This window comes from Coptis chinensis, chromosome 6, assembly GCF_015680905.1.
Source record: "Coptis chinensis isolate HL-2020 chromosome 6, ASM1568090v1, whole genome shotgun sequence".
Taxonomy (NCBI): Eukaryota; Viridiplantae; Streptophyta; class Magnoliopsida; order Ranunculales; family Ranunculaceae; genus Coptis; species Coptis chinensis.
Genome location: NC_141461.1, coordinates 43113445 through 43185533, shown reverse-complemented (window position 1 = coordinate 43185533; position 72089 = coordinate 43113445). Strand labels below are relative to the sequence as shown.

Below are 72089 nucleotides of genomic sequence, written 5' to 3'. Positions count from 1 at the left end.
CTTTTTGAAAGGACTTCTACACCACCATAAAGAAGTCCTAGACATAATGAAATGGGGGTAGTTTCCTAAGTAAAGGAGCCTCATAGGCATATAAATTTTTGGAAGATTAGACTAAGCGTAATAATAATTGGGGGGGTAGTAACGATTACTCCCCGCCGCTAGTTCTTCTTCTTCAGCGTTTAAGGCTACCAAGATGTTTGAGGTTAAATCAGATCCCGAGCTTAAAACTCTAATTGAATCCCTCACAAAAAGGTAGAGGCCATTTCGTACAACAAAAGTCTATCCCCGTCATGAATGTAAATTCAAATCCATGTAGTTTCGTTGAGTCCCGAAAGATCCCGACTCTCACCGGCCCTATAGCCTATGAACATTCTTGTTCCATTAATAGTGAACCTAATGCCCTTGGAGACAAAATCCCAACTTCGGTTGGAGAAATAACCAACAAGTCACACCTCAGTGGTACAATAATCAATATGTTAGGCCAACGCACAGTTATAACCAAGCTCCACCACAACAAAGACAGGATCAGGGTAATTATAATAATTATAACAACCAAGCGCAACCTCGACAAGGTCAAGCACAAGGTCAATGTAGTTATAACAATTATAATGCTAATAGAGGTATCGTTCCGTAAAATAATAACTATCATAATCTGCCCATAAATAATCAACGCGAGATAGTTCGAAATACACACCACCCGTGACTACTACACCCACACAACCGGATCGTCTTGACACCTTCATACAAGTGAGCCAACAACTTTTCCAAACCATGGCTCAATCTAACCAACACATTCTACAATCCGTTAATAATTTAAACCAACAGTTAGCCCAAGAGAAAGCCCAACCAAAAGGTTTCCGGGCCAAGCGATACCCAACCCTAGAACGGCAACAACACACCTTTGAGGTAAACGGTAATACTAGTACGGAAACTACAACCGTAGGTGAGCTAAATGCCATCACCACTCTCCGCTCGGAAGAGTGGTTGATAACAAAGTAACTATGCCTATAGTTACCCCATCAAGATTCTCTACATCGGATATCAAACTAGATACCGAAATAGAAACTCAAGAACCTACCAATTTGTAGAGGTACCCGTTAAAACCACAACCTAAGAAACGAAAGCCAAGGTTACACATCAAGTCAAGCCATACGCTAAATATAGAGCGAAACCACCGTTCCCTCAGAAATTAGCCATGCTAACCAGGGATACTAACTTTGAGGAGATTAGGAACGTTTTCAAAAATCTAACGATAAACCTTCCTTTTCTCGAAGCTTTAAAAAAACTACCTAACCACGCTAAGTTTCTTAAAGAGTTGTGCACTACTAGGCGTAAGACCAACATACCTAAAGACGCCTTTCTAACTGAACAGTTCCCAAATTTATCCGAAAATAATGGAATTGTTAAGTACAAGGACCCTGGTCGTCCTATTGTACAATGCACCTTAGGAGATTCTCACACGACGACCGCGCTACTAGACCTGGGGGCTAGTGTTAACTTACTCCCGTTTTATTTGTATAAACAAATAGGTCTAGAGGAGATGCAACCTACTAAAATGACATTGGAATTAGCTGATCGGTCTATTAAGTATCCTAAGGGTGTGGTTGAAAACGTGTTGGTTAAAGTCCAAAATTTTTACTACCCAGCCGACTTCGTTATCCTCAACACAGAAGTCACTAACGACTCTGTACCTATCATTTTAGGACGTCCCTTCTTGGCTACTGCCAACGCGCTCATAAACTGCCGCGATGGTTCGATGTCCTTGTCTTTTGGCTATCTTTCTATTGAGGTAAATGTTTTCAAAACGAGGACACAATATCCCGATTCATCTACAAATGGAGAGGTTAGCATGATCGAGAGCTTAGCTCAAGATTACTTCAAAAACATGTTTCCGGAGAAACAGATTAACAAATTCCTTTCCTTCGGAAATTCCGACTTTAACAATGACTCCCTGGTAGTAGACGAAATCGAAGAAGAATTCCTGCAACTCTTTTGCACCGCTTCTTTACCACTTCGCCGAGCCCCCCTTGCCAACAACCATTCATCCCTTGATGCTATGACGGAAGATGAATTTTTCAATCTCTATCCCAAAGGATCCTTTTGACCCACCTATTGAGGAATGTCTTGCATATATCAAGATTTCTGATGATATGGACTTGAGAGCTCTAGCTGAGAATCATTCACCTTCCATCACCAATATTCTCCACCCTCCACCTTTTCAAAGGAACCTCGAGTTTGCACTCGATCCTTTAGATTCTCCCCGCTTCATGATTTTTAAATCCACCTAGTAAACAAATACTTCCCAAGGATAAACCACTTGACACCTTCATTTTCAGACTTGAGACAGTCCCTAACTACACCATGAATGAGTTTTGTGCTAAACCCACATCCTCATTTTTTCCATGTTTTCCCTCTAAAACTTATCCCAATCCACCATATCTTCCACAACCATTCACTTTTCCACACTTATTCACTAGGACACCCTCTCGTTCAAAGATAAAACATAAGGTGCATGCTCGATTATGTTATAGGTCTATCCGACTTCGCTTTCATTCCACTAGGCTGCGTCATAGGAAATCTTGGTGCTTGATTGTGTTTGGATATGTTTTCTGTGATATTTATTTATGGAACGATCCACAACTATTTCGGTTGTTGATATATGATAAACTGCATATTCATACATATGTTTAGATAAAGTCTCGAGTATCTGACTATAAACGACTCAATTTTTGTGTTTGGTGCATTTCCTTTCATTTCCATATATTGGTGAATGCACCATTCAGGTAACCGGGCCCTCCCTATGGAGTGTGTGGTTATAAGTACCGGATCCTAAGTCCACGTTTAACATAATTCACGTTTTCCACTCTTGCATGTTTTCTTGGTTTTTGAGTCATGTTTCTCTATGGTGTGAATTATGTCTTTATCGCTTATTGTTTTCCTTTATATTAAACCTAATTCATAAAAAGTAAAAAGTTTAAAGCTATAAAAATAGTAATCTAGCAAGTCTCGAATCGACTTTAAAAGACCCACGTTTTAAAACAAATTTTTACAAACCTGTTTTCAAAAATTTGTTTGGGGGTGGAGTGTTGGTTTTTCCATTCTTGATCACTCAAATTCCAATTCTTACCCCCACCTCGCTCCCTTGAAGAGTAGCTAGATTTCTTCTTGTTTGTTGTTTTGATGTTGTGTTTTATTATATTTAGTAGATAGGATGTTACGTTGTTAAATTCCGTAGTTAATTTTGACTTTTGTAGTGAAATGTTGTTTGAATGACAATATTAATATAATGTGATTATTTTCATTGTGCGTGGTTGTTTAATGTTGATCCCACTTTCCCAAATTGTTTGGGAGTGGTATTACGTAGTCCAGCATGATTTTTATATGACTTCCTTTTTTTTTAAGAAGTTATTTCGGAGTCAGGGTGAGAATATTGCCGAATAGGCATATCTATGAATAAATATCATGGTAGGATGAAATCTCGATAAAATAGGTAGGTTCTATCCTAAATTCAACCTAAAAGATATTAGGGTTGTTTTATAATCAAGAATATGAGTTGCTTCCGTTTTCGGGTTCGGAAATTTTAGTATTTCTGGAAATTGCCGAAAAAGCTTTTTGGCAACTTCCTGATTCGTTTTAGCAACTTAAAACCTATATAAACTTCATTCATTCTACACTCACAACCCACACTACACCTAACTTCCATCACTCACCTTTCACTCCCACGTTTCCGTTGTTCGCCTCAATTTTCAACCATCAAGACCTCGAGCACTGCGCCTCTACACATTTTTCTGAAATTTAGCACCGAAAGCATTCTGCGCTTGAAGTTGAGAGCGCCTCAAGCCAAAACACTATAAGTCAAAAAAAAAAAAAAAAAAAAACGACTCAAGCGCCAAGTGGAGCTACCGCTGACTTCGACTTCCGTAGACCAAAAATTTCCTCGTTTCTGGGGTTGTTCCCGGTCATTTGCGCGCTATTCCAGAGCGTAGTTTCGAGATGACATCTCCTACAATAATACCGGAACAATCTTTCAAAGATTTGTTCCAAAGCACTACTTATGGTGCTTGGTCTCGCGAGGTGATCACACACGTAGGCTGGGAACCGCTTATAGTTCTTGCTAGTATTTGTTCTTGGACTTGCCATGCCCGCTGAAATACAAGACCCATGGTGCTATTGGGTAGATAATATGCATGTCCGGGAGATAAGGTAAGTTTTTAATTCCATTTAGTGTCTGCTTATGTCCCAAGATATTTAATTCTGTTAACCCCATAATGGGTGGAACTCTTATAGAGTTGCGTCAGTTTTTATATTATTATGTTTTAACCTTGTTTTGCGATGTTCCGAATTTTACTGCGTTTCCATGGTATTTTTCTACCCTCTTTATTTAAATGCTTTGAGGACAAAGCATGCTTCTTGTTTGGGGTGGGCATAGAAACACGTGTAATTAAGGCATCTGTTAGGATATAGATATATATAATATGCACTTGTTTTCTAGTTAAAATTTCAAAAATTCAAAAAATATAAATAAATAAGTTATGCTATACACTTAGGAATATTGGTATTGTTTTCTTTCTCTATGCTCTTAACAATCTAGAAGTTTCAATGAGCTTTTGCATTAGAATAATTTTTGGAAACTTAGGTTAATATGTAGGTAATAATCTTTGCATCTATCTATAAATATATTACATGAGTATCTATGATTGTTAGCGATGAAGTTTTAAAATCTAGGCTAGAGTACTTATTCTACAAATCCCGTGAGAATATAGCCTAAAGCCTTATAAGAGTGAAACATTTGAGAAATGACACAAGGGAGAAGTAAAATCCGGATAGAGAAATCACACGCCCCACTTGCTTGATCACTAAACCATATCCTAAGTGAGAATTTAGGCCCTCTTTGGATCGATATAGCCGAAATTCAAACCTATGAATTATTTTCCGCTAGTCGCCCCCTCGAGCCTTTCTTCACCTTTCATAAACCACAAATCCTTTACACTGTTACAAAAACAAAACAAAAAAAAAAAAAAAAATCAACCTACCCAATTTAGAATAAGTCCGAGAATAGAATGAGGAAGAAAGAAGAAGAGAAAACCTCGTGGTAAACAAAAAATTAGTTAGTTGCTTCAGAAAATAAAGAAAAGAAGTTTCCATCCAAAGAAAAGAAAAATAGAAATAGAAATAAAATAAAAACTCCAAAAAATAGAATAAAAGGAGTCAAAAGCCAAAGAAAAAGAAAAAAAAATATGGCTAAGGATGGAAACTTCGTGTAGAAGCAAAAGTAAATAACAAGGTTTTCTCTAGTTACATAATATGAAAACTCTATTATCTCATACTTGTCCATTTTGAATATCAATTTCCTTCCTTCTTAAACCATCTCCTAATCCCCAAAACACCTAATAAAGACCTCTAGCTCAATTAGGAATAGGTTAGTGTGATAGTAAGTGGTAAATGTGTTTGATCGACTCTGGCTTCCTTGTGTGTCATTGAGATTGTAAGGTAAAGTGTGCCCATTCACAAGACTAGAGTAAATAAAACTTGAGTGGAAAAATCAGAGTGTTGTATCTTGACTATTATTGTGAGAACCTACTTAAGGACGTTATTCCGAGTTTTAGAAACGGGCCTGCTATTGCATTTCATAGTATTACTCATTGTATATATGTTTATTGTAGATGATTGATGCATATATTAGCTTAGGTTTTTTACTTGGTTATTCTTGTTCATAGCTAGTGAGATGTATAGATAATTTGGAGCATGAATAAGGAAACAATAGTTTTCTTTCTTAGTCGTTGTATTATAGATGAAGTTTGTGAGTACCTTCACTGGAAAACTCTCACAAGGCTATAACTCGTCCACTAGGGAATTCCTAATGGTTTAAGGCCTTGTTGCATATGGTCAATGCAATCGCACTCAGCGAAATGAGAGTAGATAGAACTCCATTTTTGGTCACTTATGCTATTTTCTCATATTTGCTTGAGGACAAGTAAAATACTGTTTGGGGGTGGTTGATAAGAGCCCAAAACTGTAGTTTTAACCCCATAATAATCATACTTTTAGACCAATTATGTGAATAATAAGTAAGAGTTAATACTGATTACGTGTTTTTATGCATTCCAGGCTTCAAAGTCCATTATGTGCAAAAATGTGCCACTTTAGCGAGATAAAGGAGCAATGGTTGGTTGCTAAGGAGTTCTGTGATTAAAGGCCAAGATTCAAGAAGACAAAGCCTTTCTAAAGCCCAGTCAAAGCTGAAAAGTCAAAGTCAACGCGGGCAGAAACAGCACACAAACTTAGTAGAACTTCCGAAGGCCATATCTTTGGACTCAGACCTCGGAATTGAGCCTACCTTATGTCAAAACGACCGGCTCGGAAAGAGCTTTCCAATGGTCTAAGCCTTGACCCAATCAGAGGAGCAAAAGTGGATAAAACATCTATTGAATCCAACTGCAGCTGAAGAGCCCATTTTGGACTAAAGAAATTGGGTTTTGGGCCTGATTCTCTAGCCCAAAACATGGCTCCAAGCCCATGCACGATTTTTGGATCTGAAAGTATAAAAACAAAAGCTTAGCTCTTTGTTAATGGTAGATAGTTAGACCTAGATTTGAATTAGATTAGTTAGCCTCCATTAATGAGTTTTAGAACTTAGTTTTAGAATTTCATTTCTTGTTTTAGATTAATTTCTTGAATCATTGAATATCATTCATTAGATAAATAAAAAAGTTATTATTCTTGTCATTTTGATTTTTGTTATTTCAATCTATTAGATCTAGTTTTAATTATTGTTGGTTACCATTTCTTAGTTGTTAATTAGATTTTAATTATTGTTTAATTTAGATTAGTAAATTTCGAATCTTGATATTATGTTTAGTTTAGATTCATATGGAAATGATTGCGGAATGATTCTCGGCTAAACCTCCATTAGAGGGGGTTGAGAAGCCTTGATGAAAGCTTGATTCTGATTATCATAGAGTCGTCATAATTTCTATTCCACTCTAGAAACGATTAATTCGCAATGAGAATGGGTTTAATCGTTCACATGCTAGTTATGAATTGGTAGAAATGCCATGTGTAATTAGGGATTAGGAAGAACCAATTGTTCTCAAGTGGCGATTCAATTCGGATTGACGATTAATTCGTCGTTAGTGAGTTAAGTTGAGTTAAGGTGGAATCAATCCCCCCTAATTCCTTATTATATAATCAACGTAGTGTTTCCGTAGTTGAATCAATTATAGTTTGTATCTTGTGGGTAGTTGCATCGTAGTATAATTCCCCCTCGTAAAACTCTCATTAGACTTAAGGCCGATTAGTTAACTAGAAAACATCACATGCTAAAGAACTAGGAGTGGAACGAACTTGTTAGTCCACTATATCTGTTCAATAGAATGAGAGTAGAAACTTGATAAATATAGACACGTATAAGTTTTAGTTTACTTACGTTTTGAGTTTCATCGTTCATTTCGTAGGTAAACCATCTTTTATCTTTTATCAATAGGATTCTTGAAGTAATTTCAAAACTGATAAAAGATTTCTCCTAATTGAAGGTACAAAGAGTACTTCTTCAATAAGGATGGATCTCCCACTCGCAAAATCCAACCTACAAGTGCCTGTACCCTAAACATCAGCTACACTTTGGTTTCCCATGTGGACTCTCCGAGTTCCTTGTGGAAGTTTCCGGAAATCTTCAAACAGGGACCTATCCCGACTTATGTGGTCTGTCGCTGCTGAATCTACAATCCAATATTGTGATGAATCAAACAGCATGACAATACTTATCACATTGACAGTACTTAAAGTAAAACTTACCTCAGGAGAAGGACATGCCCTAGCATAGTGTCCCATCTGATGACAACGGAAGCATTCAACACTAGTCATATCTATCGACTTCCTAGGTTTCTTTTGTTGTGGGTCAGGCTTGGCCTTTTCCTTGCCTTTCCCTTTTCCACTTTTCTTGTTCCAAGGAGCCTTCCTCTTTTTGGAGTTGACAACATTTGCTTCAGTTTGAACAACAGGCTTTTCATTGAGAAGCCTTTGTTCCTCAAGCTCACATTTCCTCTGCACCTGTGCAGAGTTTGTGATACTGTCGTCATGAGTTAAGATAAGATGAAATTGTTCCCAAGTTTTAGGTAAAGACCTAATGACAGCTTGAATTTGCTGTTCATTTGACAGGACCTGTCCTGCTTGGGCTAACTCAGCAACCATGTTCCTCATCACCGTGCAATGTTGTGTCATAGAGGTATGGGGCAGCTTGATAAATTTGTCAAAGCTCATTTGTAGCCTCCTCAGCTGTGCAGTAGTCGTACCCCCAAGGTCCGCCTTTACTGCTTCCCATAGCTCTTTAGCCGATCCAAGGCCATCATACCGCATCATGAAGTCATTCCTCATGGTGCCAAGTATGGCAATTCGGGCAACATTGTCTCTGCTTGTATACTCATTGTACTTCCTAAGTGCAGCAGTATAAGCAGCTTGTGTTATTCCTTCGGCGGTAGGTTCTGCTACTGTCTCAGTTATTACGTCAATGACCTTCCTATCTGCCAGAATTAGCCTAACTTTCCTAGACCAAAGTTCGTAATTCTTATCGTTTAACAAGTCCTTTTCAGGTAGCATCGTAAATGGGGATTTTCCATCGGGTGCCATTCTATCAAGTTTGAATTCCAAAAATAAGATACTACGAATAAGAATCATCTCTTAAAATAAATCTAAGTAATCCACATTTTCACATATGAGATGATCATGATAATCTACTAGCATGATTCTAGCCATTAAATAAAATCAATGCATTTGACTATCAATAGCATAGAATATGCAAAAAATCTACTACTTAAATTTCCATTTAATAAAATTGTTTCTACACAAAGGAGTTTTCTATCTTTCAAAAACAATGTGGAACTAAAAAGAGCCAGTCAACCATGAACATAGAAACGTCCTGGGTGCCCAGGGGAGTCATCCTCATCCTCACAGTCACTATCAGCTATTTGAAAATTACTAGCCACTTCCTCTGTTTCCCTGTGAGGTGGGAAAATAAACCCTGATGACACATCATATGGATTTGGTTCCTCAGCATCGTCCCATAATCGATGTAGGAGAGATTTAAGTGGTCGAGCCTCATTCCTATCCTGAATAGGACTGGGGCTCTTTGGTGTATATTCTGGTGATGGTGGCTCTGTCTTTATCTTATCAGATTTCAAGACAGTACGCTACAAAACTCTCCTATATTGCTTTGCAGTCATGCGTTTCTTGGAAGCCCGTCTCCCAAGATCTGGTTCAATTTTCCTACAAGCCTCGGGTATATGCAACTTAGGCATTGTGCCTTAGTTTTCATATGACCGTTGATAGAAAACATACAATTTTATTTACATGCAATAGTAAAAATCCAAATTTAAATAATTACTGCATGGTAAAAATAAACATCCTAATGTCAATTTTTAATCGTGGAAAAATAAAAAATTTAAAGGAAAAAAAATTTCCTAAAAAAAATTTCCACTAAAATAGCCAAATTATTTCCCATAAATAATTTATTTTGCAAAAAAAAGTAAGCAATTTCTAATTAATTTTAAACAACCTAATTATTTAAAAATTAATTAAAAGATTTTGAAAAAAACAGTTTTCCAAAAAAAATGTAGATCACAAGATCAAAACTACAAACAAAAGCATGCAAACCATGGAAAGCCTGGCTCGATGCCAATGTAGGGTTTTTACCGATATCTCATGCATGATTCCTACGATATGTATAATTACACTATATCACATGTATAAAATAGCGCAGCGGAAACAGAAGATCGTACATTGGTCACAGCTTTCAATTTGAAGTTCAAGCTTTGATCTACAGGAGAAGATGATGTTCTTGGCACACTCAAGATCTTCTTCTTCTCAACTTAGCTGGAGTCAAGTTCCAACCACGAACGGGAAGCAACCTTTGTTCACAAACCAAGAACCGACAATGGCTAGGGAGGTTACCACCTATGGAATCTCCACAAATTACTAACTTCTTCTTTAGAAAATGTTGGAGGCCACCATTAAAGGAGAGAGAGCTTTTCTTTGTTGGGATGATCAATATGTGAGGGGTGGGGGGTCTATTTATAGAGCTCTCCCACCTCCTCAATATTGGATAGGATAGAGTCCTATACTCATCTAATATCAGATAGGATAGAGTCCTATACTCATCTAATATCATATAGGATAGAGTCCTACACTCATCCTAATACCTGGTGGTTATCCTTATCTTGGTGGTTTATCCTTATCCTGGTGGGCGTTTATCCAGCCTTATTTCCAACACCTTTGTGGCCAAATCTTCTCTCATTCTTCTCTTTCTCTTAATTAGTAAGTAGAAGTAGGATTAAATTAGTTGTATAAATAGTTGTAATTTTAGTAATAAAATTCACTTCTTCTTCTCCCATTTTCATTCTTTTTTCATGCTTACTTATTTGTTATTGATTAGCTTTCAATGTCAATGAGGTAATACTCTCAATTGGAGAGTTAAATGAAACCCCAAGAGGAAGTTTGATGTAATAGATTTAACTAATTTGATTTCATTAGGAATTATGGCATTTTTATGTTTGGAACTAAAAAAGATTTTATTTAATATAAATGTTAGGGATTTCATTGCATACATATAGCTATGATGTTAATGGAGTTCCATATGCTTGCAGTTGGTTATTAGAGATGATAACACAACTACAAGGGATCAATTATAACTAGTTGTCTGTGATTAGTTATTGAAATCAAATTAGTAGCATTTATTGCATTTGAAAGCTTGAGGTGGAGTTTAATTTCTCCAATCTCTATCACCTTGCATAATCTAAACCACCTTCTTTTATTTTCTTTTTAGTAATTAGATTTATTATCTTTGTAGTTTAAAGTAATATAAAACAAACCCAAAAAAATCATTCTCTCATCCCCAACTATTTGTCTTCAACTTGATTTATTTTCCACTTGTTTTAAGCGTATTCGATATCCCTCACCAAAATACTAAACATCAATTACCATTAATTACAACTAGGTTGTCATATACAGATTGCATGCCACTCCTAACAAAGGTTGCAAACATAATCCATAGCTGGAGAGGCAAGTTCCTTTCTTATGCAGGGAGACTACAACTTCTAAAATCGGTGCTTAATAATATAAGTACATAATGGCTTTGGCATTCTTACTTCCAAAAAGAGTTATAGAAGAGATCAACAGATTATGCAGAAACTTTTTATGGACAGGACCTAATGGAGATACATCGCACGCACTCATTAGTTGGGAGGACATCTGCTATCCATTTGATGAAGGATGCCTGGGAGTTAGATGCTTGGAAATAACAAATCATGCAACTAACTTAAGGCATATATGGAACATCATAATTGGTAAGAATACTCTTTGGGTACAATGGGTGAACACTAACTTAATCAGAGGTAGGAATTTCTGGAGTCTAAAAACCCCAAATTATTATTCGTGGAGCTGGAGAAATATATTAAAGGATAGAATGGAAGCCAAAATAATAGTTGTTCATCTGATTGGGAATGGATAGGGTACAAGTCTATGGGAAGATCCTTGGCATCCAGCTAGGATATGATACTTCGAGAGAAATTTCCAACAAGGTTCATGTATGACTCAGTATGTAATAGAGGAGCAAGAATGTCAAGATTTATAGAGGATGGAAGATGGCAAATACCAAATCAGTTTCGAGTTCACTGTTTTGAGCTGGTTCAAGAAATTAAGGAGGAAGTGAAGATACACTCGAGACAAGAGGAAGTAGTATGGGTTGTAACACTGAGAGGGGATTATCAAATGAAGGAAACCTATCACAGTATGAGGAATGCTAAACAGAAAATACACTGGCGTGGGGTTGTGTGGTCTGCGAATAGAATACCGAGGTTCTCATTTATAACTTGGTTAGCTCTAAGCAATGGCCTAAAAACTCTACAGAGATTGAAGGAATGGAATGTGGTGGATAGCGAAACATGTATTCTATGTAATCGAGGAGTAGAAACAGAGGAGCATATGTTCTTCCTTTGTGAGTACGGTCAAGAAATATGGAGAGGGCTACTGGTTAGAGCAGGATACAATAGACTAAGGGAACAGATATGGGAGCAAGAAATTGAGTGGATCCAATCGAAAACACAGGGAAAAGGTGGGTTTCAAGCAGCGCTAAGATTAATATTTACAGGGTTCATCTACTGGACTTAGAAAGAAAGGAACTCGAGATGTTTCGAACACAAGTATTCATATGCAAAACAAGTAACAGAGTTGATTGTCAGAGACGTGAAAACAAAGATGAATGTAATCAATGTCAAAACGGGGTTATTTAGACTTTGGTACCACTTTTTACACCGATATTAGGAAATGGTACCAGATTTCAAAAAAATTAGGAAATAGTACCACTTCTGTCAGTTGACCGAAGTCAAACTGTTTCAATATATTCTGATTTTCATAATATCCACAATACCCTCAGGGTTTTTTAGACTTTGGTACCACTTTTTAGACCGATATTAGGAAATAGTACCACTTCTGTTAGTTGACCAAGTTGACCGAAGTCGCACTATTCACAAAACATGCATGCCCGAGTTAAATAATTTCACCTCCGGTATTTCGTCTTTTATACTTTCGATATTTACCATGCCAACACTGCCAAATGTTCATTCCGAGAGAGATCAACATCAAGCAGTACTGATAGACTATGGAAGTTCTCCCCGCATCATTGAAGCATGCAAATCCTCAAGGTGTTTCCAGCTCCCTCAAGACCACCAACTATGACTCCGCCAGGAAAAACTTGAAAAATTAAAATTGAAAGACAAAGACATGAATACTTACATTGCAAAGCAATCAGAGACATCGACAAAACCTTTGAGGAAATAGTAATCGCAGCGGTCAACAACAGCATGCAAGCAACCATCTCTGTCGTTAACATGAAACTTCAAACAGTGAATATGATAATATTCAACACAATTCACATCATACGAAGAGAAAATCCCTACAAGCCAGACCATGCATATCACTCCGTTTACCATCCATATCACTCCGTTTCCCAAATGAAACATACGTGTGTATCCTGCTCGACGATCGTGAAGATTTATTGACTCGACAGCCTTTTCTAAACCATGCACCGGAATGAAGTCTTGCCCTCCCTGGACTAGATCATAGGCATACAATTCCTTTTTAGGCAAACAGAACATGTATAGACGGTCATCTACAATAACACTTCCACCCCGGTTCATATAGCAGTCCTTTCTTATAGGCAAGGTTAGATCATATTTCCATAAATGAGTAGATACATCAAAATAACACTCACAAACGCCATTGTAGAACACAAGAATCTTCTTCTGTTTTTCATAAACTACGGGCATACCAACCCTACTCTTTAAAAGGTTAATAACATTTTCAGAAGGATAAGGTAAACCTTCCCACCTATTCGTAGCCGAATCAAAACCTCTGCCCACGGCACCCCGGTAGAACCGAATACATAAATTTTCCCATCCAAAATAGTCGTTAAAGCCAAAGACTTGCCACCGTACATGACCTGGACAGTCGATGACGGAATATGATGATATTCAGGCAGCTGAGAATTACAGTCAAGACCTCCAATAATATAAACTTTAGAGTCTACTGAAGCACATCTAAATCCATAAAGGAGGAAGCTCCCATAATAAACAAGGGACATATTTAATTTTACTTTTACTACTACCAGTATCAAAGGTCGGATTTAACTCGTACAAGCGGTAATTACCTTTCATAAACACAACAAAGCACACGGTCATCTCCTCCTCCGCTACGTTGCCAATTGGGCAGTTAACTACGCGAGGATGACATTTCTTGGTTTCACTATTTATATTCAATTTTCTCTGCTTCATAAACTTTGATCCTATTCTCAACATCCCAAGTTTTGCTCATAATCTAAACATCTCGTCTCCTTTTGTAACTAAAAGGTTTCTTCTTGATTTAAAAATTCAATTCTTTTGGGAAAAATAAATAAATAGTTCAGAAAGCCCGTGTTCCGGTTGTATCAAGGTTTAGGCCCGGCCCAAAACAATAATACGGCATGTCAATTACACATTTACACGACTACCTTGTCTCTTGATGTTCTGGCCTAAATCTTTTTGTGAAGATGGCAACAACTACAAGAAACAAGGTCTTTAGCGACAAAAATAAACGTCGCTGAATATTGATAAAATGTCGCCCATGATATTTAGCGATGATTTTTGAAGTGTTTCCACATCGTAGCCAATGATATAGTCGGCAATTATATAGAGCTGCGCTTTTTTAACGTCGCTAAATGTGGCACCTTCAAATACGATAGTAATCGGCCGTCATTGTCCTAATTTAAATTAAGCTAATTTATTTTCGCGTTCTCAATACAATAACGTCGCAAAAGGTGAATGTTTTGCGACGTTTGCCAAATCGTCAATAATGAGGCTTTACTTAATAACGTTTCTATCGTTGGTAAATGCCCAAAAAATTTGAAAAATTTAGTATTATTGACGACGTTTTGATCATCACTACAAGTCCAAAATATTTGAAAAATTGGTGTTATTAGCAACGTTTTTATCGTCGTCAAAGGTCTAAAATATTTGAATTTTGAGTGTTTGAGCGACGTTTTTATCGTCGTCAAAACTCTAAAATATTTGAATTTTGAGTGTTTTAAGCAACGTTCTAATCGTTGCTAGAGACAATAGATGAGACTATTTTCATTACTAATATTGTCGTTAATTTTTTTGCACCATTTGTACAGTTTTCACATGTCCCCCCTCCCATCCAATTACCATTTAACAAATAAACCTAAAATAAAACAACTAGAACATCAATTATTTAATAATATGTAATACACAACAAAATTTCAATAAATAAAAATGAGTCAATTAACTCACTTAGAAACAAAATAGAGTTGCATCATCCCCTTTCATAAATTTTTTCTAAAATCATCTTAATAAAAATATTAACTTAAACAAACACAATTCTAAACATCCCTCAAGTAAGTTGCGAATGAACCCGTCTTCACAAAAAAATAAAAAATTGACTAATAGCATTTAGATTCATCGAAAGCCTCTTGCAATTCCTTATCACCATTTCTTCACAAAAAATAATATCATTTCTCTTTTGACGTAAAATTATCTGCACATTAAGATGTTATCCATTAGATCACCCAAAAAAAAATGTGAAACCAAAAATATAATAGTTTCGTCACGACAAAATTAAAATCCAGTGAACACAACTAAGAAAGCAAAAATTCAACTAAGATAGGCCACCAGACATGATACAGCACCACTACCAAGAGACATAAATACACTTACACCCATTTGAAGAAAGGTCTCTAGATAAAAGAACGAAATGGATGAGCAGACAACCATTTTTTCATGTGTCACTCTTAGTTTAATGTCTAAAGAGTGAAGGATATATTACATATCCATTTTTCTTTGGCGTTAGAGTGTGTAAGAGCCACTACGTGATGATATAAAAGATCCATTGTGGTTTATTTAGTGCAGTGCAGACCATAAAAGACTATGACATTGCAACTGTAATAATCATTATACCTGAAATTTTGACAAGCAATCCTTCATTTTAACTAATGCTGCACTGCGGTTTTCTCCCCATACTACAAGCTTAGCTATCATTGGATCATAATGCATGCTGACATTGTCTCCTTGTTCCACTCCTGTCTTAACTCGAACTGTTCAATGGTAGAACATCAACAAAAAACTGAATAAGGATAAGTAACAATGTTCTAAGTCCAGTGCAATTCAAGTGAAGACTTGGTGAAGAAGGAAAATTCCATGATCCTCACAATCTGATCTCTCAACTATTTAAAATTCCTCCTAATAAAAAGCAGAGATATAATGGATCGGATAGTCAGGGATTTAGGATCATCTAATTAGCATGAAGGTTTGCCTTAGACTAGAGATCTCTTAGTGTGAACCTTCCTTCGGACTTCCTAACTTCTGATCGTGCTTTGTGCATGTGTATAGGATTTGGAAATATTGATTTTTCTAATCCTCTAGGCTAACATTGATATATGACTTGAAAATGAATGAGTTCACATGTTTGTGCACCTGTTGAAGAGATGGTTACTGGATCATAATGATTAAGAACATCTGCTGCAGGAAGAAATCCTTTTGGCACATTTTCAGCATAAATCCTAGCTTCAAAGGCATGCCCTATTATTGCAGTGGGAAGTAGCAAAAAACATGTTAGAATCTTACTCTAGAATATGATCTAGAATGGAAGAAGAATACAAATGCCCATTTGGAATCAACAGTATATTATCCCAGGATTTGGTTAGTGGTTACATGCATGACCAGTTAGATAAGCGCTTGAATATTCTTTTTTTTTTCCCCTAATCTAGCTTGGTTGTTCTACAAAGATGCTTTTCATTTGAAATCTAAGTGATTAAGTAGTGCATGGATACAAAATCAATTTAACAAAAATTCCAGTGAACATATCAAGTAGTGCATGGTCCAAGTAACTTCTTTTTCTTTTCTATTTTCTTCTCCTGATTACTGCTAACCTATAGACCTTTTATCTTTTTCTTCTTTTCTGTAGCTTCAGATTTTTATTTTTTTTATTAGAAGAAGCTAGGGGTTAATAGCTTCAGAATTAATCATTATCTTTCATAGTTTTTAGGGATAAAAACTCACAAGTGACAAGACATAGCTGTTCTACAGTAAAGTTTACCTGTTAGAGGTACCTATGCCTGACTTAAGGGAAGAGATTCTCCATTCGCAACACGAATATGCCATTCTACAAGATCTTGACCAACAATCATCTCAGTCACAGGATGCTCAACCTGAACAAGGTTTTCTATGTTTTCAGTAAACATAAGTGATTAATTACATTATAAAAGCACAAAGAGTAGAACTAATTATCAATGCACCTGCAGACGAGTGTTCATCTCCATAAAATAAAAGTGGCCAGAGACTGTGTCCACTATAAACTCCACAGTGCCAGAATTGTGATACGAAATTGCCTTCTCAGATTGTTAGCAACAAACAGAGGCCAATCAGACTACTATCAAAAAGAAGAAGAAAGTATAAACAACACAACAATCCTTATAAGATAGAACATTTTCAAAAAAAAAAAAAAAAAGGGCAGAGCTCCTTTCACCAAAAATGACTACCAAATGTTAGAACTCTACCAATTGACGTAAACTCATATATTACTTATCTCTAACGCATGATACAATACCAGACAGAAAAAGAGGTCAAGATATGCATTCATTGACAGAATAAGCAAGTGTAAGAAACTTGCCACATCATTATAAGTTGGACTCCTTTCTAATGTTAGCTCATGAACAAGATATCCACTTTTCCTTTACGACTAACACTCGCTCTTTCCAATTAGTAACATACTGACTTCAATGACATTTTTTTACTATGACAAAATAATACTACCAATAATAGTACTTAAAAGAGACCAAAGTTGTCTATAACAGTATGATAAACTCATAACCCAGTTCACAAAACTCGTGATCCCATGAATGACATATTGTACTAAAAGAAACCTCGTTTGTTCTAGCCCCTCCAACTACCACCATTTTCCGTATAACAACTTATTTAAGACAAAAAACCAATCCAATCAACCCATTCAAATGCTTCTCAGGAAATTATTCAAACAAGTGTAGAGTAACAAGCACATAAACAAATTGCATCAGGAATCTCAGCTCCTTTGCATTAAAAGCCAACAAGTGCACAGATAAATTCATATTAACAATAACAAATGCTTCTATATTCAGTAATAATGATAAAATGTATACGCAAAATGTTGTGTTATTTATTGGTCCCAACATAAAATCATATTAATCTAAAGAATGTACCTTTATGCAAGAAAAAAAAAAACCTCTCGAAACTGTTGGTTCCTGGATGGAGAGTGAAATATAGATAAACGTTAGTAAAGCAAGAGATGAATAATCCTTCAAGCAAAAAAAACAAATTGTTTTATGAGATTTGCAGTAACAATAGATCAAATAGCATCAACCCATCCAAAAATAAGATGGAAACTGTTAAGATCTACTGGTAATGTTGTTCATTTCAATCCTATCAGTAGAATTTCTTCTAGGAATAAAATGAAATCAAATTCATTTCAATCTTATTAGTAGTATTTAAGTAGATATCCAACCAAGCAAATTTTAATTACTTTTAAATATATCATTATTCTACTCTGAACTGTCACTTCATTTTATGTGAGACCGCAGATCACCGCACATACTAAGAAACAAGCTACATAACCCCATTTTAGAATTAACTAACTAAAACTATTTCATTTCAAAATAGTATCAATAAGAAATCTCAATTTCATGAACTATAATATAATAATCCCACTTTTATAAACATTTACAAACCCACGAACACGATCGGTCAATATAAACAAACATTGGAGGCTAGAACACTAAAGCAAACCTTCAAATGAGCGGCGGACTTTGTCCTTAGTAGTAAACGCAATGGAGATTCAACAACATATTCAGCTGCAGTATCAGCCCATGGAATCTCGTCAGGGTTCCTAACCAAACAATAAAATAATTAAACAACTACAAACAAATCCAAAACAATAAAATCACATAGAAAGACAAGCGAGCATACCTGCAGCCGAAAATAGTGACTGAGTGACTGGCTTCTCACCGAAGAGAAGAGTCTTCGCATCCTTAACTTTAAGTTCATGATGTAGAGTTCCATCTTATTTAACCAGTAGATCAATAAAAACAAGTTTCTTTTGTCAAAAGCTCACTCCTTTTCAAGTTTTAAGAAAAGCTCACTCTTTTCATTGCTAATGGAAACGGAAGAGGAAGGTGAGAAAGTAGTCACCTTAAAAGCGGCAGTGGCAGCAAATGCTACTATGAACAAACATAAAAAACCAAATTCACAAAGAGAAGAAAGAGAGTAAAGAGTTTAATTCTACCTGCGTTGGTAAACCCTAGCTTTTCTTCAGAGAAAAAGAGAGAAATGAGAGTTTGAGTTGTTCTGAGTTCATGAAAATTAGAGTGAAGAGTTTAACATCAGTTTGTGAGAAGGGCATGATATATTGTTAAGATAGACATAGCCTCACCTTTCGCCAGTGTTGGTGTATTGGCTGTGAGAAAAGGGTGATTCAGTAGAGAGAAAGATGGAGGTGTGGGAGAAGGAGAGAAAAGAGACGTGTTTTTATTTATTTATTTTGTTTTTTCTTTTCTAGTTTTCTATTTTGGTGAAACTTAGGTTTCCATTTTAATTTCTTTATTTTCTTAATAGGCGCAATAGCAAAAAAAAAAGAGCGGGCTTTAGCTTAAAAATAGAGCCGTAACTAAGAAATTTTGTTCACCAAACTAATTTGATATTTTCCGACGATAATTTTGTCCCTAATATCAAGTGAATTAGTGACGTGTATTATTGTGTAGTTGAAACCCTATTACTAGCAATGATTTCAAATAACATCGGTACTAAAATACAATCACCAACGCTCCTAAACGTAGCTAAAATATAAAAATCAATTTACAACGTTGAATACGTTGCCAAAACTATATTTTTGTTCAACTAATAACGATTACAACTTTTGCCAACGCTAAAACTCGTCAATAAAAATATTTTTCAGAAGCAAGTCAAAATAGTATTGGCTACGATTGAAAACGTCGTCAAAAGCAATCATTGGCTACGATATCCTGTCGTCGCTAAAACTTTTGTCGCTAAAAAGGCCATTTGTTGTAGTGAGTAGATTCAGAATGAACATTTGGCAGTGTTGGCATGGTAAATATCGAAAGTATAAAAGACGAAATACCGAAGGTGAAATTATTTAACTCAGGCATGCATGTTTTGTGAACAGTGCGACTTCGGTCAATTGACAGAAGTGGTACTATTTTCTAATTTTTTTGAAATTTGGTACTATTTCCTAATATCTGTCTAAAAAGTGGTACCAAAGTCTAAAAAACCCTAAGGGTATTGTGGACATTATGAAAATCTGAACAGATTGAAACAGTTTGACTTCGGTCAACTGAACTGATGGTCAATTGACAGAAGTGGTACTATTTCCTAATTTTTTTGAAATCTGGTACTATTTCCTAATATCGGTGTAAAAAGTGGTACCAAAGTCTAAATAACCCGTCAAAATGGAAGGACCAGAAAGGGCGAGATTGGAGCAGTTATGGAACAAAAGCACACAGCTAGTGACTCACGTGAGGATAAAGTGTAGATGGGAAAAACCAGCAGAGGGTAACTACTCTTTGAATACAAATGGGAGTGTACGAGATGCACGAGGCCAATGGGCAGTAGTGATTCGAGACAGTAATGAGGAAGTATTGGCAACATCACACGGGGTATCCCAGTACAACACAATAGCATTAGTGGAATTAGAAGGCCTCGAGCAAGGGATGAGATTAGTAGAGAGGCACAATATCAGGAGAATATAAGCACAATCGAACTCACAGAATGTAGTGGCTTTCATCAAGAAAAAGAAACACCTATGGCAAGCAAGGCAAATGATTAGAAGCATACAACAAAGGAAGGCAGATCGAAAGTTTATTGTTTTCAATTAAGTATATCTTTAGGGAAATAAATAAACTAGCAGATGCATTAGCTACAAACTGCCCTAATGTAAGATGCATAGATATTGCACCAAACTCCTTTGTTGAAGATGTAAAGAAAATTGTATATGAAGATGCAATAAGGAGAGAGTATGAGAGAATGTAAAAATAAGCTATTTTTATTTTTATTTTAAAAGGGGTAGGGGAACTCTTTAACAATCGGTACCTCGCTTACCCACCAAGAAAAAAAAAAAAAAAAAAAAAACCTTCAATATCATCTTCGTCACATTGGGTATTCTCACAAAACTTCAATCAAACTTCTATTATTAAACCTAACAACAAAAAGAAATCGATGGATTTTATCAAGGTTTGGTGTTTTCTTTTTATAGAGAGTGGTGCAAGAAATTTGAATGAGTGATTAATATAATTTTCATATCTCATAGCTTATATAGTTGCTAATATTTTTTAGAATAATTTAATATAACGACACTCGTTTGCAGGACGGGTTCGAAAGCTAGTACTATACTTAGAGTATTACTTTATTCAAGAAATAAGTCAAGATGGCCACTTTCCAATTTTAATCATAGTCTATGACAGCTGGGTTTTGAAACCATTGATAAGGACATTTTTTTGCTTATAACTACTAGAAAAACCAGATTTCATGTTTTAATTATTAATAAGGGAAAACTTGACTTTTTTTATTTTTTACTCTTTCCAATTTTACCCTTCTATGTTTGGTATGCACAGACGTCTGTGCATACTTCGCATACCAAGAGGTGGTATGCACTAACACTTGTGCATACTATTTTCTTTATGATGCTCGGTATGCACATACGTCTGTGCATACCTCGCACACCAAGAGGTGGTATGCACTAACACTTGTGCATACCATTTTCTTTGTGATGCTTGGTATGCATAGACGTATGTTCATACCTCGCATACCAAGAGGTGGTATGCACTAACACTTGTGCATACCATTTTCTTTGTGACGCTTAGTATGCACAGACGTCTGTGCATATCTAAAGTGGTATGCATCGACACCTGTGCATACAGAGTACTATTATTTTTTTTGGACAAAAGTCAACTGTTGTTCTTGAGAGTGTTTTTGAAATGAGGATGGGTTTTTTGGTTTTTTATTTCAGAATTTTGTCCTTTTCAGTTTTGTCCCCTACTGTATTAGTGCGTCAATTAAGCTGGTAGATCGAAATTGTACACCATCGTTAAGTTGCATGGTGCAACTGTCTAATGGTGTGCTCCTTAACAATTTTGGTGTTCTTTAATTTTCACTAAATCCAATAATCTGCATCCTTATATCCGAATACCTGCATATCCAAAAAGGTCTATATATATCCATCACCTTGGTGTATTTTTACTACAACGCTCAAAACTAGTCTCACTTCCAACTTTATTCTATATTCTTGCGGAGTTATATAAAACACCTTCATCTTCATCAAGAAACCAAAATCTTCAAGACTAAATCAGCAATCCATCCTCATGGAAGAAGAAGGTAGTAGTACTGGAGAAAATAGCGGGAAGCTCGCCCCTCCATCCACCTCCAACCCCAGTAGGCCATCAATCTCTAACCCCAGTAGCCCATCAATCTCAAACCATGGTAGCCCATCATCAATCTCGAACCCAAGTAGTCCATGCATCACAGTTCCTGCTCAAGAAACAGAATCTGCACTTTCTGCAGGACTAGCAGTACATCAGAGTGCCGAACCAAGTGTAGATCAAATGCACTCTGAAAGCAGTCGCAAACGTTCTTACAGTGCAAAAGAACAACCTTCTCAAATAATCCATTATTCACAGGTTAGTAGGATACGATCTCAACTTCTTTCTTTCTAGCTTCAAGTCTTCAACATGCATGTTTCCTCTGTTCTTCGTTTCTTCATTCTAGTATATATATATATATATATATATATATATATATATATGCATGACATTGATGGGTTTTCATTGTTTTCTTGGATGGTGGCATGGTGCACGTACATGCATATAATGTAATACTGATCAAACTTCAAAGATCTTTGTTTCTTTCTTGATTCTTGTATATTCATGTTAGGTGGCTGTTTTCTTGAAATCTTGAATAATGCTTGAATGGTGTATTGTATATATATGACCATAGTGAAATACAATAATACTGATCAAACTTGAACTTTCTTTATTGAAATGTACGTGTATGTTTTCTTGATTCAGTATTTGGTTATAACGGGTGTTCTTCATTTTCATGAATGGTACTTTTTGTATCTGTAGATGGTGCTGGTGGCAATAAGTGAACTAAATGAAAAAAATGGTTCTACAGAAGAAAATATACTGAAGTACATTGAAGCACATTACCGTCAATCTCCCATTTTCTTCAAAGATATTCTCAAATTCATTTTAAAAAGCCTCGCCAAAGCGGAAGAGATAGAAGTTACTCCAGAGTCTACTTATGTACTTCCTGGCCATTACAAGAGACAGAGAATCGAAGAATCTGAAGCTGACGCAATATTCCCACAACATTCCCAATACGTACATCCTGATCCGAGCTGAAGATGGTACCCATGAGTGTTCGTTAATTAGCTGGTCCTTTTTTGATATTTTTTTTTCCTCTTCTCATTTGTCTCTATTACAGCATACTTATATGTATGTTCTGTACATTATGGAGTCCTGTCGATTGTTAGTGGTCATGATCCGGTAGGAGCACCATCCCATGTAAATCTTGGTTGTTTGGATGAAGAACCTCCTGGGGAGCACCACACAACGACGTGATCCGACAACTTATGAGTGATTTTAAGTAATGAGACTAATTTGAGTTTTAAGTCGATGCTAGCTTCAAGCATCAATTTACAGATTTGTGAATGCATGCGGACAACTTCTTGGGCTTGATAAAATTATTATAAACAGCGCGCAACTACTGTCACTGGTTTTGATGGAGATATATGGCACACTATTAATTTCCTTTAGTATTTGGTGTTTGTAAAGGGGTGTTTTGGATTTCTTGTTGGGACCGAGTTCGCTTCTGAGCGAACTGCCTACGTATCCTCTTCTTAGTTTTTCTCCTTTTATTTCTTTTCTGGGAGAGAGGAATCAGGCCCGACGTAGTTCAATCAGGTGGTATTTATAGGCTTAGAGAATGATCAATCTAAAAGACACGTGTGTTTATGATACACGTGTAAGGTCGAGATCGTGAATGAGTGTCGAGCTGGTTATATTATAAGTCATGCACTCATTGGGTGCTGATGAGGTTATCCCTATTTTCCGGGGATGGGTAATGATTACCCCTGATGGTTATCATTACACGAGGCGTTCTGCCATGTGCTCGTACTGAAATAACTTCGTCCTTCTTTCTCGTAGGTCGCTCTTGGAGGTCGGAGTGATTACCCCTGATGGTTATGATTACACGAGGCGTTCTGCCATGTGCTCAGATCGACATAACCGTCCTCCTTTCGTGAGGTCGCTCTTGGAGGTCGTACGCATCGGGTGTTCTGAGGGAGGAGCTCCGCACTTCGGTCTCGAGGGTCGGCGTCCCGAAGTTAAACTTTACGCGTGTGCATAATAAGATATCGCCCCCTATTACGGCCCCCCTCTCAAAGATAGTGTTTATGTCATAGGAAACATTATCTTTGAGAAAGAATGTGGGAACGTGAGCAAAGCCGCTGTGATGGACGACTTCGACTAGGACGACATGACTTTCGAATTCGCATCTTTGATGCTTTGGCGGAAAGGGAAGTTATGTCGTAGCATGCACGCGACGAATCGTAGTAGTTGAGAGAGAAACGTGTCGCCGCGTTATTCGAAACTGTTGAAAAGACAGTACCTTGGAACACGTGTGTGGGCTATAGCCTAGGCTGTAATCATAACTTTTTTGGTAACTGAACAGGCGGTTTATACAAAATCGAATTTGGGACATTTGAAAAGGCATTGCGTGTTTTCTTCTTCCACAAAAACGCAAGCTAGGGTTCCTCAGGTGAGTGCTTCTGCTGCTATTATCTTTCCATTTTCAATTTGCTTTCCTCCCTGTCAGTGCGTTTTGCTAAATAGGTAGGTCACCATAAAGGTATAGGGTTTCAGCTTGAGTAATTGGTAGAAAAAGGAAAAAACTTGCCATAATGTCTGACTCTGATGACACTCGATCGGAGGAGGTCCGAGAGATATCCTTGAGTTGTGGAGAGTACGAGGATGAAGAAGCAGTGAGTGTTGGTGTAGAGGTTGATTTGGAAGAAGAGGATAGGATAGGTGAGGGTAATGCCCGATCTAGGTCAGGAGGTGACGTGGCCAGTACGTCAGGTCGAGGGGATATGTCGTCATCAAGCGATGTGCCCCTTAGAAGTGTAAACCGTCGTGCTGCTAACTCGTTCCCCAAACTGAGGGCAGCATATGATATTAATGTCCCTGACTTGGAAATATACGAACCACGATTGAGTGAAAATGTTCGTAGTGAGGGGTACAACCCGCCGAATGGTGGAATAATAATCTGTGAGGGCGTTGAGAGCGATATGCATATACCGTTCTCGAAACGGTATTGCGACTTCTTGGCGCTTTGTTGGAAGTCTCCCTGTCAGTTCGTAGGTAACACCTGGCGATTATTTAAGGTGTTCGACCTGCTGAATGCGAGTGGGGAATATGACATAAGGGTATCTGACATAGTGGAACACTATGTGGTACAATGATCGGGGAACATGAACTTTAGCTTGCGCACCATGACGACGCCGCTTCGCGTGGATCGATGGAGTAAGCAATGAGGCCCGGACTAAGAGGCCGTTGTTGCTAGTTGGCAACCACCGCGTGTGAAAGGGTGTATACCGCAAACTAGGATTTGTAACATATCCGTTGGGTAGGACATTTATCCGTTGTTTCTTGTCGAACGTTTGATAGTTACTCTAACAGACCTTGTTTTACTTTGTCCACGAGTTTTCGTGGAAGAAGCTTAACCGATCGTGGGGAAATAGAGAGGTTCGCGCGGTTGACTCGTGAAAGAAAAGCAAGCCGGCTGCCTGTTTTGCTGACTTTTTGTGGAAAAGGGTGGGCCTGCGATCCGGGAAAAAAGGAAGGCGCAAAAAGACCGAGCTCGAGGTCAAATAAGGGAAGAGCTGATGGAGGCGCGACCGAGTGACTTAGTAACGCGAGAAGAGAGGCATCGGGCGCATGGCGGTGCGAGGCGACCTGCTAGAGGTGGTCCCTCCGGAGCGGGAGGATCGAGCTTCCGCCCTGAAGGAGGTTCGATCGATACCCCTGTGGAGTTGGAAACGGTGGCTTTCAATCCTCGAGCGAGGAGCAGGTCGGAGAAGAGGCCGCGCGACGCCTCGGAGCAAGACGCTGCCTGAACTACGAAAGTAGCGCGGCACGCTCTTGGAGAGAGCTCTAGCGCCATGGGCGGTTCTGATGGTGGCCCAACTGGGGCTATGGTTTCTCGCCGGAGTGGAGCACGACCTGAGCAGGTCATGGACTTGGCCATTTTCGGGGCCGGGTCTAGTGCGCCCCGACGAAGGCGTGAATCCATCCACCAAATAAGGCGAAAGCTCCACGTAAAGGCAAGTGGAAAAGCTGTTATGGTGAGTGACGACTTAGAGGGCGATTCGTGTTCTGGATGAGAATGGGGTGCAACGAATCGCGTGAAGCCGGGCGATCAGAAGCCGGATCAAGTAAGATATCGGGTTGCCTACTAGAACGATAGCTCACGGATGGCAATCGCAGGGAGCCGGATGATAAAGGGTCGGCCGATAATCTGGCGCGAATGGAAATTGCCCAATGTTTGGTATCGCGTGTCTATCTTTGTTTGATGTAACCGCTCCTCGTATAGACGCTATTGTGTTGTGGCTATTAACCATAATGTATGTATTTGCAAACCGGGTAAGTGGGTTTCAAAAATTGAAGGAGATTAAGCGCAGATTCAGCGGAGGCGATAGAGAGACGGTGGTGAAGCCGCCGATGAGTCAAGAACGTCCGTGAGGCCTCGAAGATGGAACGCGAGGAACTGGAAGGTCTGAGAAAACTCATCAAGAGCCGAAGTCCGCCAAGATGTTGAAGGACACGTAAGCGAAGAGCCGAGGCAAAACTACTGGGGAGTCAAGAGAACGTCCTGGCAGCGACTGTGGAGATTGGTAGGTTGAACGATTATGCCTTACACTGCAAGAAGGTTGCTCAGGATGCTACCAAAGCCTATGATGTTCTGGATGCAGATTTCGTGGAACTGGAGGCCGACTACAACGCTTTGAAGACAGATCATGCACGCTGCACGTCTTACCTCGGGGTAGAACGGGTGCCGAGGAATTAAAAGGTTCTCTGTTACTTTCAGAGGGTTTTGCCCGCGACTGTGATATATCGCGAACTGATGCTACTGTGTCTGATGCATTGATGAGTTTAGAGCTGGATGGAGTATCTGTGATAGTGACTGGTACGGATGCTGAGATTGATGAATCGCTTCAGCCAGGAGAACTAATTATGGAGCCCGGAGATGGCGATTTGTAATGTTGCTTTTTAGTCTTTGCCGGCCTTATAAGCCGTGGATACAATAAAGCCGGTTTCCCCGGTAACCGGGCGTTCGTCTTGTTACCTGTATGCTTAAGTACGAAGAATGACTTGGTGCTCCGTTCTGTGCGGGGGTACTCAGGTGGTAACGAAGGTTATTTAGCCGGGTTGGATTTCCTGAGTAATCTCAGCAACCCGGTTAACGTATTATTTTGCTATCTTGCTAATATAGATCGGTGCTTGTACGTATGCCATGATTGTTGCTTATTGCTTTATTACTGCTTGCTCAACTATAATTGTGTGTGGTGATGGTGCATGTGGCGAAGAATGGTAGGTATGTTGTAATGACAACTTCTCGACGTCTGGCTGAGATGTTTGCATGAGCGTCGTAACGTGGGGATCATATCGCTGGCTTCAGCTCTGTGATGCAAGTCGAAACGCCGTGTTGATTACGCCGCTTATCAACAGTGTTCCCTCGCGTGCCTGACACGTGGAGGGATACGAGCGGTTCAAGGAACGTAATGATGGCAGGCAGATGGCGTTTGGCGTCTCAAGGTAATTAAGAGGCGCTTAGGAAAAGACGTTTTCTTTTTAATAAAAGCGGCTTATCACAGACCAAGACAAGTATTTGCTTGCCTTCTTCCCAAAGCTTCACCGTCACTACTTGCTTGCTCGCTCATTTGTCAGGCCTCTCCTCCATTGCTTTGCTTATCCGTGCACGTTTATTCTCTTGAGGATTCTCTTGTTGATAAAAGGTGGGGTAAAACTATAGCTCGTGTGACAATACGTTTGTGCTCTAGGTTGTTATCATGGCGAGATGTCGTCCGTGATAATGAGGGAAGGAAACAAAGATGAGGGAAACTTCTCCGATAATGGAAGAGATGGAGTTTCAACCGCGACGCATGGTGATCGGGGAAGAGGAAAAGCTGATGCTTGTAGAGATGAAGAGTCATAAAAGCGTTCTAGAAGGGTCAAGGCCCCAATCGCGGCATTGTCTTTAGGTCGCCGCGAACGGGTAGGCGACAAATCGGTCGCCACGCCGCGGAGTGTAGCGACACAGGGCAAGGCCGCCACCATCGGTGAGAGCTCGTCCCTGCGACCGTGGGTGATGTGGGGGCGAAGTTCTACTACGGGGGAGGATCGGGAAGAAGCGTATGGTGAAACGCCGGTCAGAAGCTTCCACTTTCGGCACCCATAGCGACTAGTGTCCCGAAGGGGATCGCATCTTGGATGGTGACAAAGGCGAGGTGAAGGATGAGGACATGGACACTCTATCGGGGCGATGGATATGGCCGCTTGTTTGGTAAACTCGGACCTCGAAGTTGTTATGTCGGTTTACTAGGGCTTAACCGATTTGTTAACTTGCTTCATGCAGTTTTTGCGGGATATGACAAGGCGAAAGATGTTGTACAAAAAACGCGGAGATGAATGGCAACCCTCACGTCGAGCTAGGATGTATCACGAAGCCGCGTGGGGCGGATAAAGAGAAAGCTGGATTTGATGACGACCAAGTATCGAACATATTCGCGGAGAATGTTGCATTAGTGGTGACGTGACAGAGTTAGAGAGGGAACTAGCTGTGGTGATTTGCTTATCGCGAAAAAATGTCGGGTGGTGGTAAAAGCGAAGAAGGCGATATCTTGAAGCCTGTATAAGCCTATGCCTTATTTGGACCGAAAAGTATGACACGCCGAGGAAAACGGTTGCTTTCGCTGGCGATGAAGGAGGGAATGAGATCGCGTGATGATGCTGAGGTCAGCTCGACATACTGCTTCGACTAGCGCAGCCCCGGAAGATAAGCATGTCATCACTGAGAATCGATAAGGTGATCTTCATTTGACTCTGCTGGTCTTGAGTTGTAAGTTTAGTTCACATTTTTCTCTCTTATACGAGAGTCAACAATAGAGCTGTGTTTTCAGGCTTGCTTGAGCAGTTCGCCATTTTTATTCAAGGAACTAGTTTCCACGAAAGTGGCAGTTCCACACTTGGTTAATTTTTGTAATGATCATCGATCCGGATTTCTGGGTAATCCCAAAGAGATCGGTGGATGTAGCATTATGATGCGTGGTTATATAATCTGATTGGAGATGTTCCGTATGTATATTGCCGTGGACCGGGTGTATAATTAGCTCGCTTAGGAATCTAGTAATATGCGTCCTGTCTTGTGGACACCCTAGAAGTATAGGTCGTCGACGTGACAGGGATTGGAGGGGTCAATGGATCATGCGGGCTCCAGGGAGCGATCTGCTCATGGGGAGCGTTCTGGTGTAGTCAATCGTAGACATATAAGTCATCAGCATAACAAGACCTGTAAAGGCTGTAGAGCTGTAAGCTCCAGAGAGCTATATGCTCGCGAGAGCGTTCTCGTGTAGTCGATCCTAGAAATATAGGTCCTCGACGTAACAAGACTTGGAAAGGCTATAGAGCCTGTAAGCTCCAGAGAGTTGTATGCTCGCGGAGAGCGTTCTCGTGTAGTCGATCCTAGAAATATAGGTCCTCGATGTAACAAGACTTGGAAAGGCTATAGAGCCCGTAAAGCTCCGAGAGTCTGTATGCTTTCATGAGAGAGCGTTCTCGTAGTCGATCCTAGAAATATAGGTCCTCGGCGTAACAAGACTTGGAAAGGCTATAGAGCACATAAGCTCCGAGAGTGTATGCTTTCGCGAGAGCGTTCGTGTCGCAGCGATGGCTCTTTGGTTGAGAATGGTGGACCCAGTAAGCGTGTTGTTTATCTATGCTGTGTAAACTGGTTGACTTGTCACTACAAGTAAGTAGATTATACCTTACTAGCTAACCCAAGAAACGTAATTTTCATTAATGTGAACATAAAGATATACAACGTGAATATCGCCATCTTGGTAAAACTTTTCAAGAGGGGTAAGTATTCCAAGGGCGAGGCAATATCTTCCCCTCTTGGGTTCTTAGCCAGTATGCTCCATTGCCGACGACGCGTTCCACGATGTAGGGGCCTTCCCATGTGGGTGATAACTTGGAATCGTCTTGCGTCTTTTTGAGCACTAGGTCTCCAGGTTGAAAAGACCTAGGATGAACTCGCTTGTTGTAGGAGTTCTTCAAAGTTTGCTGATAAGATCGACTCTGATGGCAGCTAAGTCCCGCTTTTCTTCCAACAAGTCGACTTCTCGTGCTAACACGGAGTCGTTATGTCCCCGACTCGACCGGTTCGATCGAAGTCGTAGTAATCTGTTAGCTCGGTGGGAATTACGGCTTCGTGCCATAGCATAAGGAGAATGGTGATTAACCGGTATCGGATCTAGGCGTGGTGCGGTGAGCCCGAGAAATATTCTCTAATTGATTTGGCCATTGGCTCTTATTCTTTTCAATCTTTTTTCTTCAAGTTTTCCAAGATTGCTTTGTTCTCGGGCTTCCTCGACCATTACTCTGGCATCGTGGGGTAGAAAATCGTGAATGATCTTCCACTTGGCTAGAAAAATTCTTTGACCGTTTCGCCTTTAAACCGGGGCCCATTATCCATGACTAGTGTGTGTGGCAAGCCAAATCTGGTGATGATGTGGGTCCAAATGAAGTTTCGGACATGTGACTCTTTGGCGTGTGCTAAAGGAATAATCTCGACCCACTTGGTGAAGTAGTCGGTTGCAGCTAGGACAAAGCGAAAAGCCGATACTCTTACGTGGGATGAATGGACCCATAATGTCCATGCCCCACATGTGGAATGGAATAACCGGCTCGCTCATTATCTTGTCGGTTCGCGAAAGCAGGTTGGATGATATTGTGGCCAAACGCTTTGGCATTTGAGACATTTGAGGACATATGCTTTGGCATCGATCTGCATCCGAGGCCAAAAATATCCTTGAGAGATGGCCTTGTGGGCTAACGAAATTTACCACCGCGTGATTTCCACATTCTCCTTCGTGGATTTCTCGCAAAAATCAATCGACCACGTTTTCGGTAATGCACCGTAAGTCGCGGGCCTCCGGATTTTCTGAACAATTTGTTATGAACCAAACAATAACGCGTCGGGCTTGGTAGGGGATCCGCTTTTAGCCTTTGGTACGCCCCTCGGGGAGCGCGTCGCGTCGATATAATCAATGATGGGTTGCATCCATGTTTGACTCAACTGAGTGGCGGAGAGAGGAAATAGGTCGCTTATCATCAAGGTGTAGTCGACTTGGTATGCAGGTCGATCGATGACTTCTATGAGAATTTGTCGGGGAACGCAGCTCGGGGTCTGGGTAGCCAAGTAAGCTAAACTGTCTGCGTGGCGGTTCTCCTCACGCAAGAAATGATGCATGCGTACCTGCTTAAAAGAAGGCAATAACTGATGAACGACCTGAAGATACTTGGAAAGGTTACCTTCATGGGTAGTGTACTCTTTTGCAACCTGGCGAACGACCAGTTGCGAGTCACTAAAGACTTGGATCTCTTCGACGCCGAGCTGCAGCGCCATACGAAGTCCCCTGATCAGCGCCTCGTACTCCGCCTCATTGTTCGAAGTGGCAAAGTCGATGCGAACGGACTTTTCCATCACCGTTCCATCGGGTGAAACTAAGACAACCCCGATGCCGCTGCCGCCGGGATTGCTAGAACCATCTACAAAGAGAGACCAGGTGGATTTGATGTGCTCCTTCAAATCTGGGAGGTCGGTCTCTTGTTCCCAATTGGGGTCATCAACAGGGAAATCCGCTAAAAAATTGGCAACGACCTGTCCCTTCTGGGAAATTCGTGGTACGAATTCCAGGTGGTGTTCGCCGAGTTCTTCAGCCCAAACTGCCATTCGAGTAGTTTTGTTTTCTTTGTGGAGAATTTTCTTCAATGGGAGGTCGGTAAGAACTTTGATTTGATGCGCCTGAAAGTAAGGCCTGAATTTCCGTGCCGAATATAACAAAGCAAAATCTTGCCCTTTCCAGAAGGAGTAATTCTTTTCATTTGTCGTGGCGTCTTTGCTTGTAAAGTAGATCGGTTTTTCTGAATTGTTTTCCTCTTTGAAGAGAACCGAATTGATTCGATTAAATCGGATACTGCCAGATAGAGCCCCAGAGTCTCTCCATCTACAGGTTTAGCTAAGACGGGGGGCGTGGTGAGGTACTCTTTGAGAGTGGCGAATGCTTGATGACACTGATCGCTCCATGAGAACTGCTCGCCTTTTTTAAGGAGTTGCAAGAACGGTCTACACTTATCGGATGCCCTTGATATGAATCGGTTGAGTGCAGCGACCATGCCTGACAATTTCTGTATTTGTTTCTTCGTGCGCGGATCGGGCATGTCTAAGAACGCTCGGATCTGGTCTGGATTCGCTTCGATCCCTCGCTGAGACACTTGATACCCTAAAAACTTGCCGGAGGACGCTCCAAAAAGGCATTTCTCTGGATTGAGTTTCATGCCCGTACGGCGTAATCGAGAGAACGCTTGCTCAAGGTGGGCGAGGTGATCACCGGCTTTCTTACTCTTGACGACCATATCATCGATGTAGACCTCCATGGTGTCGCCTAACATGTCTTGGAACATGTCAGTGACCAGGCGTTGATATGTTGCTCCGGCGTTTTTCAAGCCGAATGGGAGAACGTTGTAGCAATAGATCCCTTGCTCTGTTATGAAAGAGGTCTTCTCTTGATCCTCCTCTGCGAGTGGGATTTGGTTGTACCCACTGTACGCGTCCATGAAGGAGAGAAGCTCATGACCACAGGTCTGGTCGACAAGTCGGTCAATGCGAGGTAGGGGAAAACTGTCTTTTGGAGTGGCCTGATTTACATTAAATAAAATCGACGATAGCGTAAATGTTCCGTTCTTTTTAGATGCGGCGCCACGATGTTAGCGATCCACTCCGGATAATCTACTTTTCGGATAAAACCGACTTGCTTGAGTTTGTCGACCTCGTCATTGATGGCTTTTTGAAAACGCAGGGATAGTCGGCGGGGTCGTTGGCGGACTGGTCTAGCATGGGGATTAACATTTAATTTATGGCATGCGACTGCGGGATCTATCCCAGGCACATCGATATACGACCAAGCAAAAACATCTTTATTCATAGATAAGAAATTTACAAGGTGAGATCTGAGTGTGGGGTCTAGGTTAGCCCCTACATATACGAACTTGGGGTCGTCTTCGGTGCCAAGATTCACTTTTTCTTTTTCTGCCGCTGGGGGTTTTACAACTGATGGCGAAACCGCTGGCGACTTCGCTATCGGAGAAGGTCCAACACCCGGGACGCGACGGCGTGGCCGGGGTGGAGCGACTTGCTCGGCAATACGCCGCCGGGGTATCCACGACCTGGAGAGTGGGACCTGGCTGCAAGCACATTGACAGATGCGGCTTCGCTGTTGGATTGATAAAGCGGCCCGACATGAGCTGGGATGATCTCCAAACTTTAACCGACGGCTACCGGCGTCATTGGATCAATGCTAGAGGTCTTTCTTTGGCGCATTGAGGACTTCGGGAGCGAAAAGCGGTATCGGCATTGGAGAGAACTTCTGCTTGTAAGAGCCCCCAGCGTTTTGCTTGGCAGTTCGGGGTTGGACTTCTACGACTAAGTCACGTGCCATTGTGTAGCTGGAGGGTTCCTGTATGGTGGGAAGCGATTCACGAGCGGTATCATCTGTTGATTTGACCTGGTTGCAATGGTACGCTTCAAGTTGATTGCTTCTAAGTTCCATCATGCCTCGAGGTCCTGGGAAACGGAGAACTTGATGTAAAGTGGACGGTACCGCCTGCATCTGATGAATCCAGCGTCGTCCGAGGATGGCATTGTATGGCGACTTGCTGTCTAGAACGCAGAATCGTATTATTGCAGGTGATCTTGTCCTCTCTAGAGCCCACCGACACTGGAAGTATAATATCACCGATGGGATCAGCCCTGGATCCATTGAAACCATAAAGGGGGGCGATCGGGTCGACGAGGACGGACTTGGGAAGGCTCATCTCTTGCATGGTGTGGTAGAACAAGATGTCACAGGAACTGCCGGGGTCGATCAGAACGCGCTTGATTGTCCAGTCGCTAATTTTGACATGGACAACCAATGCATCATTATGAGGAAGGCAGACTTTGCTTAAATCGGCCTCCGTAAAAGTGATATCGCTGCTTATTTGTGACTGAACCACGCGCGGGCTGCTGCTCGGAGGTGAAATGATAGACTTCTGAAGAGCGCCCGACACGGCGTCTTTTCTCTGGATGAGGTGACGAATCATCCGAAAAGTAATCACGTGAATGGTTCGATCATTGTCACGATCGGATGAGTGCTACCGGGCGCCGCGGACGCCTTGAAACGATCTCGTGGGCGTCCCTTCCTGCGTGGGCGACCTTTGAAACTCTTTGGGAGTGGCGGCGAGATGGAGATCGACTCACGGACTCGACGAGCCATCGGTTTGTGGTCGCAGATCGCCCGTCGAAATGCGAAAGTAATTGTTTGATGTGGCCGGCTTCCACTAGATCCCCGGAGATAGTGTTTAAGCCCCCAAAGACTCATCGGTTTCATGGCATTTGGCATTGTGAAATCGCAAAATGGCTTGTTAGTAGAGGCGATCTACCGCTGCCTCACTTCGGGCCGGAAGAATGGGGCTCGCTTAATTTTACCCAGAATGTAGCTGGGGAAGCGCGTCAGGATGGCGAACTCTCTACTGTTTTCGAAATGGGTCTTGGCCTTTGGTGAAAGCGACCTAAGCCGCTTTTGCCCGCGGTGTACGATCCGAGGCTCGCTGCGACCTCGTGGTTCTCTGCTAGACCGTGGAGTTTTAAAGTTTCCTGCAACTTGATGTACTTGTCCACGCGAGCGTAGAGCTCGGACAATGTCTCTGGGCGTTCCTTCATCAACGACCTAGCGAGGTCGGTGTTTCGCACTCGGCAAGCATTGGAAAAGGCCAGTGTGGCGAAAGATTCTTTCAAGCCACTTTCCATGCACAACAGTTCGGCCTTGAACCGTCCTAGGAATTCACGAATAGTTTCGTCCTCCTTGAATGATAACTGAAACAAAGAATCAAGATCTGCCTTCTTCCGCCTGTTGTGGACGTACTGGCTGGCGAACAAATCAGTAAGTTGTTCGAAGGTTTTTATAGAATCAGATTCCAGTGAAAAGAACCAATCGAGAGCGCCATCCATGAGGCTGGCTGGAAATAATCTGCAGTGGAGATGATCAAACTCGGTGGTGAGTGTAAAGTGCCAAACTCTCGAATATAGCGAGCCACATCGTCGACCGAGGCACGCGTCTTTGCCGTCGTACATGGGAAAGCGTGGCTAGATAAAGTCTTGTGGAGAGGCTTTATTGAGGACCTCTGCGGTGAACGGAGATGCGCGATACGTCTTAAGCATCTTGTGCACAATCTGTGTCGAATCCTTCTTTGCAGCGTTCTGGCCGATCCTTTGGGATAACTCATTAATCTGCTGATTAACGTCATTGATGCTGTTCTCTGCTCCGTTGCCGACTTGTTGTTGCTGGTAACTATCCACCTGAGCACGTAAAGTAGCATTTTCTTCCCTGAGCAAGGAAATGCTCTCATTCGTTATTCCCAACTGGTGGGCAAGGTGCTGGACTTGATCTTCTATGCTAACCATGCTTCGTGGGCTTGAGAGTTAGAGATGGATGAACTGATCTAAAGTGGCTCTCAAGTAATCGAAACCCACGAGGCACGCCAATGTAAAGGGGTGTTTTGGATTTCTTGTTGGGACCGAAGTTAAACTTCGGCGAATTTAACCGCCTACGATCCTCTTCTTAGTTTTCTCCTTTTATTTCTTTTCCGGGAGAGAGGAATCGGGCCCGACGTAGTTCAATCAGTGGTATTTATAGGCTTAGAGAAAGGATCAATCTAAAAGACACGCGTGTGTTTATGATACACGTGTAAGGTCGAATCGTGAATGAGTGTCGAAATTTGGGTTATATTATAAGTCATGCACTCATTGGGTGCTGATGAGGTTATCCCTATTTTCGGGGATGGGTAATGATTACCCCCGATGGTTATCATTACACGGTATGCTCGCCATGTGCTCGTACTGAAATAACTTCGTCCTTCTTTCTCGTAGGTCGCTCTTGGAGGTCGGAGTGATTACCCCTGATGGTTATGATTACACGAGGCGTTCTGCCATGTGCTCAGATCGACATAACCGTCCTCCTTTCGTGGGGTCGCTCTTGGAGGTCATTGCATCGGGTGTTCTGAGGGAGCTGCTCACAGCTCGGTCTCGAGGGTCGGCGTCCTGAGTTCGCTTACGTTGCACGTGTGCATAATAAGATATCGCTCCCCTACAGTGTTGTTGACGAGGAAATCGACTACAATTGGATGTGATTCCTGTCTGAGCTACCCAATCTGCTTAAGACAATATATTGTCAGATAGGAAGAAATGTATAGTAGATACATAGTGTACTAGCTGGACGCTATTTTCTTGACTGCTCTTTCCATGGGTTCGTTCTGCATGCTAACTTCACCTGAGTGATAGTTTCCGATCGAGAGTAGTTTAACAATTCAATCAATGCTTGCCAACCTTCCCTGTTATGCTTCTCATGCTAGCTAAAAGTTCCTGAAGCCTCTTGTATTTCCATAATTCAGATGATTAAAGCCTGTATAGATCGAGCGTCAAGCCTGGCTTCAAGGTGGAAAATCTTCTGCATTAGCTAGTTTGGTATTTTTACTGTCCTGTAAAAGGAGAACTATTCGCCCTATGCATCTAGAGTTATATAGTTATTTGTAAGAATTAGTTTGCTCATGTCTATATTAGCATTTCTTGATCTAAAACATTATATATGCATTTGCATTGCTGGAAGAAGGCATTCACGGAATGGATAAAAAAATATTTTAAGTCACAAACTCACTAGTGTTCGAAGCCAAAAAGTTGCAAAACCTAAAGATTCGTGTTCGAAGCCAAAAGTTGCAAAACCTAAAGATTCATTCTCAGGGATTGTACAGGAAATTTAATGAAAGTTATAGAAAAACTGGATAGTAAGTTATATACCTATGTAATATCATGGAGTTGCTGAAAGATAATGAAAAGCTAAAGCGACGTATTCATTTTCTGAAAGCAACTCATGTTAATGGATTGCGGTTCAGGTTATGGAAGTCTTTCTATTGTATGGAATAATGGGTAGGCACTTCCGCTCTATCATGTAAGCTGGAGTTACAAAGGAAGAAAAGATTTTCCTTCTCTGTGAATCTCCTAGTATATGAAAGATGTCCAGTGGAGTGAAAAATATCCAAGAACTTTGGCAAAAATGAAAAACCAGAAAAACAAACTTGCTGAGGTTGCTCAGCGGAGCGCTCAAAATCAATTTAAATGAAAGCCCCATTGATCCAATTGGATTCGATTCAAATACAAATCAAGTTAGAATTCTTGTGCAGTACTTGCTAAGCAATATTCTAGTATCAACGCGACCAAATCTCTGCGTTCCTGAAATTTCAAAGGGCTGAAATATTTTGCAAAAATCGCTATAATGTTTTTTTACTATTCAATCAATTGATATCGAGAATGCCAAATGTTGCAGGTTAGAAGTTGCAACAAATTTAGCGTCTAACACTCTAACCCCAATACCTGAGTATATATCACTAGGTTCGCCATAAAAAAAAATAAAAGTATATATCACTAGGCTGCCCGATATATTGAGACTGCCAAAAATAATAACACCACCTACGCAGAGTGCTGCTTTAAAACTGATTATATGAACCAAGGTTCAAAATATCGATATCGATCAATATATCGGTGTACCCAAAAACCGATATATATCAGAAATATCGGATATATCCATTATTTTGATGACCAGTCCAAACTATTTAAAATATCGGAAATATCGGATATATCGGAAATATAATATCAAAAATATCAGAAATATATCGAAAATATATTGAAAATATCAGATTTATATTAAAAAATGGTCAAAAAGTCAATCGATATATATCGTAAATATCAGATATATCAATTATATCGGTGATATAAACTTTTATATCGGAAATTACGATATATATCGGAAAAAAATACTATATTCGGTGGATATATGTCGGAAATATCGATATCGGTGTACCAAAATACCGATATATATCGGCAATATATCGGATATATCGGCGATATTTTGAACTTTGATATGAACCGCATTCTGACAGGGCACTATTAACATCACAGCACAAGTAAGCCTATACAATTGATGATTGCCAGGAAACAATTGTTCTGCGTAATCCAGCTTTCATAATGTTCCCAAAAGAGGCCGAAGCATGTAGCGCACAATCATACAATCAGCTGACGTAATAGCCCTGATGATCTGTGAGGCTTAAAGAATTTTACACCGTTTTCATCCTCTCCAATTGACTTTGGCTGAACTCCTCCGAATAAAGTAAGCCATTAGGAGAAGTCAATCGCCTTAAAGCGATTGAAAACCGAGCCTGCAACAAACAGCTTATATTAATTGGAAGAATTCAGATTATAAAACTCCCATGAACAAGATACAGTAGAAGTTATACCCACTGAAATCCTGCAAGGGCCCACCAGCAGCCTGGTAGACCATAGCCTCTACTGCTAAGCAGCTGAAAAGACAAGGAGCATCAGAAATATGAGTATGTGGCTGAAACATCTCAAAATCAAACCAAGAGAGACCGTTAAGCTGAAATATTTTCTAAACAGATGGGGGCAGTGTCTCATTTGGATTCTAATTTAAAGACAAACAAATGACCAGTATCAATGTAGAACTTCCACTGGTAATACAGCATGCGTACGACTACAATTTCAGTGGCCATACCGACCAATTTTGGATACGCTCACTGCAGATGCAAAGCGCCAAGATCAGGAGGCTTACATCGTCTAATGACGATGACTCCCCAAAACATTATAATGCCTTGAGGTAGACTACAAATGGGAAAAGATACATATAGCACAATATTTATTTATTTATTTTTGCTTGGTACATATAGCACAATAACGTAAAATATATGAAGAGGGTGAGTGCTGATGAAAAATAACAACAATAAATATTAGTTGATATTATATGATGTTTCTTGTTTGGATCAGAGTCTTGAGCTTTCCGGGAGCAATTAGAACTATATAGACTGTTTCTATCTTAAAATAGCTTTTTTTTTTTCTTTTTTTTTGGTTGATAAAGAGTATAAATTCCTTTACTGTTAGAGTTCAGAGGGCTATAGGGCGCAGCCCCCAAATTTTTTAGGAAGTTTCTATTATTGTAAACTCTTATTTTCATATATACACTGAAGTGATACAAGGCTGACTCTAATAAGGTTGTACCCTCTTTTTATCTTTTCTCTCCAAACATCTTCTCCGTTAACAAGAATACATTTTACTCTTACCAGTACAACAAGACAGCCCAAAGAAAAGCACCCACTCATTGAAAAACTTAGAAATCGAAGATCCTGACCAGCCTGCAGAAATAAACCCAAAAATTAAAGAATGTGAGAACAATGCTTAGAGCTAATGGCCCTGCATTTAAGCATACTACTAAGTTAAAGTCAATTGGCAAACTTCTTTGTTATAGCTCATCGGTATGAATAATATAATACTGTATGAATTATATGATAAAAAATAAAAAAATAAAAAAAGTGCTAGCCTGGAATATCATTAAAAACTGAGCTCTTTCGAATAAAGGAACTCAGACTGTCCTACTTAATTCTTTTCGTCTGATTTTGGAACACATAACTCCAACCTACATGAATTCAAAATGTCTCCAGATGTAACTCACTTGTGCGCTCCCACATTATTATTATTGTAAACAATAATTTACAATCCTTGCGCTACCCATTAATTTTTTTTTTTGGATTGGGAAGCCTGTTTTAAGTGTGGTCAGTAATAACTCAGGTAACTATGTTGACCGGTTCAAATCCCAGAACTCTTTTATCATCACCCAAAGGTTTTACCAACTAAGCTAGCTGGCACCTACAACCATTTTTGTTTTCCATTGTCAACTGTTTCTACATAGTCATATAATATTTCTATTTATTTACAGGTTACTGCATGCACTTTTTGTGAACTGTGAGGAAGAGAAGGTGATGTATACGAAGGCGGAAGCAACTTCGAATCAATAACACCAATAAATAAAATTGATAAACACCCAAAACTAGGGTTTCAAAGGGAAAACGATTTTCCTCTAATTTAATCTCTCAATTAAATAATCCAAAAACAACCCACCTCACAATGAAGGCCTAGATACCTTTTATAATAAACTTTGTTCCTAATTCTATTTAGAGTCCTAATAGAAAACTACTACTAACATAACAAATAAAAATAGAAACTAACTACACTAAATACTATTAATTCCATGCCCATACATCAGACTCCCCGGCTTAGAAGCAAACTCGTCCTCGAGTGGAAGAAAAAGAAAAGACAGAACGTTGTGGTAGTCCTTGAACAGTAGATGCAGGAGGAAGTGGAGTCAAGACAATCTGGTGACCCTGAAAAAGGAAAGAATAGGTACTAGCGGCGCCATCATAAACTGTGTCTCGGTCATATTGCCACGGTCGCCCCAATAATAGGTGGCAAGCAATAGTCGTAGGAATCACAGTGCACCAAACTTCATCTTTGTACATGGAGCCAATGGAGAAAGGAACCAAGCAACGACGAGTAACCTCAATTTCACTACCCTTACTCCAGCCTTGTATTTTGTATGGTTCTGGAAGCGGTTCAGTCTTCAATTGGAGCTTATCAACCAGTTCTTGCAAAACAAGATTATCACTAGCACCACTATCAATAATGACATTGCAAAGTTTACCTCCTGCAATGCAACGAGTTTCAAAAATGGTAAAACGACGCCAAAAAGATTTATCAGTGGAAGAAGTAACCAAGGATCGACGGACCATCAAAGCAGGAGCACAAAATCAGGAGGTGTAACAACAACAGGCTGAGTCATACTATTCGGCAACTGTGTAGCACCCAACTCACTCAGATCATCATGGACTAATGCCACTCTCTTTAACTGTGGACAATCACTTTTCTTATGTCTAACTCTGCTGCACTCAAAACATGTAGCCTCAAAAGTGCTTATGGGAACAGAAACTGGATGTGGTGTAGCTATCGAAACAGAAAATTTATGCAATTCTTCAACCTTAAGAGCATATTTGATAGCGTCAGACATATCAAAAATATCTTTAAATGCCAAATCTTTCTGTATTGATTGGTTCAAATCATTCAAATATCGTCCTACCTTTTGTTCCATAGTCTCAAATAAATCAGCCCTGGTGGCCAATAAAAGAAACACCTCGGTATACTCAGTCACACTCTTAAGCTTTTGTTTTAAAATTTGGAGGCGCATAAATAAATCCCTCTCATAATCATGAGGTATAAATTCTCTTTGCAGCTCCCAGCGCATCTTATCCCAAGTGGTAATTTTATTGTAACCCAATTTAGCACGAGTCAATTGAAGTTCATCCTACCAAACAAATGCATAACTAGTTAATTTAGTTGCCACCAATTTAACACACTTAGGATCCTCCAAATTTTTATAGTCGAAAACCTTTTCAATTTTATGTAACCAGTCAACAAAAGCATCAGGCTGTAATTTTCCATCAAATTCAGGCACATCTAATTTAATATCACCCATCTGATTCTTCTCTAAAATGCGCAATAAACGATTAATATCAAAATTACCTGCATTATGGTGCTCATTTTGTTGATGCCCACGCCTTTGATTGCGACCATTGTGGTTATTGCGCCTTGGTGGAGGACTAGATGGAGAATCTGAAGGGTCCGGAGGATCAAAAGCTGGTGCTAATCGGCGGGGCGAAGAGGGTGGCAAATCATCCGGGGAGCAGTAATAGCTTTCTTGCAGGCTGGCCTAGTATTTCCTTGGACTGGAATATAAGTTGCAGCCCTGAAAGTATCACGTGGTCTCCCATGGGCCTGTGCATTAGAAGCCTAAGTGGGATTAGTTTGCCTAGCCCATGAATTAGGCAAATAGGATCGTCTCTTTGCTCGATTGAAATTCTGCTGGAGAAGATGACCAAGAGTAACAAAAGCATCAACGGGTTTTTGACCACGACCAAGGCCTGTCGGATTTCGTCAATTTCTTCAGGTATTTGCATCGAGATCTGTGTCATAATAAATTTCTTGAGCAAAAGCTTTACGAATTGGAGAAGATGGTGATTTAGTGCTTGAAACTACAAGCGATTTTGTATCGCTTTCAATGGAAGATGGATGTGGAGAATTTCTGAGCGAGGGTGCATGACTGCGGCGTCGATTCGATCGAGTATTTTGGGCTGCAACAACTAACTCAACTGCAGAACCAGAGTGGTGGGAATCTTGGGGGTCATCATCCTCCTGTTGTCTGTCCCCAACTTCGACGGTTTGTTTGGGTTGATAGTCAGGTACGAGCGTCATCAAAATCTCTTTTATTTCACGCAAATCAGTCGAATTCGCTTGCAATTCTTTCTCCACACAAACCAATCTTGTATTCACTGCAGGTGGTCTTCTATGTTGAGCATCCATGACGAGTAAATTAGGAAAGAAACCTAAAAATCTAATACCAATTTGATGTATAAGAAGGCAGAAGCAACTTTGAATCAATAACACCAATGAATAAAATTGATGAACACCCAAAACTAGGGGTTCAACGGGAAAACAAATTTCCTCTAATTTAATCTCTCAATTAAATAATCCAAAAACAACCAACCTCACAATGAAAGCTTAAATGCCTTTATATAATCAACTTTGTTCCTAATTCTATTTAGAGTCCTAATAGGAAACTACTACTAACATAACAAATAGAAATAGAAACTAACTAAAATACTATTAATTATGTAGGAAGAGAGACAGTAAAAGTTGGGTCTCAAAATGAGACCCATCCTTTATTTATAATAACAGAGTTACAATGTACATAGGTTGGGTCCCAAGTATAAGCCCAATAGGCCTAATATTACAATACTCCCCCTCAAGTTGGTGCGAAGATATCTAATAGACCCAGTTTGCCAATGGAAGAGCGAAAATCAGCAGGTCCCGCTGGTTTGGTAAGAGTATCAGCAATCTGTGCCTTAGTCCTAACAAAGGACGGGGAGACAATCCCATAACGAACTTTCTCCCACAGAAAATGCACATCAATCTCTATGTGCTTAGTCCGCTCATGTAGGACTAAATCTGAAGCTAAATGGATGGCAACTTGATTGTCACAATGAAGTACGGATGATCCAGACTATGCAAAACCAAGCTCTCCCAAAATAGATCGCAACCACATAATCTCACAAGTGCCCAAAGCTAGGGCCGCGATACTCGACTTCGGCAGATGATGATCTACAGATCACTCTGGTATACGGCTTTTCTATGAGATAAGGTGATTCCCACGAAAAGCACATAAGCCGGTAGTGGAACGACTGTCAATAGAACCTCCATAATCAGAATCAGTATAGCATTCTAAGGGACCTTGTGAATCGGCTGCATAGAAGAGACCTAAGAATAGAAGAGACCTAAGCCAGGGCAAGACTTTAGGTACTTCTGAATATGCTCCACTACATCCATATGAGATTGACGTGGAGCATGCATGAACTGACTAACTCTGCTCACAGCATAGGCAATGTCTGGTCTAGTATTAACTAGATAAATAAGACACCCAACAAGGCGCTGATAAGCTGATAGATCTAACAATAATTGTCCCTCGTCTGCAACTAACTGGCTGTTAGGCACCATAGGAGTAGAAACTGATCGACAACCCAGCATCCCTGTATCAGTCAGAAGATCTAGAACATACTTTCGCTGAGATAAGGAGATTCCCTTGGGACTACGTGCAATCTCAATGCCAAGAAAGTAAAATAGACGACCCAAGTTTTTTACCTCAAAAGACTTCCAAGGGATTCCTTAACTTGTACAATGCCTGATGCATCGTCTCCTGTAGTAATAATGTCATCTACATATACAAACAGACAAGCACGGCCCCTAGAGTTTCGCCGAACAAACAATGTATGGTCTGAGTGGCACCTGGTAAATCCATCTTGTAGCCTGAACCTCACCTGAATCTCGAACCCGGGCTCGTGGTGACTACTTAAGCCCATATAAAGACTTACGGAGTCGACAAAGTTTCCCAGCATACTCCCCCTCACCACGAAAGCCTGGTGGGGGATCCATATAAATTGTCTCGGCCAAATCTCCGTGAAGGAAGGCATTCTTCACATCCAACTGATGAAATCCCTTAGCAACCAAAGTCACGTCCAGGTACCTATGTAAATCCCTTAGCAACCAAACGGACCTTATATCGTTCAACTGTACCATCTGCCAAGTACTTCACTGTAAAAACACATTTGCATCCAACAAGGCGAGTCTTGGGAGGTAAAAGCGACCATTTCCCCAAGTCCGATTCGCTCGAGAGGTTGTCATCATCTGCGCTAAGCGGCTACTACCCAATGTGGATCTGACAAAGCCTCAGAAACTAATCGCGGTATCTGAATGGAGGAAACCAACCGTATTTGTCTGGGGGATGCCTGGTCCTGGAAGGAAATCGAGAGGGCTCAACAACAGGAGCAATCATAGGGGAATCAATAGTAGGAGCAATCACAGTAGGTAGATCACTAGAAGGTGAAGGAATGTTACCTGAGGCAGTGGGCAGAGCATGAGTAGGAGTGCGACGGGTATACACCTGTAATGGTTTAGTAGGAGGAACCACCAGAGGAGTATCAAAGACAGGAACAGGGTAAACAGCGGAAGACGCCTCATCTGGGGAAGACAAAGGTTCCTGCACAGATGTATAATGACAAAAATATACACTATGCTCAACAAATGTGACATCCAAGGTATGATAGAGGCGACGACTAGGTGGATGATAACAACGATACCCCTTGGACATAGAGGAATACCCTAGAAAGACACTGAATGGATTTATCATCCAATTTGGTCCGCGTAGGACTCTTATCATGAACATAGCAAACACAGCCAAACACTCGGGGAATAATGGGAAACAGAACACGACTAGGGTATACAACCTAAAGAGGGGCCTTACAATTAAGAACTCTACTGGGTGTGCGGTTTTGAAAGTAGGCAACGGTAAGAACCGCATAATACAAGTAGGACTGAGGAACATGCATACCTTGCAACAAACACCGAACTACATCCATAAGACTCCGATTTTTTCGTTCAACAACACCATTTTGCTCAGGTGTATAAGGATAGGTCAGTTGCTAAAGGATACCCTGTTGGTTAAGACGGGCGACAAATTTGTTGGAAACATACTCCTTCGCATTATCAGACTGAAGTCCGCGAACCACGATCTTGGCCGAGTTTTAATGAAATTTGAAACCGAAAGTGAAAAGCAGGGGAAAACCTCAAATTTCTTGTGAAGTAAATAGATCCAAATACACAGAGTATGGTCATCTATAAAGGTCACGTAGTACCTATGGCTAAAGAGGGTAGTCACGCGGGAGAAGGGCCCCAAACATCCATTATGAATCACATCAAACATACAAGGAGATCTAGAAATCACGAGGAATATAAAATTACGCATATGTTTAGACAAAGAACAAGTATCACAATGAAAGAGTATTTTTGCATGCTTTTATTAATTCAGGAAATAAAGTACATAGATACTTGAAGTTGACATGGCCCAACCAAGCATGCCAACTTTTCAAACACTCAGCAGAAAACAAATAACGGCCTGACATAGGCAACACACTAGCATGCAAACTCGATACTGGTGGAACAGGTACTGGGACAAAGGGGGGATCTCCAAAGTAGTATAGTCCCACATGCTCATTGCCCCTGCCAAAAATCTGCCTCGAACTCAAGTTCTAAAGATAACAAGAATGGGGTAAGAAAACAACAGAACAGTGATAATCTTTAACAAGACGACTAACAGATAACAGACTAAGTGCAAAGTGAGGAACATGTAAGACTGACTCTAAAGAGATAGCAGGGGATAACTTAACAGTACCCTTACGGGTAATAGTGGTGTATGAGCCATTCGCAAGGCAGACGTGATGTGAAAAGGGTGTGCTATCAGACAATAATCTAGACTTCGCGGTCGTATGATCATTTGCCCCTAATCAAGGACCCAACCCGGATGGAGGCGGGAACTTAACATGGAACGCAATAGGTGTACCTGTGGCAACAATCATGGCAGAAGTACTAGATGTCCCCTCACGTAGAGACATAGCATGCATAAGCTGATCAATCTGTCTTTGGGTAAAAGTCCCCAAATCCTCAGAAACTCCCCGAATGATGACTACGGAAATATCGCCAATAGGCGGAATCACGAGGCTTCTTTGCCTCTAAGCCCCTCGACCCCCTCTTGGGCGAAGCTCTAGATGCAACCGATAGCAACTATCAATAAGGTGGCCACCGCCCGCACGCGATCACAAAAGCGTCCACGAGTGTTCCCGGATGGAACGATAGAACGAAAGCAACCGAAAGACCCACAGGGTCAAGTAGTAGCAACAAACGCCATCTAATCGCCAGAAGACGGTGCATCGAAACCACCGGAGAAGAAATGTAATCCGAACACGGCTCATGTTTCTCCGATAACGGCATCGCCTACCAAGAGATGGGAGAGGTGCGATATTGAGAACTCGAGTCGCGAATGGCTTCAAAATCGAGTGAAGACCAATAAGGAACCGATGAACTCTGCTTCTCCTCCTCACGACTTACGAAGAGCGCCATAATAGTCGATGTCATACCAATAATACTAGATAGGGAAGTGTAAGCAGAAAGCTCCTCCCAACGCTTCTTCAAGTACCCAAAGTAAGCTAAGACAGAAAGAGCCCCTGTGTAGCTTGACCCAACTCACGGTAGAGCTCATAAATTCGAACCTCATTGTTCATAGTAGCATACATTTCGGAGAGAGCAGCCCACAAACCATCAACAGTCTCATAAAAGGTAAACATCTCCTAGACATCAGGCTCTATAGAGTTGAACAACCAACTTAGAATCATACAATTGGTCATGGACCAACTATTGTAGGTAGGGTTTGTATTAGTTAGACAAATCATCTTGTTAGGAACAAGCCAATCCATCTTCCCTTTGGCCCCCAAAAATAATCGAACAGAGCGAGCCCAAGAGTGGAAATTCCGCCCATTAAGAAGAGCGGTAGTAATTTTCTTCGAAAAAGAGAAATTATTAAACAACGAGACATCGTCCGTACCTTTAGAGTCTTTATCCGTCATGATAAGGGATACAGTGCAAAGGATAGTACTTTGATGTCATAAAAAAATTGAAAATCGCCGGAAACCTACCGGAAAAATGTTATAAACGCCGGAAACCTACCGGAAAAATGTTATAAATGCAGGAAACCCACCGGAAAACAAAGACACCCGCTCGGATGAGCGGCTCGATAGCACAGTCGGTATGACATCGTCTTATCCGGGCCCATGAAGAAGAAGAAGGGTGGTGGCGGCGGCTAGGGTTTGATCTCCTTACTTTTCTCTTCCTGTTTTCTCTGATACCATATAGGAAGAGAGACAGTAAAAGTTGGGTCTCAAAGTGAGACCCATCCTTTATTTATAATAGCAGAGTTACAATGTACATAGGTTGGGCCCAAGTATAGGCCCAATATGACTAATATTACAATAAATTCCATGCCCATGCATCATAAGGTGAAAAGGAATTTTACTGGTCTGGACAAATGTTGATGCAATAAATGCATCAGTAGAACCCTCCTGAAAGAATAATAGTTTATATTGAAATGAGGTTGAAACAAACATACCAGCAATGTTCCTTCAAGGCTATGAGTCGCTGGTGTCACCATTAACGCAATGAAGTATGCAAGCAACACTTTGTGCATCTACACAATACATGGTATGAAGAAGAATGAGAACATAGAAAACATAGACCAAAACTCATTATTTTTATCCTCAACAACCGACCTTTTGCTCTTTACTAGAACACAACAGGAAATAGAAACTAAAACACTGATTATACAAGAATTTGCACACATGACACATTAATTAGAAAAATATAACAGCCTATGCCAATAAGGTGGCAAACCGTATAATTATCAAAGACGAGTTGTCCCTTCTAGGGATATCGGTTCTGCACAAAGAAAAATTAACTAGAAAGCAAGTATCATTTGCACAAAGACCAATTAAAGACCCATCCATAAAGGTGCCTCCACTCTCACTTTTTGTCGGCCTTAGTTTATAGGTTTTAAACCCTACAATTTCCCCTTTGTTTATTAAGCATAAAAGACCCCGGATCCTGGGAAGAGAATACAATTAAGTTATCAATATTGTAACGGCTCACTCATGCCCCTAGTAATAGGTCACAAAACTTAAAAGTTGCTCCTGCCACTCAGCCTGTTACAAAATTGAAATGACACTGGCACTCTATTTTCATACAATGTATCTATTATAGATGGGCATCAAACTTAAAACCAATTGGTGATGAGTGGAGTGTCCCCCACCTAATATGGGATTAATCAGCCAAAAAACCCAAATCTAAAAAAGTTAATAACATATCTTCGATGGCGACGTCACAATATCACATCAGACAAACAATTGTTTCATTTCAATATTTTTATCCACTCAGAGTTCCAATAACATGCACTTCTGGGTTCAAAATCAGGAGCTGGCAGTTTAGAAAGAAATTCCAAGTTCAGAGAGAATTTATCACATTAAACATATTTGTAAAACCAAAGGATCCCTACTTCCCACATCCCTACATGGCTGTTTCTCTTCTATAGACTGACTTAGAATAGAACTATTGTAGCAAAGAACATGACAAGTGGATTTCAATTAATTAAAGGGTGCAACTTCACTAACCATCTACATTAATAAATACTATTGGAAGAAAAACTAACCTCTCCAATGACCTCAAGGTCAGAAGTAAAAAGATTGGGGAAGAACCAAGGGACTGCTGTTCCAATGATTCCCAACACAGATCCAGTTATTGCTCCAATGATCACGAGAGACTTGAGAAGCATTCTTGCCTGTTTAACATGGTAGACCTTTAAGTACATCTACAACAAGGATTCCTTGTCTCAAACAATACGACCATATCATGGTAAAGATATTTGCCACACATTTTTTATTTGGAACCATAGAGACGCATAGCCTCCCAAAAAAACACAAACATTTTCCACCTTAGCCCCATCGAGTGCATTAGCAACATATATAAGATACAAAGAGAAACTTAGGTACTTGAGATTGAAACTAAAGTACAACATACTAACCTTCTTCAAACTCCGATTAATCCCAAATATTAACTCAGGCATAAATGATTGTGCAGTTTGAGAGAGGGGTTCACCCCATACAGTACACATGCAGAACACTTGAATCATAACCTTCAGAGACAGAGTAAAGGTTTAAGATATACATTCCAACATGTTTCTTGACGATCAAATAGAAGTAATAGAAGAGAAAACATAGCTGAAAATTGGACCATAATGAAATGATAAATTGGAAAAGAACATCAAATTGACCTGATGAGCTGCAGTGGTATTTGTACCCATAGATGTAGCAAAATAAGTAAGCAGGGAGTAGAAGGCCACCTGCAAAGAAATCACTTTCAAAAATAGAATGGGTATAGGTAGACAATGGACATGATACAGCTAAAAAAATCTAACGAGTTGTAACACAACCTTAGAAATCATTGTTATGAACACTGGAGCAGCAAGCTCAAATATTTTCAGAAGTTCTTTGGGTGATGGAACAGAAACAGAGTAAGCATTAAATCCTTTCTTGTTCAAACTTTCAATCATCATAAAAGCTGCAATAATCTGAAAGTGACACTAGTAAGGCACGCAGCCTAAAGAAAGCATTTTCAAGTTCGAAAAGATAAAATATACATGATGAACAATTAAATGTTCATTTAAGCATGAATAATTAAAATAATGCAACCAGCATACTTGTGACACCATGGTTGCCCACGCAGCACCCGCTATACCATAGCCTAAGAAACAGCACAGCACAATATCACCGATGCCATTTACAGCACTGGCAACCGCTAATGCCTTCAAAGGGCCCCAAGAATCTTTCATGCCTAAACTGGGCACCAAAATAGACACATAAAAATAAGGACTACTAGCATTGAGGATGCGCGAAATTCATGTAATATTATTATTTTTTTATTAGGTAGAAGATAAATTTAATTAAATGCCAAAAGACTTGTACAGGTACAATGAGTAGCTATCACTTATGAAGTAAGCCTACTAGACACTTTCAGATAACTTTTCAAAAGATTCCATTAAGAAAGTTAACAAGATTAACAACAAAGAAACATATCACTCTCATGACGCAGACACGATACGAGTGTCCTCCCTTCCTCCAGCAACACCCTAGTGCTGCACCTTTAGTTTCCTTTTTCATTTACCCATTTGACTGGAAAAGTCTTGAGATTCTTATTAGTTTTCTTCTATTTATTTAAGGAATTCATAAATTTGGCTTAAAATTTACCTTTACACATGGGTTGCTTTTCACATTAAAATATCCAACAACACCAAGTATTTTCTCATAGCTTTATCATGCGAAGTAGGTAATATCTGCAAGTGTTGGACTGATGGTAATACCATATCTGCTCTTAGAGCTTGCTTAAGCTTTGAGTAGTAATATTTAAACCACATCTCTGGGTTCAAAACTTGCCAGATAAGACGAATTCCAGCACGGACTCATAATGTGCAACTGGCAACTAGCATCTCTTTCCAAGTGCCATTCTGACCTCTTAACTGATTTCATATAACTGGTAGCAAAAAAATGCAGTTCAGAATGTTTGACCTAGTCGAGCAGCTATAGTTCAAGCATGCTGGCACCCCATATCCATGGCCGCCCATGAGTTACTGGAATTTTTTTCTTTTTTATCCTAGCACCACTCCAACCACAAAGGTGCAGCCATTTAAGTTAACCAATTTTGTATAAGATGACACCAGACTCATAGGTCAAAAGACAGAGACATTGAAAACAAACATTCTTTATTGGTGCAACGAATCTGTATCCACAAAATACAATACCAATACCAACGCTTGATACTTCATCTCTTGGTAACCCTATTCTCTTCAAAAGAACTGATGGGGTGTTAAACACCCCTCATAGGTACCCTCCTCTCTTATTATGGGTTGGGTTCACCTAACTTTTAATATTCAGTAAAATTAAGAATCTTAAAAAACAAAATGTAATAAAACAATACCAATCTTGGTGTCCCCATTATTTAAAATCTCAATGTGTCTCCGGTATCGATGTCCCTTGTCGTCCATATACAGGCATCATAGCATATCATATTATCATATGATACCAACAACTCTAAATAGTTATTTCTTCTGACAAGATCCTATAATCCTACATTTTAACAAATCTACTTATAAAAACATTTGTAATCCCAAATGCTCATCACATTGAACAGGGCCACAGTTGTTAAGCACATAATAGTGCTTACCATAAGAAATCTAAAAATAAGAACATGTTCAAGAAAAGAAGGATAACCAAGTCTAATACTCTGACTGTATTTTGTATTGCTAGGGGAACAAGTAATTAGTGGTATTAGGAAACTTCTACTTCCATTTTCTTACAGATTCAAAATTCCTGCATAGAACAGAGATGTTGAATAGGAACGAATAAATTGCTTTCTGAATACTAATGCTTTACTTTAATTTTATCTGCATCTTTGCTATTTTAAGGCATAAACCTTTCCTTGGGAGTTAAGAAGGTTTTATCGTATTCATCGCTTCTGCTCCCTTACGTCAATGTAACTGATATTTATGAAGAACAGGCACATAGTTACCATTGAACTCTGAGCATAACAAGACCTTCCATAAATGTTCCACAGGAATGAGACAAAAAAATATTGACGCCTACTAATTCTTATTCCTATTTCATCTCATATACACATGTACTACAAAAATAGAATATGCATGAAAAGGACAATCCTCATTACAGATAATATTAAGAAGAACATCATCTCTAACAAAAAAAAGAAACAGAGAGAGGTATAGTATGAAATAACGAACAAGAAATTATAACACAAACACTTGAGAGTAACTCATAGCAGGCCATAAACACATAACAAGACAACAACGACCTACAGAGGAGTCATACCTTGCACTTTGAGCAACCCATCCAACAAGAATAGCGGGCCATGCTAAACCTCGAATCTACCAAGAGATGAAGTCATATAGTTTAGTAAGCACTGGTAGAGACACAGAGACAAGTTTAAAGGTGCAAGAACTGCACATACGAATATACGATAGCATCATAGAGTATTAACGTCTGTTCACCGTATTACTCAAGAGAACATGTAAGTACAAAGATTCTTTCTCTTATCTGAACTGGAACTTAGTGATAAGAACCAAAGTTCCTAGCAGAGTGTACTAAAAGTTAAAATTGTTGGGGTGTCTATGCACATCCCAAGGGTATGTGGTACGCAGTTATACAGTCCGAGACTATCATAATTCCAGTCCACAAATGAATCAACAATACCTTGTATCAGACTGATACACGATATGAAACAATCGAAGCACATTGTATCACATGATTCACCTGTGTTGGCTGAATGCAAGGAAAGACCTAAGTCCGACTTTCCTAAATTGATTTTTGTTATTTCTTTCTCTCTTTTGTAGCATATGATTTAGCTTCTAGGTCTGACAAGATCTTGTAAGAGATATACTCAACGGTTTGAAGAGTTCTGGAAATCAATATTGGAGAAGCGCGACTTCTGTTTCATACCCAAATTGTTTCAGTAGCTAAACTTTTATTAGAATAATTTTATCTATTTTGCTATGTTGCATATTTTGAAAATAATCTGTGTCAGAAACATATCCATGTGTCCGCGTCGGACACCTACTATATGTGATATACGTCACTTTTCCATATTTTGCCGTGTCAGACACTTCTATTCCGTGTCGAATACGGACGCACCTATCCATGTCAATGTGACTTAGCTATTTTGTTTCAATTGCAATCAAGCATTTCTGAAGTGTATTCATCCCTTAGCTAAGGCATCAATACTTGTAGATGGAGATGCCAAGACGACAATCAATGCCATCGACAAAGCACAAGAAAAGCTTGCAAGAAACTTTAATGAAGAAAGGAGGTACAAGGAATTTAAGACATTATTGACTTGAGGTGGGACTTGCAACAAGAATCATTCCATATAACATCTTATTAACTCAATACTAAGTGAGTTAAGATACATTTTTTACTTTTCAATGTTATATGAAATATCTCAGGGGACTGTAGTTACTCATAAGTTGATTGCCAGGACTCTACTGAGAGCCGAGGCATGTTCCGGAAAACCCCATGCCTTCCATCCGAAGGTGGTTAAGAAAGTAAAATATCAAATATAACAGTGGGGTGGTTGTCAAAGAGTAGTATAAGAGGCATTACAAGCAGAATGTGTGAACCGCGAGCGTGGGTGTGATCATGATAACTTCATCATATTGTGGACCAGTTCAAACCAGTGGGGGAATATACTCTTAGTGCTTTCATTCAGAATCCTTCGATGCCATTCTGTATGTCATATTATATCCTACAATGCCTATAGTATGTATTCCCAAGGGTATATTACCCTGTCATTTTTAAAATTTAAAGTGGTCCACAATGTGATGATGTTATCATCATGTCATCTTATAATGTGACTCGCATTGGAATCCCTCAATGGTCAGAATCTAGACCTGATATAGTAGCTCCTTTAGTGTGACAAGACCCAAAAATCTTTCTGTATAAGCTGTTAGTTGTTAGTGATTAAGGTGGGAGTGTGGGACTGGACCAGATCCTAGGGTTCAATAACCAGTCTTGACCACCTTGCTGAGGGATATGAAACACGGACACTGACACGTGACACGGATACGACACATGGACACGCAGACATGGCGTAATTCAAAAAAGTAGGACACGGATACGTCATGGACACAATAATTCTCTAAAAAGTAGCTACTTAAGTTAACTTAAAATAAGTACGTAAGTAAAACTTCACCAAGAAAATGAATTCAACCATAATTTTTTGTGGATATGATATACTTAACATTCATATCATCTCCACAAAATTTCAACTCATTTGGAAATCTCTAACATTGGCAAAAAATGATTGCAAAAACTCAACATTTCTGGACCATTAGATTTCTTTTTAAAGATAACAACAATGTTTATCTATGTTAGAGGTTTCCAAATGCGTTGAAATTTTGTAGAGATAATCTTTATGATGAGTTCTTCATAACCACAAAATATTATGGTTGAATTTATTTTCTAGGTGAAGTTTTACTTACGTACTTCTTTTTAAGTTAACTTAAGTAGCTACTTTTTAGAAAATGACTGTATATATATAATTGAAATTTAACATTCTCTACCAAATTTTAATCAAAATATGAACACTAGTTTTGAACATGTCCAACTCTAAAAGATTAAACAACAACATACATGTCCAATAATACAAGCTAATGCCAACGAAAGAAATAACAATTACAGAAGATTTGTAACAAATATATATAAAAAGGACTTGACAATCATCAAATGCAGTCATGAATTGTTCCTCATTTTTCTTATTTCAATAGTGAAATAAAACCCCTACCAAATAATCATTTTTTAAAAAATAAGAATAAAATGTAAAAGTGTCCCTTGTGTGTCCCCAACGTGTCCTCCGAATGTCGGAAATTCTAAAAATTAATTCATAAATCCGCCATGTCGGAAATTCTAAAAATTAATTCATAAATCCGACACTCCAAATCGAGTATCGGACACATGTCGGGGAGTGTCGGTGTCCGACACGGATACGTTGCCCCTAAAGGAGTATCCGTGATTCATAGGATGAGGGCACCTTGACAGTGATCTTCTCATGCCAGACCCAAAACCAATCCAAACAAAACATAAATGGTTAGAATAAGCACAAATCCTATATGGTCTACACTATATGTAGCATGTCTGATCCTTACAAGAATCCTGATAAGAAGCCAATAATAATGTGTTCAGAGAGGTTTTGACAGATCCGTATGGACATTCTATTTGGATCTATCCAAATATGTTCCTAACTGATCCAACATTCCAATTTTAATAAGACACATTAACACGGATATGCTTGTCGGTGTCCGACACGGAGACCTATATGATGTGGGTCATAGGGACACATCTAATTAAAAAGAAAACTGTTACTATATTTTAGTTACACAATTAATTCTTGGGCCCAAGACCTTTCAAAGCACCTCCACACAATTAAATTTTTCATAGGCATATCATGGAGTTGTAACTACATTAAGAGAACATGTTTTCAGTCTTTAGGTTTTAACAGAAACAGTAGTTTGAAATTGTACGTATAACGTGTCTGTGTGTCAGACGGATTTTTTAAAGAATATGAAGTGACCATGTTAAATAGCAATTTTATGTAGGGTACCCATTTTAATCCAACTTGTAGTGCCCTTACAACCGACGGCCATAAAAAATGAGCATCTAAGATTCACAAATTAGTTCATCCCTTATTTCATTTTTTACACAAAGAAATACAAAAATATAAAAATCAAACCCTTAAAAGCAATTTAAAGAGAGACTAGTGATATAACAGACGCACAATATAACATGTACTACCAGACATAAAATTGATGGTCACCTACCTGACCTACTAGGACATGATAAGAGTTTTTAAACATTGAAGTAACAGAATTAGATAACCAAATTCAATAAACCAATAAAGGAACCCTAGCAAACAAGCATTTTTTTCTATCTTTTAACTAACAATAAAAAGAGCATTGCAACTAATGACGTAATTATCAAAGGGGGTTCTTCTTAATATAGCACACCGGCCAGCATATCCCTAGATTCTCTAGATTTGTTTGTATTCCATTCCAAAATAACCTAGAGAATATCTTGTAAATATCCTAGAAGATATATTGTAATATCTTGTAAATATCATTTGCTATTCTATAAAAAGGGACATAGGTATCTCAAGGAGAAGACCGATTCACAATATTCTTGAGTCTTTGACAAGGTATCGGAGCCCTTGTTTTTTTTTTAAAAAAAAAAAAAAAAAAAAAAAAAAAAAAAAAGGCATTTTTCTTGTTTTCGTTTTCTTAAGCGTTCGCGTGGTTTCGCTTTCTTGGCATTGTGGTTGAGCCTTTCCGCGGCGTCCTAGGGTTTCGTTTTCTTTCTTGCGTTATTGTATTTTCTCAATATGTCTTGTGAGAAAAGTGATTTTATTTGCATTCGCTCACTTGGAAGAACTATTCTCTTTGGACTTTTCAATTCGCGTTATTTGTAAAGGAAAGGAGCTTCTTGGCCATCCGGATGGCACTATCGCTGCCCCCCGACGCTTTGAAAGAACCGCCAAATTCACTTCTTGGGATACCAAAGATGCCAAAATTATGTCTTGGATCCTTGGATCTCGTGGAACCCAATTCTCCGAACTCGCCCTTACAAGGCGGCTTTCATGCAATGTGGACTTACTTGAAGACCATCTACCATCGATCCTAATACGCCCGGTTTCAAATTTGAATTTGAAATGGGTAACTACTCTCAAGGTGCGTTGTCCATTGAAGAATTTTATTCGGTTTTTCCAATTTGTGGGCGCGAATATTCGATATTATTTCACGACTCTTCCTACTAATGGGTTGGATATTGTTCAACAAGTACATGAGATTAGCAAAGGGATCGGTTTCTTATGAAACTTAGGTCAGAATTTGAACCCGCGTGAGGTCTCGGTTAATGAACGAGAGATCCCGCCTTCCTTCTTTGGTTGTGTGTTTTGGGGGATTTATTTCGTGAAGAACGAGACTACTCACTGGGCCTCTATGGAACAAAGGTCAGTCATCCACTCTTCAGTCGCTTTATAGTGCTCAACATCGATCCAAGAGATGGGATCCACCACTACTCAATGCTTCAAAGTAAGGATTTTGGCCACATAGCCAAAAATTGCACTAAGAAGTTTTGCAACTATTGTAAGAGTCCGGTCACATCATCAGTGAGTGTCGGATCCGGCCACCAAGAAGGAAGGATACTGCTTATTCTGCGGTTGCTAATTCTGGTTCCCCCGCTCCTATTGTTCATGCTCATGTTTGCCACATCCTCACCTCTCTCAGGATATGTTACACCAAATTGTTTCTGCACTCTCGGCTTTAGGCTTCTCAGGTAACAAAAAATCATCCTCTCAACCTTGGTATCTCGATTCGGGGCTTCCAATCATATGACAAATAATTCAACTTCTCTTGAAATCTCAAATCCTATGTTGGTCCTCTTAAAATTCACCGCGCAAATGGTAGCTCTCTACCTATTATCGCTGTGGGTGACATTTCTCCCATTATAAAAATGTCTTGGTTTCTCCCCAATTATCTACTTAATCTGATTTCGTTGGTCGACTTTGTTGATAATAATTGTAATGTGATTTTTCTTCGTCTGTTTGTGTGGTGCGGGGATCAAATGTCACGTAAGACAATTGTGAAGGGTCCCAAGGAGGGCGATCGTTTCCATTGGTCATACATCCCCAATCTAGTTCTTTCATTTCTGCATGGTCTTCTTTTTGTACTAGTTCTAATTTGCATCCTGAGAATTGGCATCGGCGCCTAAGCCATCCTAATCCTCGGGTACTTCATACATTGTTTCAATCTGGTTTTCTATACAATAAAAACTCTGTTTCCCTTGATTCGTTGTCTTTTGATTGTTCTTCTTGTAAACTAGCTAAGAGCAAAAGTCTACCTTTTCTCAATCTGGGTTCACATGCTTCTCAGCCCTTTGATATTGTGCATAGTGATGTATGGGGGATTTCTCCTGTCATCTCTTATACACAATACAAATATTTTGTAACCTTCATTGATGACTATAGTAGGTTTACTTGGATTTATTTCTTGCGTGCTAAAAGCGAGGTTTTCTCAATCTTTAAAAATTATCTTGCACTCATTAACAATCAATTCAATTCCTCTATCAAGAGTCTTCGATCTGATTCAGGAGGCGAATATCTGTCAAATGAGTTTCAACACTTTCTTCAAGAACGAGGCATTCTTTCTCAACGATCTTGTCCAGCTACTCCACAACAAAATGGAGTGGTGAACGTAAAGCAACGCACATCTTCTTGACATGGTTCGGGTTTTACTTCTAGAATCCTCTGTTCCTCCTCGTTTTTGGTGTGAAACTTTATTTACTGCTGTTTATCTCATAAATAGACTGCCTACTCCTGTGCTTGATAATGTTTCACCATATTTTCATTTATTTGGGAATCATCCTCGTTATTCTAATCTGCATACATTTGGTTGTGTTTGTTTTGTTCATCTTCCCCGCGATGAAAGAACTAAAGCTTTCGCTTTCAATGCGTGAAATGTGCATTTCTTGGTTATAGTTCTCATCGAAAAGGTTTTTATGTTATGATCCCGACGCCATCGTTTACGCGTTTCACGACATGTTGTTTTCTTTGAAAATCAAAAGTTTTTCTCTCTCATGTGGATCCCGCGCTTCTATATATTCTATTCTTCCCGATTTTTCCACCCCTCGCTAAACCTACAAATCGATTTCAGCCGTGTCTAGTTTATACTAGACGCTCTCCATTGGTTTACTCCTTCTCTCGACCCTCCCCGATTCTCCCCGTGGACGATTGATCCGGCACCCTCTCCGCGATTGTTCCTAGACGATCTACCCGAAGTTTCTCATTCTCCTGATTGGTATGGTTTTTCCTCACATATTTCCATGATCGCCACTCTCCCTCTATTTCCATTCCTAATTTTATAAAAACGGTGGGCACATGAATGTTGGCAACAAGCCATGCAGTCGAACTTCGATGCACTTGAGCAAAAATCAAACGTGGGATGTAGTACCTTGTCCTTCCTTGGTGAATCCTTTTGGTAGTAAGTGGGTGTTTTCTCGTTAAGCTTCGCCTCGATGGTTCTTTGGAACGTTACAAAGCTCGATTAGTAGCCCCGGGCAACCGACAAAAGTATGGCATAGATTATGATGAGACATTTGCCCCTGTTGCCAAGATGACTACAGATTCGGGTTCTTCTTGCCTTGGGTCGCCTCACATTCTTGGCGGTTACACCAAATGGATGTTAAGAATGCTTTCTTGCATGGGGATCTTAAGGAAGAGATTTACATGAAACTTCCTTCGGTATGATGACACTTCCTACCCCTAACTCCGTTTGTAAGTGAAACGTTCTTTGTATGGTCTTAAGCAGCTCCCGTGGCATGGTTTGAAAAGTTTCGCAGCACACTACTTTCGGGTTTTCATTTACCCAAAGTCAATATGATGCATCCTTATTTTTTCACAAGAGTAAAGATGGCATGGTCTTTCTATTGGTGTATGTGGATGATATTATCATCTCGGGTTCGGATGTGACACTTATTACTTAAGGCTGCAACAACATTTACATACAATATTTCGGATGAAAGATCTTGGGGCACTCACTTATTTTCTTGGTTTAGAGATTCGCTCTCAACCACATGGGTTGTTTCTTAATCAACACAAGTATACACAAGATCCGGTCCACCTTGCACGGTGGAAGACACCACTTCAGTTGATACTCCTCTTGAAGTGAATGTAAAATTAAGAAAGGATGAGGGGTGACCTTCTTGATGATCCTACCTTATATCGACAATTAGTAGGAGTCTAATTTATCTCACTATTACTAGACGACATTTCTTATGCAGTTCATACCGTTAGCGTGTTTATGGCTTCACCACGACATCTTCACATGGTAGTTGTTCGTCGGATTGTACGGTATCTTTTGGGGACTCCCCATCGGGATTATTTTTTCCACATGGCAAAGCACTCAATCTAGTATCATACAAATGATGCCGACAAGGCGGATGTCCGTGATTCTCGGCGATCTACAACCGGATGGTGCGTTTTCTTTGGTGATTCGCTTTATTTCATGGAAATGTAAAAGCAAGATTGTGTGTCAAAATCATCTACCGGCTTAATATCGGGCCATGTCGGTCTACTGCTTTCGAAGTGGTCCGGCTTCGTGGATTCTCTCGAAGTTAGGTTTTCCTCAAACCAACCCAACTCCCTCCATGGCGATAATACTAGTGCTATACTGATTGCCGCAAATCCAGTGTTTTTCATGAGAGAACAAAACATATAGAGGTTGATTGTCATTATATCCGCTGATGCCTATGAAGCAAAGGTTATTACTCGCCTCACATTCCACTACCGAACATCGGGCACGATATTTTTACTAAGGCAATGACAAGACAACGACATCAGTTCCTTGTTAGCAAATTGATGCTTGTTGACTCACCAACATCAATTTGAGGGAGGGTATCAAAGGGGGTTCTTCTTAATATAGCACACCGGCCAGCATATCCCTAGATTCTCTAGATTTGTTTGTATTCCATTCCAAAATAACCTAGAGAATATCTTGTAAATATCATTTGCTATTCTATAAAAAGGGACATAGGTATCTCAAGGAGAAGACCGATTCACAATATTCTTGAGTTTTTGACAGTAATAACTCCACGAAATACGTAATAACTCCACGAAATACTGCTAAGATTCACCACTAAACATAAAGACTCAATAAGGTCTACTTGATTGTAAATAAACCTGGACATATGTGTTCGCAGCTGGTACTATACTCAAGTTCTTTGGTCCAGTAAAAGCTGAACATGGAAAATGAAAAAGTCAATTAGTAAATCGAAGTGCTTTTATACTGAATTTTTGCATTCCTTAGTATCTTTTGTGCAGCCTGGTAACTCAATTTTGGCACATAAAATGAAATCGTGAATGAAAAGATAAATCGACTTGTAATAGGAGCAAACAATTGAATCTTGAAGCACTCATCATTACCAGTTAATATTTGTGCACCCATGACTTTTGTAAGCAGTAGCATTCCCACTCCACAAGTGAAACCAACAAATAGCAAGATAGATATCTTGTGCTGCACTTCCTTTTTTCCCTGCAGAAGTATCATCTGGGTGATCAAGCATATGCAATACAGCATGCAACAATTCAACATCAACACATTACAGAAAATTTAAATACACTAGATTGACATATTTCTCAGATATAGGTTTTCTGGAGAAGTTAAAAAGAGACATGTTTCTTTCACCAATGGAGTTCTGATGCAGAAAAAGATCTACACTCACTATAAAGCTAATGCCCAAATATTGACTTGCTAATGAACTAAAGCAAAATCTTAGTGAAAAGACAGCATAATGGCAATCTTAGTCGTAGAACTACTGCCCCCGAACCTCCAATGGACCACCCGCACACAATGAAAGTAGCAATGTGGGACACAGAAAAAATTTGCTAATCTTTCCGGCTACCACAAACTCACCTTCTGTGATGTTATTTCCTAATTCTATAGCCCGTTAATGAGAAGAACTTTAAAAGGAGAGTAAAAGGCGAAAAAAAGGTTCACATAAGCAAAAAAAATGAACATTGTTAGACGTGATCACGTCACTTAAAACAAAACTACCAGCTCAAACTAGCGTCAAGGTCAGGATTCATAGAGGGTATCCTCACTAAAGCACATTTCAGAATCCCGATATTTAGACCAAATCTCATGGTAAAAAGTGCATTCCGACATTGACCTTTTGTGAGAGTACTCTCATTGAAGCCTTGAACTATAACGAAACAATACAGAATGAAATACAATGTAATCTTGGAAATCCTATTTGTTTAGTAGTGTTAATGACTTGATGAAAAGACAAAACAAAATAACAAATGAAGTCTCGGGTATCCCCTTCATGTACAAGCTAAGGTAATGTCGTTATTAGGTTCTTGTGCATTACAACTCCCTAAAGTCATTTCAACTTTTTAATTTCTTTTTCAACAAATTACACATACACACAATAAAAAAAAGTCATAATCTTCATTCATGAAAAACTAACCTCACGAGCAATCGAAGTAGCAACCATATTGGAAGTAGCAATCGATAGAAACATAAACACATAACTCGTGTAATCACAAACCACAGTCCCAGGACCTATAAAAAAACCAAACCTCAATAAATGCATATAAAAAAAAAAAAAAAATAAAAAATAAGTAATACCTAATGCAGCAAGTTCAAGAGAACTCCCTTGACCAATAACAGCAGTATCAATTAAACTCATTAAAGGCCCACATATCCATAAACCCACAGCTGGTCCAGCAAATAATCCTATCTCTTTTATCTGCTTCAATATATTACTCTCATTCCCTGCTTCAAACTCCTCTATATTCTCTTCTTCTTCACTAGTACTACTAATAATACCACTCCTACTAGTACTAGAAAAAATTTCTTCTTCTTGTGGGGTGGTTAAATTACGATTTTGGTCAACAGGACTAATGCATGAAACTGTTATTTGACGTCGTAATGAAGGAAAGTGAGGAGTGAAATGTGAGAAAGAATGCTTTTTGGGGGTATTAGTGTAATTGTTTAGGGGGGGAATGGGGAAAGGAGAAGAGAAGGAAAGAGTTTTGAGGTCCATCTTGTTAGAAATGAATGAAAGAGTTTGGAGAGGGGTTTGTTTTTAATGTCAGGTGGTTCAGTTAATCAGTTGTCGTTTTGGCGGCTAGTGTTTTTTGTGTGTGTGCACGTGTGTGGTTTTGCCAGTTTTATGGATGGTTCAGAATATTCTTCTAAGCCCAAGTCCGTTTAAAATAGTGATCAAAATTCAAAAGTAGTGTCCAACTGTCCAACTCAATTAATAGTCGGCATCCAAAACCATGCTACATGCGTATAGCATCTGAATTTCTGATTAGCCAAACAAAAAAAGAAAATAACATGTGTATAGTATGACTCATACTTTAAAAAGACAACCGTACTCAACTTTTTATGATCTCCATTTCAATTTTTAGTATTTTTAAAAGAACGTTTACATAGGACCTAATTGGTCTTTAAAAAACTCGAATTCATCTCAAAGGACCTTTAAGCACTGGTCTTTAATGTATCCTGCGCAAAATTGAGGGCGTGGATCACTACTTTGTGCTCAAAGTTTTAGTTTTAATACCTCCTCAATTTACGTCAATTTTTACCTCCCCATTCAAATGAATTTTCCTCCCCATTCAAATGAATGATATTCAAATATTCAAACAAAGAGAAAACGTATCGTAACCAAAAGAAAAGGATTACCAAAGGTGACAGTAACTTTGATTAAACAAAAATTCTTTGCTCAGTGTCTCAGTAATATTTCAATATTGTTGACAAAACATTTCTCACCACTAACCAAGCTGTGGAACATGGAGACACAACAAGATAATTTGAAAACCTTACAAACTATACCAAAGAATCAATCAATGAAAGTGGATATCAATGGATTGCCTCCAAGACGCAACAGACAGCAAAGACATTAAAAGACTACAGCCGTCATTTTGCTTGCAAGCACTCGCTCCCGCCTTTCAACGTATCCAAAAGGAAACCAACCTGCTTTTCCCCTACATTCGCCTTCTGCCCAACCATTGTTTGATACCTATTAAAACAATAAATAGTAAATAGTAAACAGAAATAACAAAGGTCAACAACTTGCGTCATTTATAAATATAATTACAAATATAATGATATTGGCAAAATATAAATAAGCCTGTCTATGTCCTGAAGGTGTCATTGACATTTGGACAGAGATATAGAAGAACCTTTCACAGCAAATTCGTTATAAACTACGTCAAATAAGTTGGTTTGAGGGGGCCTCTTGACAAGATTGCACACGATATAAAACATCTTTACTTTGCAGTTGAAATCAGTGGCGTAGCCACATTACCATGACACGGGGTACATCCCCTGGTAAACTCTTCCAATTTTTCTATGTACTATTCACAATATATTGTTGGCAAACATTGTGTACATCTGAATTTTCTTACCACGTGCTTATTCTTTGGCCTACAGTAGACTTACCACTTTGCCAGATTACCAAACACCAAATACCTAATTATTTTTACATTAGGCATGCCACTATACCACAGGTACACTCCCCAATTTGCCAGGTTATCAATACCAAAACAGCAACAGATCTTGTGCTTAAGTTTATCGAGATAAATTAACAGAAAACTAACAAAAAGTTACCAGCTAGGGTTCAAATCAATCTAGTTACCAAGTTAAAATACCATATCACCTCATCAACTGTTGTGGAATGCCTATAAAATGTTTACATTAGTTTCAGTTCAAGGATTTACTGTAGTTGCGTTCTCAAGTTCAGTTAGTTTGTTGCTTTAGAATTTTCCGTGATGTGATGGTTTCAAAGAAACATCATTGTTCTTCATCAAAGTGTCCCACCTGGGTTAAGAAGGTTTGAAGAATCCAATGTGGGAGCCTCAAGAAGCAAAAGACTAAACGATACTCGCTAAAAAGGACGAACACCAAGATTTAAGGAGAACTGTGACTGCAGAATATTTACTACGTGGGTGATCACTCTAAGCTGTTCTTTCAACCGCCCCAATGGTGTAGGAGGTCATCGTCAACCGCAGAAGAATCGAGGGAAGCTGGCCAAAAAAGCTTGCCAAAATCGCGTTGCAAACTGTTATGGAAGATTTTACGGGAAGCCGGGAATGTTATGACACGAGTTGAGCAGCTGACCGACAAGAATTCTTTTTACTAAAGACAAATATTGTAGTATTTCTTTCTTTCAAGTTATGTTTTTTCCTTGTTGAGTAAGGAAGTCATGTATTACTGAAGGGGGCTAGAGTAAGCTGGCCCACAACTATAAAGCATCTCTTTTACATACTGCAATATTATTTAGTCATGCGAGATTCTAGGGCTAAAGGCAGTCTGCAGATTTTAAGCTGGACAGCTCAAGAAAGAGAAAGATATTCCATTTTGGGCAGAAAAGAAGTATAACGAATCAGACTGTGACTTTGTAAGAGAAATCAGTGATAGCACTTCATTACTGTTAGAGTTCTAAGAGGACATCTCTCAAGGACCCGATTTCTTTAGTAAGTTTCTATTAGTGTAAACTCTATTATTCTCTTATATATATTGAAGTGATACAAGGCTGAACCTAAGGCCGTATCCTCTTTTACTCCAAACTTCTTCTCCATAACAATAATACATTTTCGCTAATACTTAGTGAACTTAGACTTTGAAAGGGAAGGCCAAGTCAGATATAATGGCACATTTTCCCCACTTTCCTATTTTTACTGAATACTACATTAACAACTCTTTCAGAAGCTGTTACAACTAACCTTGTGGGGTTTCCACACAACCATCAACTCTGAGGTGTTGCCCATAAAAAACCAACAAGGAAGTTCAGTGATGTGGATGGAACTAAATCGCCGTATTTCCTAGAGTTCTTCTAATTTCTAAGACTCAAATCAGATACGGGGTCACAGTCCAGGTGCACACCATCAGACCTAACCATTTCTTCGGCAAGTTCCTAGAACTGGCTAGTTTGGTGTAAGGAGCTGCCTAGAACTGACACGATGAGTCCCTTATCCAGATTTGAGCATACAGTATTTTTCTAAGGCATAAGTCGCGTGCCAAGCGTGAAGATATTGTTTCCCAGATCTGTTAATATACTGCTTATCTGAAAATGTGCTTGGATTGCAACTCTTTTCTAAGACGTATCCATGCGGACACCATGGACACCTGAAGAAAAGAGCTGGCAACACTTGGCTTCATTCATCACAATGACACAAAATGCTAGCAGAAGGCAAAACTACGATAAAAGAAAAGCAGAGAAAGATCTAAAAACCTTTCGAATGACAACATAGTCACCAATTGACAGATTCAACTCCACATCCGATTCAGCTTGGTACGAAAACACAGCCTACACAAAAACAAAATGATAAGAGATGCAGAAATACACTAGAAAACCAATATTTGTATTACACAAAATGAGGATCCAACTTAAAACCAATTGGTGATAAGTGGAGAGGCCAAAGTAACATTTATACCATATTGCAAGGCTTCACACATCACATGTGGGACTACAACTAACATCTCAACAGTTTACAAAGAGAAAGTTAGCACACTTACCTCTCCTAAAAAGTATCCTACATTGTCTGTTATTCCATTAAATGATGGAGAAGCAAAGACACCATTAACTTCTTCATATGATGGAGGGGATGGCATTCGTTCGTCCAAAGTTGGGCTTGGAGAAGCTTCAATTCTTTGGCGCTCTGATACCATCTATCAATCACCAAAAACATAATTCATCATTACAAAGAAGGTAGCCCAATTTTGATAGGAATATAGGATCCATCGATGGCGAGAATTGACAAAAGTACTAGGTAAAACCCATACTTCATCCACAAGCTGATCCAGTATCTGGAGGACTCTCTGATGAAAAGTGCACTCGGATTCAACCTTCAGTGCAGACAAAAATTTGCAAAACTAATTAGTTTCTGAATCTGATTGCTTGTATGTCTGGTAGGATTTTTTTTTTCAGAAGTCCTAGATCGAACAATCACAAAATGCAATACCATTGCAATAAGCCGCTGCAGTGTTAGCCTTTGCTGTTGAGATTCCACAGAAGCCATCGCTACGACAGCTTCTTTACCCAACACGGCCATATTTGACTTCAACTCTTGCAGTTTGGCCTCTGCAGCTTCCAGTTTTGAAGTGACATCAATGCTTCCAACAGATTCCTTGACTTTTGCTTGGCGTTTGGAAACTTCAATCGCCTACCTAGGTCCAAAATGCGATGAAAAGAGGAACTGGAGGAAATCAGAAACTGAGCATTCAACGAAAAATTTACTTCACTGAATTGAGATTAATATGCTTAATGATAAGAAATTGTTAAATGTTTAATTTTCATGTGAAACTCCGAAGTTTTTTCTTTTACCCCTTCCATGAAGGATAGAACTTACTAGTAGACAACAAAAAGGAATATTCTTTAATAGTATACAACAGTTCCAAAATGGCAAAGAAAAGGTACTTTCTGCGGATGAAAGGCCATACATCAACAAGTATTATTACCTGACTTTCAGCTTCTTGTCGAATTCTATCATATCGTTGAGCAAGATGTCGTGCATCCTCCAGTGGAGCTCCCATCACCATTGCTCGAAGTGGTTCTGCAACCTGGAGAACCAAAGGTGTTGGAACCACATACTTAATTAACTGTAACAGTCCACTACTGGATGATGTAGCCTACATTATGTTATAGCATGATATAGGGGAAGCTTCATTGGGAACGAAAAAAACTTAATTACAGAGGAAAGATCATGAGGCGACAACAATTTGCAAAAACAACAATCTCAAATCATGATAAAAAATGGACCCATAACGTCAAATGGTTTATCTTACTCCAACAGTGCACAAAACAGTGATTGCACAAGCGTAGGAGAGGACTGAATCTGATTGGTATTGTCTATCCAAAATAGAAGCTTCGACAAGAAATGTAGCATAGTGTAAAAGACTTCGCTTTCTAGAGGTGGAAGAGGATACGTGAAAATTTTGACTACATATAGAAAATAATAAGTGCTCGGTGCACCATCATGGGAACTGTCTATGAAATTGCCACAGAGGCCCTACAAGCAAACGACACTCATCCATCGCCATTACTGTACAAGTGTACATCACACTTCACCTTTGAAGGGTTAAAATTCGAGTGGCAGAAGACAATGTCGGTCTCCCCAAACCTGCCCATAAGTCATTGAACAGATTCAGCATAGCTTTGTTTTGTAGCTTTTCTACTACCAAACAAAATTTTACAAACCACCATCAATTACTATATCAAAAAAAATTCTTTTCAGTCACATGGTGTCCAAAAAATGGGATGATAGAAGCAAGATTTGGGGTGTAATCCGTAGAAGAAGGTACTAATAAGGTTCGCCCTGCTACCATTATTAATATAGAATGAATGAAAAGTCAATGATTCAACAAAAATTTGGGCAAAAAAATCCTGGTGGCCTGGTTTGATGAATATATGGGTTGCTGGTTGCTTTGCCTCCAACCTGAATAGACGTGTTGTTTTCCTGTTTAGCCATCAGCTTGTCACCATAAGAAATTCCTGCAAGGATGTGCTTAGCCGCTGATTGGGCTGGTCATAGGTCCCTTCAGTGGAGGAACATAGGCATCGGCAACGCACATGTTTGCACCACTTCCCCAAGGTTCTTGCCTTGAGGAAACAGTGACTACTGACTAATGATGAATAAATTACTAATATTCTCCCTCCCCCGAGACAATGGCATCTAAAGAAATGATAGTCATTGCTTAAATTTGGGATATGTGATCATAAATGTCTAACAACATGAGCATATTGCACCACACACAACATAAATCAATGGCATAACAACTAGCAAGGTAATTCAACAGAGCAATAACAAACTCTCTGAGACGCAAAAAGAAACAATTTCTAAGGTACATTAATTTCTTTCAATGAAGGAATTGGAGTGTAAAAGTTATCAAGATAGGTCGACCAACCCAAATGTAAATAGCATGCCATGCAACTTGCAACAGAAGAATATAGTGATAAATTTAATCAGATATAGCTAATTGATCTTATCAATATTGCCACTATTTTTATTTACTATTATTTATTTTATTTTTTTGGTTGCATCCTGAATCATTAGAAGGTAATTGATCATACCTGGGTACCAAGGGCTTTCAGAAAATTTCCACGTTCCTTTTCCATTTGAGCACGAGCTCGTCCATAGCTTAACGCAGCTTTGGACAATGTATTACCACTGGTACAGGTATTATCAGCCCCATATTTTCTGCTGTCTTCTGACAATTTTGAACCTATAGAAAGCAATAAGTTAAGCATACAAGAAGGAAACAAGGACAAAGTCAGAACAAGTACGATCAAGATCGTAGGGCATTTGTGCTTCGCTAGCTCACCGATTTCAACTTGCTTGGATCCAGTGACAATGTAACCTTCCACACTACGAACAACATCCCTTTGAAAATGCTGGCAAAGAGAAAAGTTAGAAAACAACATATAGAGCATTAGAAGTAAATAATAAGAAACTTTCATGAAAAACAGGAGGAAGAAAACCTACCTTTCCAGCACGTGTTGATATGAACAACTTTTCAAGTTTCTGATGCTGCTGAAGTTCTGCCTCATCAGTAAGTACACTATCTGAACCTCCATATCCTCCAAACTGCTTGAGCACTGCCTGAAGTACAACAAAGTGAAGGTAACAAGCATGTTTTTTACAGCCAAATGAGTCAAATTCATAACGGGGGGATTTCACTTACACCCCACTAATTTGCTTTTGTTTTGAGTTTACAAACCGAAATATAGAAACCCCCAAAAAAACACATAACAACCCTGACTGTTTCTTCTCTTTTCTCATACCCAAGAGTACAACCAAACGCTTATGTAATGTTATGACTAGCAACATTCTTCCAGTTTCTGAAATATAGCGTGTACAAAACCCAATGATGAGATAACTACACCACTGAAGATAATAGGATGCATGAATAAAATCCAACCTTCTAATCGATGTTAATTGCTTATAAAAATTCAATGAAATGCAAAATCATAGGATTCATAGCTTATGAGAATATGGGATAGAAATATTTGGTGCCTTATATGCGACTAAGACCACACATTGTTTAACTCTCTACTTAAACAAACCAATAAAACAGAGTCGGATGAGAAGGAAATAATAAAACAAACAAAATTTTGATTACTCGGTAATGCAAATTAGGCAATGCTGCAGCTAAAAGACTCTCTTAGAGAGCTGATAATTGTGTGCCAATAACTTCCTGTATGATTCCACTTCCAATCATCACCACAGTTGTAGTGTAGGAGTAATTACAACAGCGACAAGAAAAGGATCATTTCACTGCTGCAAATCGTTGGAATTAACAAAATTTTGCACTGAGAACAATGACTGCATTGCTTAAGTTATGAGCTGTACATATTCGATGATTTATCTTGATTGTGATTACAGGGAGAGAAGAGGGATTGAGGAAATGTTGCATCATTTTCACAATTGGCGAGTTGTAGGCAATTCTTCTCTTAGACATTTGTAGAAAGTTCAAAAAGAGAAGATGATCCGAATTGTTAGATTGACAACATTATCACATAAAAAAGAAAACTAACACCCTCGTCTTCCTATTCCATTTATCTCTGCAAATCTAGGTCTGTCCCTGTATGTTTAATGTGTTTGGGAGAGCACTAAATACAAATTCCTGGGAACTATTTAGGTTTAGTTCTTGAAAGATAAAACATTAAAAATAAAAATATATACTAACGGGATCTGAGCTTATGCAGTTATGCACTTATGCCAGCAATTTTGGTGCACTTATCACCTCGAAATTTTGGTGCTTAAAAGCCAAGTCTCGAGCCTTGATAGTCAAAGCATGTTTTCTTAGCATACACCCGACGGAAATCTGTGAACTATTCAGATTTGGTTCTAGAACCATTTAGCTAGTATCATGATTGTAAATCTTGGATATAATCCATTGTGTGTTTATCTCGTGCAAACACATTGAAACTTTTACTGGCAACGTGCCTCTACCAAATCTTTTGCCCCAAAAATCAGCTATATGCTTTATATCAATTTTTACAGATGGTACCAATTTTATCCAGAAAAGTTCTGTTTATGATGGAATTTAAAACTAATACATAAAAAATCAAATCAACAATTTTTCTACCATGTGGTCAGTTTCTATTTATCATGTAAGAGTACAGCTTTTGATTCCTTTTCTCTTCTTCACTCTGCTATAAATTTGCATAATTGTCAAGAAAATCTAAAACATGCCACACGATTTGTGTTTCTTTCTGTTTTTGTTGGTGAAGTAAAATTTCATCAATGGTGAAACCAAACAGCATTACGTCAAAGAGATGGACTCTACAGGCATATCTGTATGGAAACTAAGACCTCCCTACTCGGTCTGCACCCTTCAGCCTACTCATTTCTTATCCACCTCTTGCTTAGCAAGGTGCCAAGGTATTCATTTTCACACAAAAGTGTCCACAGGTTGCTTATATAGGAGAAATGACACGGAATTAATCATGACATCTTCAATATAAAAAATCCAGTTCAATGCAAAATTTCTAATCTCCACAAAACTACGCCGCAATTCTCAACCCAATTTCAAAGTTTTTCTGTGCTAATGAATATATTCTTCAGTCTTTTTTATACAAGGTTAACAAATCAATCTGATCTTTTGGTATGATCTCCAGGATGCAGATGCCATTTGTTAGATACAAGTTCAATCCCCTTTTGCCACAACACCTATGTCAGGGGAGTCAAATGCATTGAAACTAAGCTTCATATTGCGAGTTGCCACCCGAGTTAGCAATGCATCATAACCCTTGAAACAAATGCTGCGAACGTGGTGGGCGGCATTGTTGTGAGCAAAACAAGCTCCAACAAGAACATAAAATGGGGAAAAGGGGTAATTTCAATTTCTCTAACTAATGATGATAAATTCCAAGTTCCTATCTTTATCACCATTGTATCAAAAACTCTTACATATTTCAACAATGCAACACATTAAAATAAAAAATATAAAATAACAGGTGAATGAAGCTAGTGAAGAACATATATAATACCTGTTGTTGTTTAGCGACCTGTTCTCTTATCTTGGTAGCTTGTTTCCTGATTGCGTCCATAACACAAACGCTTTGAAATTTGCAGAGAAAGATAGATCTAATAATAATATATACTTCGTGAAAAATGAGGTTCTTTCCAATTTTTAACGTTGGAAGATGTACAAATGAGGTAATGTTTTGGTTGGGCTCACCTGACCGTTACTGCTATTTCAGGCAATGTTGAAAGTTTGAGATATTTCAGTTTTATTATTATTACTAGTAAACTGCATAGCAGTGGGGCGTGAGCGGAGAGAGAGGAGCGGAGATTGAGAGGGAGAGAGGAGCGGAGATTGAGAGGAGATTGAGAGGGAGAGATTGAGAGGGAGAGGGATGAATAGGAGAAGATGAGGACAGACAGAAACCAACCAAGTAACATTTTGGGCCACCTTACCCCCTCTCCCATGTTAAATCCGCCACGGACCAAGATATTATTTAGTAAACCGCATAAAGCTTGATGGCTGGCGAGAGGGAGAGAGAGCGGAGATTGAGAGGAGAGGAGGAGGAGGAGATTGAGAGGGAGAGGAGCGGAGATTGAGGAGAGATTGAGAGGGAGAGATTGAGAGGGAGAGGGATGAATAGGAGAAGATGAGGACAGACAGAAACCAACCAAGTAACATTTTGGGCCACCTTACCCCCTCTCCCAAAATGTTCGCTCCGCTCACGGATTATTATTATTATTATAACCGGGGCGAAATGTATATAAAATCTCGAGAAACCCGCAATGTGTAAAATTGACTAGGGATGTCCAAACGGGTACCGACCCGGCTCGAACCCGACTTTTTGGGTTTTGAACAGGTATCGGGTTACCAGAACCCGAACAGGTTTTCAGCGGGTCGGGTTCGGAGTCGGGTATTTTGTTCAAAAGTGTGACCACACCCTACCCTAACCCTATATTCCGGGTACCTATCGGGCTCGGATTCGCATTTCGGGTAAGATAAAGCCCGGGTTATAAATGAAGAAAGAAAACAATAAGAAATTTTATTTGAAATATATATCTACATTTTATTCCTTTTTCGTCTATCCACCAATCCTTCAAACAAAATAAAAC

At 39.4% G+C, this 72089-nt stretch overlaps 4 protein-coding genes across 12 annotated transcripts; 1 reads left to right on the top strand and 3 right to left on the bottom strand.

Annotated features, from left to right (window-relative positions):
- Window positions 1-11607: 11607 nt before the first annotated feature.
- LOC147493087 (uncharacterized) lies at window positions 11608-12159 on the top strand. Its single transcript, XM_086567742.1, has one exon. It carries the CDS (start codon window positions 11608-11610, stop codon window positions 12157-12159), a length of 552 nt encoding a protein of 183 aa, XP_086423868.1.
- A 2592-nt stretch (window positions 12160-14751) lies between these two features.
- LOC147493086 (methylcrotonoyl-CoA carboxylase subunit alpha, mitochondrial-like) lies at window positions 14752-16971 on the bottom strand. 2 transcript variants are annotated; one of them, XR_015199802.1, is made up of 5 exons: window positions 16835-16971; window positions 16636-16747; window positions 16014-16118; window positions 15498-15634; window positions 14752-15078 (listed from the first exon to the last, which is right to left on the bottom strand). XR_015199802.1 is itself a non-coding variant. In XM_086568793.1 (5 exons), exons 2-5 carry the CDS (start codon window positions 16698-16700, stop codon window positions 14962-14964), a joined length of 411 nt encoding a protein of 136 aa, XP_086424919.1. In that variant the 5' UTR covers window positions 16701-16747; window positions 16835-16971; the 3' UTR covers window positions 14792-14961. The 2 variants fall into 2 exon arrangements, 1 of the variants encoding a protein (XP_086424919.1); XM_086568793.1 differs by having other exon boundaries at window positions 14792-15078; window positions 16649-16747.
- Window positions 16972-37687: 20716 nt separating this feature from the next.
- On the bottom strand, window positions 37688-62135 carry LOC147493085 (protein DETOXIFICATION 46, chloroplastic-like). 2 transcript variants are annotated; one of them, XM_086565447.1, is made up of 14 exons: window positions 61630-62134; window positions 61469-61563; window positions 60423-60531; window positions 60180-60235; window positions 51770-51825; window positions 49591-49729; window positions 49324-49461; window positions 49165-49233; window positions 48916-49026; window positions 48544-48672; window positions 47452-47529; window positions 39137-39208; window positions 38300-38362; window positions 37688-38221 (listed from the first exon to the last, which is right to left on the bottom strand). In XM_086565447.1, exons 1-14 carry the CDS (start codon window positions 62045-62047, stop codon window positions 38120-38122), a joined length of 1635 nt encoding a protein of 544 aa, XP_086421573.1. In that variant the 5' UTR covers window positions 62048-62134; the 3' UTR covers window positions 37688-38119. The 2 variants fall into 2 exon arrangements, with proteins under 2 accessions (XP_086421573.1, XP_086421574.1); XM_086565448.1 differs by lacking the exons at window positions 49591-49729; window positions 60180-60235 and having other exon boundaries at window positions 61630-62135.
- A 552-nt stretch (window positions 62136-62687) lies between these two features.
- On the bottom strand, window positions 62688-71708 carry LOC147493084 (SH3 domain-containing protein 2-like). Of its 7 annotated transcripts, none has more exons than XM_086566100.1 (11): window positions 71194-71708; window positions 71003-71048; window positions 68493-68609; window positions 68332-68401; window positions 68081-68232; window positions 66469-66570; window positions 65973-66173; window positions 65794-65856; window positions 65527-65679; window positions 65243-65317; window positions 62688-63028 (listed from the first exon to the last, which is right to left on the bottom strand). In XM_086566100.1, the coding sequence occupies exons 1-11, from the start codon at window positions 71442-71444 to the stop codon at window positions 62909-62911; spliced, it is 1350 nt and encodes a 449-aa protein (XP_086422226.1). In that variant the 5' UTR covers window positions 71445-71708; the 3' UTR covers window positions 62688-62908. The 7 variants fall into 7 exon arrangements, with proteins under 7 accessions (XP_086422226.1, XP_086422225.1, XP_086422229.1 ...); XM_086566099.1 differs by having other exon boundaries at window positions 71003-71099; window positions 71194-71437; XM_086566103.1 differs by having other exon boundaries at window positions 68332-68390; window positions 71003-71099; window positions 71194-71316.
- Between the last annotated feature and the right edge of the window lie 381 nt (window positions 71709-72089).

Coding starts and splice junctions, on each gene's coding strand:
- LOC147493084 (XM_086566098.1), bottom strand. CDS start 71,417: ATGTTACTTGGTTGGTTTCTGTCTGTCCTCATCTTCTCCTATTCATCC. Junction 65,857..65,972: donor TGCAGCGGCTTATTGCAATG/GTATTGCATTTT, acceptor TCTGCACTGAAG/GTTGAATCCGAGTGCACTTT. Junction 65,318..65,526: donor TAGGATACTTTTTAGGAGAG/GTAAGTGTGCTA, acceptor GTTTTTGTGTAG/GCTGTGTTTTCGTACCAAGC.
- LOC147493085 (XM_086565447.1), bottom strand. CDS start 62,047: ATGGACCTCAAAACTCTTTCCTTCTCTTCTCCTTTCCCCATTCCCCCC. Junction 49,730..51,769: donor TGGGTTGCTCAAAGTGCAAG/GTATGACTCCTC, acceptor TTTGGTGCCCAG/TTTAGGCATGAAAGATTCTT. Junction 48,673..48,915: donor TTAATCGGAGTTTGAAGAAG/GTTAGTATGTTG, acceptor CATGTTAAACAG/GCAAGAATGCTTCTCAAGTC.
- LOC147493086 (XM_086568793.1), bottom strand. CDS start 16,700: ATGGCATATTCGTGTTGCGAATGGAGAATCTCTTCCCTTAAGTCAGGC. Junction 15,635..16,013: donor AGTAACCATCTCTTCAACAG/GTGCACAAACAT, acceptor ACCATTGAACAG/TTCGAGTTAAGACAGGAGTG. Junction 15,079..15,497: donor ATTGCTTGTCAAAATTTCAG/GTATAATGATTA, acceptor CTTAATGTGCAG/ATAATTTTACGTCAAAAGAG.
- LOC147493087 (XM_086567742.1), top strand. CDS start 11,608: ATGTCAAGATTTATAGAGGATGGAAGATGGCAAATACCAAATCAGTTT.